The sequence below is a fragment of the Prinia subflava genome, chromosome 3, assembly GCF_021018805.1.
Source record: "Prinia subflava isolate CZ2003 ecotype Zambia chromosome 3, Cam_Psub_1.2, whole genome shotgun sequence".
Taxonomy (NCBI): Eukaryota; Metazoa; Chordata; class Aves; order Passeriformes; family Cisticolidae; genus Prinia; species Prinia subflava.
The window spans coordinates 56,869,464-56,941,552 of record NC_086249.1 but is presented as its reverse complement, the minus strand read 5'-3'; the positions used below and the strand labels follow the sequence as shown (position 1 = coordinate 56,941,552).

The 72,089-nt window shown below is 41.4% G+C and overlaps 1 protein-coding gene across 1 annotated transcript; it reads right to left on the bottom strand.

Annotated features, from left to right (window-relative positions):
- Positions 1–40,507: 40,507 nt before the first annotated feature.
- On the bottom strand, positions 40,508–59,153 carry KLF5 (KLF transcription factor 5). The gene is made up of 4 exons (XM_063392218.1): positions 58,760–59,153; positions 56,025–56,895; positions 54,853–54,912; positions 40,508–42,441 (listed from the first exon to the last, which is right to left on the bottom strand). Exons 1-4 carry the CDS (start codon positions 58,976–58,978, stop codon positions 42,263–42,265), a joined length of 1,329 nt encoding a protein of 442 aa, XP_063248288.1. The 5' UTR covers positions 58,979–59,153; the 3' UTR covers positions 40,508–42,262.
- Between the last annotated feature and the right edge of the window lie 12,936 nt (positions 59,154–72,089).

Sequence of the window (72,089 nt, the reverse complement as noted above, 5' to 3'; positions counted from 1 at the left end):
CGTTTGTCCCATTAACGTAGTCAAAACTTGCATTATAAAATTTACTTTCATGCTTAAAATTACACCACTGACACCTTGCTGAACTAAATACACAGACTGCCATTTCCCGGAGTGCATTTGGGATTTACAGAGTTGGTATTTCACTGTCTAAGGCCCCAGTGATCTCCCATTTCTGGGCATGATGGGACCATGTTTAATGCATATCAGCAGCACAAGGCTCAACACAGGGCAGAGCTGCCACTGTCACTTTAATTCAAAAAAGATAGTGTAGGAGAAACAGTGATGGTGGTAGTGGTAGAACTCACTTTTTGCATACTAGCCTACAGGATTGATTGCCTATCCAACCATGGGTGACCCAGGTTTATTGAGTTCTAAAGATTACAAGCACAAGAGCAGATAAATCCTTCCTGGTGAAGCTATGGCGTTATCTGGTAAGACTCTCATAACAAGGTAATTATTGAGTTTTTCCATAGTTTTCATAATGAAATATATTTTGAAGAAGTTACGGACATTTTTCCTGCCCCAGTTTGGCCAGCAGTAAGGTTAATTAACCTTTTCTGTTCAATAAGCTTCCCTGCTCTGTGAAAGAAAAACTCAATCCAGCATGTCATATTCCAAATGGATGGTGACTGCACCACAGGCACCTACCCCCATCTGTGACTAGGATGAATTTAGCCCACTGCCACTGAAAAGGGCAAACAGTGACAGCAGCTGTCTGTGGGACAGGATGATAACAAAGTGTGAATAACAAGCCTCCTTTTCACGTAGATATTATGCAGATTATTCTTATTTGGTAACACTTGCAGTATACTGAGAAACTTAAACACATGCTGTTTGGTTAAGTAAACTATGAAAGAATATGGGAATCCAAAAGAACTGTAAAAAAAAAAACAACCTCAACCTCATTGCCAGATTGGATTCAAAATTCTGCAAAGCTGGTGAAGGTAGGCTGGAGAAAACAAAAGGCAGCAATGCTATCTATGACACAAGAAGAAAAATAGGAAACTCAGCACAGGGTTTAAAGATGTCTGTGGAGGTGGGTGAGTCATTGTTGCTCACACTTTGAAGTGAAGGAGACAAGCCTGTGCGTCACATATTATTTCCTCTTAATCTGCAGAGAACAGGCCATTCCAAGCCATTGATGGAAGCCAAACACTTGGAGCACAAACGAAACGTGACTGGACATGGGTTTCTCTTAGTCAGGCATCCTGGGAGCCCAGAACCACAAGTCAGACTCTGTCAGCAGTTGAAATACCTTTGGTTTACAGGTTAACAACCTGGCGATAAAACAAACTGTGGCTGAAACTAAGTCTACGTGGGCCTGATGTAATTAGGAGCCAAGTTTCATACCGCTATAGGGCTGATACTACACCCACTGAAGTCCATGATAATCTTTCCATGAATAATAGAGGCAGATCTTTTCATCTCTTGATGCCTGGACCTATAAAACAGGAATAACGGTACTTTGTCCTTTATTTACAGCCTCAAAAACATTTTACAATGAGAATTGTCTCTTTCTAGGCACTCCATCTGGCATTTAACACCTCCAGATTTTTCTCTCATTTGGAATTTGAAGCTAGAAAAACTCATTACAACTGGCATGGCATATCCAACAGATAGGATGTTTGCTGTATGCATACTACCACAGACTTGTGGAGATCTGAATATCTAAGTCTATTGCTACCAATGGAAACACTGTAAGGAAGTGCTCCTGGCAGTTTTTGAAACCTCTGTTTAAAAACTCCAGGGTTTTTATTTCTTCTTATTTGAACTACTGCAGTAACATAAAGCTTGTGAAGGCAGCATAGAACTTTGTAGGACTCTACAAGTGCAAGGCTGACTCCACCACTAAAGATAACTACCAAGTTGAATGAGTGGGATATGTATCTTTAATTCATACAGTGCTGCTTAAATGAGCAGCTCAATGCATTACCCTAAGGTCAATCTCTAGCATAGACAGGACAGACAGCAAAAGAAAGCCTTGCATGATCTGTACCTTATTGTTTCATGTTGACAATTGAGCTGAACTCTTCGTTTCATCTTTAGGTCATTCACATGAATTTATGCTTGGTTTGGGGTTGTTACCCTTCATGGGAAGGAACTCTACCTTGCACAGACTATTACTCACTGCTTTGGAAGAGATGCTGGCAGACCCTTTTGTTCACATCCTCTGTAGGGTCTTCTTTTTTTTTTTTTTTTTCCTTTTTCTTTTTTTAATTTTTCTTTTCCTTTTTTCTTCTTTTCAAGTAAATATGTTTACTTCAATATGACATGCTGACAAAGTATTTTGTTACACTTTTCTAGCAAAGCTCCACACCATCAAATACCACACAAATATAAACACTACATGAAAGTATATTAAGTCTTCCTAAGTCTTGAATTGACAGTCATGCCCTTTCTAGGTTCTAAGCACCTTATTAATGAATATTATCAAATAAAATTACATTAACACTTGAGACAAGTATTTCCTCAGAGTCCTTAAATGTCCTCACTTAGACCTCTAGACCCTGACAAATTGTTGTTATGTCACAGCATACTTGAAAGGTCACAATATCAGTAGAAAAGCCAGAGCTATCAGCCTTCCAGCCTTTGTAATTTGTTGGGCAGTTCATCTTGAAAACTTGACGTCTGTCCTAGTGGAACTGCACATTTTAAGGCTAGAAAATTCTTTCAAAATTATAGACTCTTTCAAAACTTTTGTAAGCTAAATACTTTGTTGTTGCTCTTGGAAGAAAACAAATCTTTGGGCAACCGAGCATAGAAAACAGGGCTGAACAACCTGTTCAGAAATCCCAACCTGCCTAAACACAGCAAGTTCCAGCTTGAAGGGGACTGATTGTGCTGAGGATGGCCTGAAGCCCACACAACACAGCTAACTTCCGTGTCAGTTAGCTGGGAGTTTCAATGAGCTGGGTACACTCTTTCCTTTAAAGAGAAGGCTCCACTCATCTATTTGAGTCTGATTTAGTTTTTCTCACAAAATATAAACAAGAAAAAGAAAAATAAAAAGTACTGAAATAACCTGGGTGGCATTTTTTTCAGTGTTGTAGACATCATAATCTCTTGAGATGTTTTTGAGGGTTTTATGGATGCCAATATCTTCTCTTCCTTACTCAGAAAGGTCCCAGATGTGGAAAATTTCCTTGAATCTCTCATGGCGGCAGTGGAAAAATGTGGAAAGGAGCAAAGGGTACTGATTCACTGGAGTGTTTTATTCCAAAATGACACATTGATGTAATATTGCTGGGATCGATTAAGTCACATAAAAAAATTGGGTCAAAGAGGTAGGATGATTTGGCTCAAAAGATCTCTTAATGTTTTGAGGAAGGGGACACTGCCTCCTCCTACTTTAAAATAAAATGCAATGTTTTTTACATTAAATAACTGTGGCTGCCAATGAGACAGCAGGCTGGTTGAAAACACTTTCACATGACTGAAGGTAACCATGTGTTATAAACTAGCTGAGACCTGGGAAAACACTCTAGGCAGTGGTAGGCAGACAGGTAAATGTAGCCTCATGCTTTGCTTTTAGCAGTTCCAATGTGTACTGCCACAACCAGTTTTTGTTTTGTTTTTTTTCCCAGAGAGCCAGTCTGTAACCACAGACAAATGTTTTTCTCTGTTGAAACTCATCCTTATGGCACGACAGCCTGGTTAATTCTTGGTTATACTATGTACGTAATAAGAATGCTTAAACATAAAAGGGATAAAAGACCAAAGCACGAGAAATTTCTCTTGATTTTACATTCCAGAAAAGCAAAATCTGGCATTCTGACGTCTTTTTCTTGCTTCTAGATGCTGAAACAGGGGATATGAACAGCAGCCATTGCTGCCAGTTAGGTTCCTATATTTATTTAAGAAAGCTTTCTCTTAGGCTCCTCCTTTGTCAGTTCTTTTTATATATTCTCTCATACTCTGGATAGAACTCTGTTGAATAGTCCACGATACTTGTCTTCAGTTTTTGTCTTCAGACTTTGTCTTCTAGGTTCTGTTGTCTACAGTGTGTCATCTAGATTCTGTCTTGTTCACCTTTTGTGACTAACTTTGTAAATCCTCCTTTATCTCACTTGTGTAATTGTGCCAATAAAAATTTCAACAAAATAGCATTGTGTTCATGTCCTATGACTGTCTCAAAATACTCGACTTAGCAGTTTGAGGTGTAAAAAAAAAATTTTCTTTGTTGCTTGTCCTGAAAAGTCATCCTTGACACCTGAAATTCAAACTGCTCTTTCTCTATACATTTAAACAGTTATAAAAAATCAGCTTAGGAAATCTGGGGCCCAGTTGAGCAAAGTACAACTATTTGCTTAATAATGCATGAGACAAGGCTGATCCAGCTCACTTTTCCATGTATGGGCTGTGCACGGCTAGCCAGGGCTAGGGAAGAAAATTATTTTCATAAGCAGCACAGGTGAGCACAACTGGAGGAAAACTTAGTCATTTCATTCCTGAGAGTATTTGTGTTCCCACTTTCCATTTGGTCAAGGATCCTCTGGCTTACGCAGGTGCTTACCACATTCCAGAGGGGGTTTGGAGCTGCCATTATGGACTGAGCTGGGTATCGCGAGCAGGATCATGCTTACACAGAGATGTTGTTCAGCTACACAGCTGTGCCAAAGGACCCAATGCTCTGTTGTTTAGTTGTATTCCAACTATCTTTACTCATAGTGAGTAATTCTTTTGAAGTCAGTATGTCTATGCATGTGAGTAATGGCCTCAGGATCCGGCCCTTCAACACCGCATGACGTGTTGTTTCAAATGCTTCTGCACTGTTGTTTTTAAAACTTCATTGCGATTCACCTACTGGAATTATCTTCTGAATAACTTCTTTCCATGGATTCCATTATGTATATTCTTTTATTTATTACATTTTCACTTTGATCTGCGTGCCAATCTAGATAAACTCAATAAAGATAGAATTTTAATGAACACAAGAAACTATGTGTAGCTGCAACATCCAGTTTTACTAGTTTTATGGGTGTGTGCATTTATTTTTACTTGTGTAATATCAAGCTTGCAAGGTTACAGTGTGTGAAAAACTTCATATTCATTTGATTGTTGTAAAGGATGAGATATCTCTATAATTTTCATGACTATCATCGGTACTTCATTTTACCTGTTTGAATATTTTTCTTCAATTGTACGGAATTAAAGAAGACTGTTAAGAAAAACAAATACTAAAAGGAATCATGACAAAGATCAATATTTTTCAGAGACAATACCTAGGAGTCTTTCAGAACAGGGGCTGTTAACAGTGAAATGTCTACCATCTGGCTCCAGGTAGGTTAGAGGTGGATGTTCACAAGGTCAGGATCAAAGAAACTTAAAATTTGTTAAAAGGCAGCCAGAAGTAAAAAGGGTTGGAAATAAGCAGCAGTTTCTGGGCATCTGTGTCTTCTAGCAGAAGAGAAGGGCAGCAAGATTGAGAAGAACATGTGGAAAACACATAAGAACTAAGGCTTACATGTAGATGGACAAGACTTTTGGCACCATTTTTTACTGTTACTTATCTTTTGATAAGTAATGCATGAGTTACTCAAATTAGGCAATCAACGCAACCTCTTGAAGAGATGTTTTTGTACAGGTGTCATAGCCAGGCAAATAATGACCAGGAGACAGAGGTAGCCTTCCCCAGTCCAAGGTCCAGCCACAGAGCTGTTAGAGGGACAGTTTCTATCACAACAGTCAGTGGACAAGAAAAGGAGCAGGTTCCAAATGTCAGAGATGTTTAAAAAAAAAGGAAAAAGGGAAAAAAGTCTAGGGTAGAAAAGGTCTCGCAAGAGGATCTAAAACAAAGCATCTCTGGCAACAACGGAAGGTGCTTTAACAGATGACAACAACCAGAGCTGTGTAGGTACACAAAATTATTAATAAAGTAAGAATTAGTCTTTGTTGTCTGTAGTGTAATAACACTAATAAACAGGATCATTACTTCATAATCAAAATGTTTGTTACTAAAGGGATGATGTCTTAACTACAAACAGGCAGTTTGTGCTCCTTTTAATTTTCTGGAAATACTGGATTACCCAACCACTGAAGCCACTTATGGGTGTCTGGACAGTGGCACATGGACAGCAACTGCATAGGACCAAAAATAATTTCTCATTAAGCAGTAACTATGCTACTAGCATCCATAGTAACTATCACAGAGGTCCTCCCAAAAAAAAAGGAACAACCAGGGCTTGACTTGGTTTAGTTCATTATAGTGAAGTCATAATGTGGTGCAATTCACTATAGTAGAGCTATAATGTTGTGGATCTACTTCACAGCGCATTGATTCTGGAAATGAAGTCGATACTAGCTATCTGTCCAAGGTAGACATACCCACTCACCTGTCTGGGGGAAAGCTGGCATACACGGAACCCATTCCCCTTCAAAATTCCAGTGGCAAATACAGTTATTGGAAGATATTTATGCTTTTCTTTGCTAGACACTTGCTACAGTTTAGCAGTTGACAATAAAGAGGAATCAGCACCATGTGTCTTAACCAGCCCTCAGTGAAATACCAGTGGAGTACAGAGAATCGCCTCAGACTCACCATCATAATTCTCTGTTGTATACAAAAGTCTTACGATAAGTTGGTCCCGATGCATCCTTTGACATGATATAACCTGAACAGTTATGGTACAACACAGTATAAACATGGGCTGTATCCCAGCCTCTATACTTCCAAAAGTCAGTTCAAGGAAACCTGAAGCATGAAACTAGAATATGGTGCCCTACAGGCTGCATAAATACATAGCTTTGCAGGTTCAATCAAGGAAAGCCAAAAGCAAGAAAAAGGTGTTTGCCCATTACCACAAAGAAATATATACCAGGCAAGTAATTTCACCTCCCTCACCCTCACCTCAAAGGGAAAATAACCACAGAAGGTGCACCCTTGGTGTACACACACCTTCCCAGGTGAACAGGCTGGAATGGTGAGCAGGTCTCCTGAGATCCTGGCAGCTGTGTGGAACTGTCCGTGAACTCTTACAAAGAGTCAACTTTGGGTTGCTGGAGAGAGGATTTCTGTGGAATACCTGGTAGCCTTGCTGGGCATCCCATGCAGGCATGCTAATGGCATGAGGCAGCAGAAACATGGAATTTATCAGTGTCTGAGACAGCCGTGAGGGGCCTTCAGTCACTTCATGCCCCAGATATCTGACAGCTTTCCTGCCAGGCACCTGCCTCGCTCATGCCCCAGGGCTGCAACATTTTCCCTGCTGCCACATCCCTACGGGAAAACATTTCCCTTTTCACTTGGGCTGGGCATCCATAGCCTATGGGCTGGGCTGGAGCTCAGTTCCAGACAACCTGTAGCCACCCCTGTGGGAGGAAGGAGGACACAGACACTCACTGCTGCACAGAAGGTGAACACTAATTGTATTGTAATTATCATAGGAGAAGCCTTTTGTTTGCACTAATGTGCAGCCCACAAAGAATGCACCAAACCTCCAAGTAAATCCTAGGTTAAAAACTTTCCCATCCTGTGACTACAGAATCTGTGCTGTCCATAACAGACAATACATCCCTTGCATGGGCTGCAGCATGTCTGATTCTGGAGGTGCCTTAAAGCCGATGGAATGTCACCTCACCCTCCACACAGCAGAGCACAACCTCGTGTTCTGTCAGCCATTAATGTTCATGTGTCTCTTTGCTAACAAATGGACCTTGTAATGAACGCTATTGACAGGACACAAGTACTTTTGTTGAAAGAAATGTGAATTTAAGACAAAATATTTTTAAAATTGCTGTCACATTCACAACTTTTCTTCTAAAGGAAAACTGCCTCGCCATTTCTTCTGATGCAAAAATAAATGAAACATTTTGGCTTTATTTTAATTAGAATGCTAAATTCAACTTGAAATCTGTGCAGCACATTTTCTTCTCAATCAATTCAAGACATTCATGGTAACAAAATGTTACCAAGATAACAGAAAAGCCAATCATTCTCACAAACTTTTCTTGTTGAGTATACTGAGGGCAACATCCAGAGGTCGCTTCTTGTTGGTAGGTATATTTCTAAAGAACAAGTGCTCTGAAATGAAAAACAATGCAAAGTGATGCAAATGAAACAAACATGATGCAAATGAACATCCCTAGTGCCAGTGAAAAATACTGAGATAGCACTTGGAAACAAGAATCTAGACACATAAAAAGCAAGTGGAAATATGTATTTTTACAACTAAATGTCAGTATGTACATTAAAAACAAATGTTACTATTGTTCTGAGAGGGAGATTAAAACTTGACCCTTTGGGATTAACTATTTGGAAGGAAACAGATTAAATGGGTATTTGCCATCTAACAAATTTCCACAACACTACAGCAAAACCCTTGGAAACATAATTCTGATTTACAAAATTTAGAGCTTCAATATGAATGTTCATGAATGTTCATGAATATCATGAAAATCACCAAGTAATAAGCAAACACTGACATCAGAATTACAAGATTTTCTTTCTGCAGACAAAAAGTAATAGGGTGTCATGCTAAAAATTTACTAATCCAAGAAGTCTCCTGATAATCAATTTTTAAATAGATGTTTAATTTCAGAAACAGTCGATTCAGTTTTGTGTGGTGGGTCAATGAATCAAAGGAATAAGTCTGGAACTGACCTTAAGAGGTTGCTGTGTTCCCAAATCACCCCTCCAGACATCTTTCTAGCCCATCCAAAAAAGGAGATTTTCAATTCCCTCAAGCAAATCTATCTTTTTATTGTAATCTCCTTACTGTAGCAGAATTTTGCACTCCCTCTTCAGTGCTTTTAGACCAAATAAGTCTCTTTCTATGGCTCTTCTTTTGTATGCCCTGTTTCCTAAACCTCTTCCTCTGCTTGTTACCCACTCCTGGAATATCCTTGTTCAAGTGCAGCACCCAAAAGCAGGCAGAGTCTTCCAGATAAGGTTTCATCAATGCCAAACAGAGCTAGGCTGCCAATTCCTGTCTCTTACAGATGATGTTCTTGATCACATCATGATGAATTTTTCTTGTTCACAACAGCCTCAAATTGCTGACTTGGCTTGTGCTTTATAGTAATCCCTTCCTAGTCTGCTCCTGTAAATCTCACTATTCTCTATTTCATTTGTGTGTTTGATTTTTCCTTCTAAACTGCAGTTCTCTGAATTTCCCCCTGCTTACTTTCTCTCTGTGAATTTCATGCCATTCTTGCAGTTTGCCCTTTTGATCTGTGAAGATCTCCAAAATGCTTTGAGTATCATCCTATCTGTGCCATCTGCAAATTAACTGTGAGTGTGTGTGTGTGTGTGTGTGCACACTCTCTAGCCTGCTGTCTAGACCCCTCATGAAAAGCCAGATTAAGGTTGGGATGCAGATGAAAGTCTGCAAGGACCCTACTCAGAGTCTGCACAATTTTGCAGTGAAGGCTTACTCTTTAAGAAAGGCGTCTCAGGCTGTCCTTCTGCCCAATTATTTCCTGTAGCCTGTTTATCCTTACTTTGCTCACAACATCATAAAACATAATGTCAGAAAATTCTCCCCAAATATTTATCTGTTGTTCACCCACCCTTCAGTTGGTAAGTCATCCACTCCAAGAAATAAAAAGGGCAAATTACTGTAATATTTTCATGCTGAAACATGAACTTATCCTTCCATTCCAAACAAAATTCTAAGGTAAAACGATTTTAAAAATAAATGTCTGAACTTTTCTACCAGTGATATAACAAACTTTGCATGTTAAAAAAAGAAAAAGTACACTAAACACCCTCATACTACAGGCATTTATAAATAATTCTGATCAGACAGCAAATGAGTAAAACTTACCCTTCACTTATAAACTGTTTGCTTTGGCATCTGCCCTCTAATGTGTCTGTACAAAGAAAAGGTTAGTCATGCAACATAATTATTTTCCCACCTATTCTTGTCACAAACTTTTCTGAAAGTGCAGTTTCTTTCTTCACTCCTTGTATGTAACCTCAGAATAGTATCTCATGGCCACAAAACTCCTATGTTGTGTAAATATCTGTTAGGGCATTTGATCTTTTCTCTCTTCTTTCCTCCTCTTCCATTAGCAGTTTTTATTGCAGCTGCTTGAATACAAGGTAATGAAAGCTCATGTTTCTGTTTACACTAGGTCCATATTGGTACACAGAACAAGCGAGAAAACAAAAACCTTGGGCATCGTTATAGAGACTGTCATCAAACAACCACTATTTTGTAGTTTTTGCTTTAATCAGTGTCAGGAATGACATTTCAGGATCTGGCAATTCATGCATTAAAAGGATTTTTTTTGGTATTCTTTGAAAATACCCTTTTATTTCTGTGTGCAGTGAAAGGCAGTACATTTTAACCTGCTACACAATTTATATTTGATAATAACTTATGCTTGTGTATGGTGCATTAGCAGTTAGTGATTTGTGATTACATAATGATTTCTGTTCTTCTGACAGGGTATGCAGCTCCACTCAGCGTTACATCGGACAGGAGGTGAACCAGGCTGCTACTCTCACACCCTGGGATCCTGTGGGCTTTTGCAGGAGAGCAGTGGGAAGTTTCCAGCAGTGACAATGGTGCTGTTGTATCACATGAGGGACAAGGATGATACAAAAAAATCTAGTGGAGAGTGTATTCTTCTTGCAGCTCAAAAGAGCTGTGTCTTTCTCCATTACTGTGGTAGGACACATAACAAGGAAGAAAATACCCAGAAAAAAAGCCTTCCATTTCCTGCTGAATTTTTGCTGCACAGTGGCACAAGAGGTACTAAACTCCAGTGGCTCTTTCATCCTCTGGCCCTGTAAGGTCTGCAGAAAGCTTCACAACAGAGAAAAGGAGACATACCAAATTGCAGTTTCAGTCGTGACAAACCAGAAGGAGCAAATGGACTATCAGTGCATTATTGATATACTAGCGACCAATGACAGATTGTGCACAACAAAGGTTTTATTGAGACAATTCTCATAATGTGCATTAAGAATTGAATATGACAAATTTAACACAGATAGATGGATAGATAGATAAACAGACAAGACAGACAGAGGGACAGATCTGGAATGAGGAACTGTCTACCCTGTACAAAGATAAGTGGTTGGGGAAATACTCTATTTGCGTTTGATCAGTACATAAATATTACAGTTCCCATGGTGTTGGTATTTGTCAAACTACTTTCTAAGGAGAAGCTCAAATACTGAATAGTTAAATGACTAAGAATGTCTTTTGAATGCTAGTTACTTCAAAAACTTAGTATGTAACAATATCCACCCAAAGCATGTACAAATTCCAAACCACCACAATTATTTTTGAAATTATAACCCCTCCCATGAAATATGTATAAACAGAACTCTCCCTAGTGAGTGCTTGAAAATCTGGCCCTTTGGCCCCAATGTTTGGTTCCTTGGTTAGAAAATTAATAGGCTTTTCCAAGAAAATAAATTTCATACAAATCCAAACAATGGACAAATTCGTGGAAAACGTGAACAGCTTATAGGCAAATCATGAGGAGAAGAAACAGTTGGAGTTCTTCAAACAATATGATAGCTCATAAGAGTTCTTATTTTGCTTTGTACCAGAAAGTGTGGGATCCTAGTACATCTGAGAGGTGGTGTGGCAGTAAACCTGTAGATGGTTAACATAACTCCAGAGAGGAAATTGCATTCATGTATGGCAACCATTTGCTCTCTCTTTATTTCTTGAATTCCTGTTAAATTTAACCTGTTTTTCCTACTTCTCCATAATATAGAATCTGCAATTTATTGCAATACATTACTGTACAAATGGGCTCTGCAATTGTTATTCTCTAATTATTACATGGAGTACTAAAGAAATCATTACAGAGCAAGTGATGAACATGTTTAAGCACCCTTAAAAACCCCATTGCCCTATATCTACATTTTTAGTCACTATTTTCAAGCCTACTGATAGTTAACCCCCTTCAGAGGATACCATTCACACACTTGAAGTTATAAATGTTCCTGAGTGCTTTGCAAAATAAGGGTTTACTTTATCTACCACGTGGAACTACAAACAGCTGGAAACTCTTTATTAAGCAGCCGGAAGGGAGTGAAATAAAATGAGAATTTAATAAAACATAAAAATGTTCCAGTGACTGATTTTGCATGAAAAATTCCAGCAAACTCCAAGCACTTTAGAATGGAAGTCTCAAAGGCACATCAATGTTTTTTGAGCAACAAAAAGCCACCCTTGTGCTCACGTATTTCATTACACACTTGCTGTCTTCATCGGGCACTTTTGAGTAAGACAAACTCTCATTAAAACTAATGGTAGTTTTGCCTAAACATGCACCTGCAGGATCAGGCTTCACTTGCTGAAACTCACATTTACTCCCTGAAACTAGCAGCAGATCAGCATGTTGATAAGCACTGAATACATTACCGCAGGAGAACATACAAAGCTGCATTTGAACAGGTGACATTTCCTTTTCAAGGCAGACCTGTTCAAAAGTTTAGCATTAATCATTTCTACACAGGCATAACAGAATTATCTACTATATCTGTCAGCTTTCTGCTTCTTATAAAGGTAAACTTCAACCTGTAGAAAGTGATGTCAGAAACAATAAAGTAGGGTCACTGATTAATGACTCAGCGCAATTTAACTGCAGCATCAGAACTTGCTCTATCAACAATTGCTACAAGTCAGCAATATCTTTGTATATATGTATATACAGCATGAAGTAAGAGACAATATTTGGTTTGGTTACTTCAGGCTCCAATTTGCAGAACACTATGGTCACAACTGACTTTTCACAGATGAGTGAGCACACTGAACACACCAGACTGGACTAGCAGTCAATATCCATGTAAACTACAAGAGGATGCCACAGATGCACCTGTGTCCTTTTTTGAAAGACCTCCGTGGGTGTTGTTTCAAGTGCTTGAACCTCTATAATCCATTGTTTGCAAAAAAACAAAAAAGAAAGTTGCTTGCATGCAACTAGCAGTAGCTGTAGCACTCCAGAAGCACCTACCAGAACCCACAGGGATGTCCACGTGTCTGGAGAAGAGGGTTGCCCTTGATGCCCCTGGTTCCTGTTTGTACTGGTGTGCCTGGCAGAGCTGTCTTTGGGATGGGGGCCTGTGGGGTGAACCACAGGATTGTGAACTGACCATGAGGCTCTGGGACTCCACAAAGATTTATTTCAACCACGGCTGGGACCATGCTTGCAGATTTTGCTCTTTGTGCAGCCCAGCTGCACTTACATTAATGAATGACACTTGCATGAGACTATTCTCCAGCATCAAAAGGGGCCAATTCACAGTATTCCATGTCATTAGTATTAAATCCTCTTACTTCCCAAACCAGGGTGGCCAGACTTGTATGACCACCAGAGAACAGTCTCTGGCCTCTGCTGAGTCCCCAGTCATGCCAGGGAATTGTTTCGGGAAGTTCTTGGTGACCCAGGCCAAAATCATGTCAGCAACTGCTCTGATGACTTCAGTTCCAGAGCCCTGGCACCATTTAATTTGCTGGTGGAGAGTAAGACTCAGTGCATGTGGTCTTGGGAGCATCTCAGAGTGAATGTAGAAATACCCCCCGAGGCTACTGATGGGACAAGCAACTCCTTGAGCTGAGCAAGATTATCAGCATCTGGACTATAATTAACAGCACTGTCCAAGCTGACAATACACTGATAGAACAATACGCAGCACTGTCGGAGCTTGCTTTGTTTTGATTAATGAGTGTACAAATAACTAAACAGTAAACAGTAACTATTATTAACAGCACATTTGTTGTTAACAACATGTTACCTAAATGCTTTATTAGATTATTGCCTTTTGATTAATACATTAATCAATATGCCTGTAGATTGAATGATTTGAAAAATTTGCTCATCTTTATCTCAGGAAGAGATGTACTCATTTATTATTCTGTGAGGATACTGATTAAAGAATTGTGAGCATTAAAATTCCTTCCCTACTGGGATATTTTAACTAATCTGGCTGTGGAAACACCACTCTACTTGTATGATCACTAAAGAGCCTAGCACATTCCTATAACCTCAGGTCTTATCATCACCTGTACAACCTTTGCAGAACCAATTATCAAAGTTTAATCATCGAGAAGCTCCCATTCTACAAAAAAAAAAGTTGGCGCCACAGTAATACCTAAACAAGTCCTATTGATAGCCCTCAATCTGGGAGCTTTTATTTAGAGGTTTCCATCTGTATTTGTCTTCAACAGAAGGATAAACAAAACTAAGTATGTACCCACATGTGACTGCCAAGGGCACTAATTTGAAAGAGTGTCTCATACCTCATTTTGTAAAACCTAGACAATGGAAGAACTGACAACAACTGCTTTGTATACAACAACTTAGCAGTCAGGGCGTTCCTGAGGAACACGGGAGATATAAAGCCTATGGTAGCTTACCATCTGGAGAGGTTCAGCTTCCAAATCCCCAGGGGGTGCTCCAGCCACCACTGTGTTGAAGTTGCCAGACTGCAGCAAAAACAAACACTGAGACCCAGAGAGAAAGAAAGCAAGAAAGGATATGACTCTTCATCCATCACAAAAGAGAAGAGTCCTAGGTGCTAGTCCTTGTTCCAAGAATTGTTTGTGTATTTTAGCTAATGATTATTTCATGTAAACAGTTCTCATATGAGGCATGAGAATCTCTGGGACTGATCCAAAGCCCACTGAAGTCAATGGAAATCTAAGTTAACTGAAGTCAATAGAAAGTTTTCCACAGATTTCAGTAGGCTTTGGATCACTTCGGGAATACTTCTTGGGTGGTACAGGCTCCATGCCAATGCACTGGAGGCATGCACCGATTTCATACTAACACACACGTTGTTTGTGGCTTATTGCTATATTGGAACCAGCCTTTGAAAAGTATCATAATATCCTGAGGCAAACTAGAGAGTCAATTATTCAAAATGTTGGTCTTGAACGTTTAAAGGCCCAGTCATGGGCTCCTTGGGCTAAGTTCCCATTGCCTGCAACAAGAACTTGCTCTGAGGAAAATGGGCAGTGTCAAGCTCAGACACTCACATTTGCAGGGATTTTGATGTGCTTGCCACTGCCAAGCTGCAGTTGAAAGCAGAGATAGCCAGCCTGACCTGAAACCTTGTAATGTGGGTAATGAGCACAATTTAGCTGTATTAGCACAGCACTTCATATGGGTTAACTAGCCCTGCCAAGAGGCAGAGTTCACTAGCCTGAGGAGAAAACTGCATGAAGACAGACTATTTCCGACTCATTCCGAGGGAGCTTTGCAAAGCAGTGCTTTGTGCCACGTAGACACGCTAGCTATCCTCCTGTTCCAAACAATGCACACCCTCCAGTCCTGCAGCAGCTGTGGCAATTGTGCACTTACTGTGCATCTCTGCCCCTTCCATGGAAGGGTCTGTCATGCAGATTGATATTTCCATTATAGGGGGTATGCACTGCGGCTTCCCTCTGACCAGGAAAATCAATCCCAGGTTGAAGTTTGGCATATAAAATTTTGTCAAAGAGATTTTAACTGCCTTCTTTCTTTTTTTTTTTCTTTTTTTTTTTTTTTTCTTTTTCTTTTTTTCTTTTTTCATTAAAAACCCCCATTGAAACAAACCATTAACTGAGATCAGTTATCTTGGTGATTTCAGCAATACGAAGCTTAGGTTTCTGGACACAAGTGCCAGCACAAGCCAGCATAGTCTCACCACCAAGCCTTGACCATGGCCCTCATTCCTGCTTGCATCTTGATGAGCTGCTGTTTCACATCCAAGGATTCCAGTTCAGATTCCTTTTTCAAAAGACACACCTTCCATTAAAATTGTTTTCCTGGCAACTAAGCAAGTCTAATTTGCTCATTGCAATTTTAAGCTTTCTTTAATAATTTGAACAGGGTTGCAGTTAACTTACAAGCCACTACAGTGTCCTGATTGTAATAGCACCTAACACTCTATTCCAGGAATAAACTCAGGCACACTACATGATTCTGTAATTCATTTAATGCATGATTTATACTTTGGTGTTTTGGTGAATATGGTGCTGGATCTACCCATGTTTTTGACTTGGGATCTCCTCATGGCAAGTGTCACTGTCTCAGTCCAGTGAAATGTGTAATTTGTGAGATAACTAAATGAAAACTGAAGTTGCACAACTGAGATCCCCACAGTATTTTCTCCAAAGAGGGAGATAAGATCTTTGCCCCATAGAGCTAAGGAGATAAATTAAGCACTAGCAGACAGGTAGACCAGCCACATGTAGTATTTCTCAAGTGAGTTACCACATTGTGGGCATTCATTTCACCAGCTGGTGAGATGCAAGAAAAAGGAGGAGCCGTGTTTGATTTGATGTGAACCACCTCGGTTCTATGAGCATCTGTACCCAGTAGGCAATGCAATACAAAGTATCTTTCTGCACAGGCCCCCCCAGACTGTCTGGAGGCTGCTGGCATAATCCTGCTGCAGGACACAGAAAAGACATGCTTTCCCCCTTTTGCAGGTACCCTGCACCCACACTACCAGTAGCTACAGTAGACAGACCCACAAAGTACAACAAGCACCTCCTTTTGCAGGTCACGGGCTACCAAGGAGGCAACTGCAAGGACACAAAGCCCCTTGCAGGTTCTGTTTGTAAATTTGATTTCATGTCTGGTAAGGAAAAAAATCATCCATTGCTATGGCAAGACACCAATGCAAAGGCAGTTCCTGACTACTTCTGCTGACAGTTATGTTTCAAAATACACTCAGGCAGTTGAACTTAGAAAAAGAACTTCTCAAAACAACAAAGAACTAAAGTCTGAACTCAGAGAGGGGATGAAGAATGGAGCTGTTGCTATAGCACAGATGCAGCTCTGTACTCAGGAGGGAACTGTACGCTAGTTTTTGTGAAAAAATCTGGATATTTAGAACCATGAAAGCAAACAAGGGTTTCAACCATCATTTACAGCACTTGGAATTTTCATAATTTAAAATTTTCCAAGAATCCTCAATGGGCAAACATCCTGTGTGCTTGTTGTGCTTTCATATGCCCAATAGGCTGTAAAACTTCAAAGAAATTCATTTTTCTGTTGCTAAAAAACCTTTTTAACACTATACAACTTCAAAAATGTTATGGTACCTGGTGCCAAGAGTCTGTATTTTTAAAATTCCCTACTTCAGTCTGAATTCTAAACCCATTAAACTCAGTAAGAGTTCTGACGTTGACTTAAAAGAGTGGAAGATCAAACAATTATCTGTCAGACTATAACAAGACTCAAGAATAATTAGGGAGTTTTGAAACCTATCCATAAAGGGGATTTTTCTTTGCTTTAAATAAGAAATGTATTCATAAATGTATTTTGGAAATATTAATTTAAATTTAGAAGTAGGGAGATTTGGCACAAAGGCAGATTTTCGACTCTATCTTTTGGTCTTGTTTCATACATTTTGTGTATTTTTCACATCTCTTTTTATTGAAATAAGACTAGGGGAAGCCAGGACAGTTAGGTTGGTTCTAATGCAGTTCATTTCACTGAACTGTGTGGGCTGCTGTAAGATTTTTAGTATATCTGCAGTTAAAGCCTGAGAGCAATTTGTTTCCAAAACTGATCCCATCAAAAGAAAGATGTATGAATTAGTATGAAAGTCCCAGGTCATTGATTTCTGCTGAGACATTTTGTCAAAACACAATGCTTATTAATAGAGAACCTGCAGCTGAAAAACAACAAAGCAACAGAAAAATTGAGACTAGCAGCCATAACCTGTCCTAAGCCATTACTCCGGAAAAGCCAATCTGTCATTAGATGCTGCTGCTGATGTGCCACCCATCCCTTCATCAGTCTCCTAGAGCAGAGTAGTAGCTGACTCCAGCTGTGGATATGCCACAGCCTCCTGAGCAGTCAGCTGCCTAAACAAGGTCTTTTCCAGGTCACGCAGATGTGGGGGACTGGTTGTTTCTGTTCCTTGGGACCGATCTGACCAGAATGTCTGGAAACAATTGACAGAATTTAGTGTCTTTGCAGGTATATACACATGCACAATTTATTCTTAAAGCAGAAGATGTCAGCACTTAAAAAAAATCAGGAAACCCTTGGGTACTCCTTCAGCATATGCTGTATTTTTCATGTAGAATAAAATTATTACTACCCTCTTCTGACAAAAAAGAGGGCCTGAGTTTTTCTAAAATATGCTTATTCCTGTCAAATCTACATATGTAATTTTACACGCAATTTTTTACACTGGATTTGTTTAGTATTTAGATAACAGCACAAGCCCTTTTTCTACCTTTCTGTCCAATCACAAAACCTAGAAAAAGTAATAAGATTACAGTTTTTGTTTCATGGATTGTAAAGACAAACTGTCATCTCCTTATTGTAATCGGATAATCAATTTATTTCCTATTTTATAGATATTTTAAGGAGCCATAGTAACACAATGCTGTATAAGACTGTAAACTCCTAATCCTTAAAGTGAAATTAAACCAGGAAATTGGTCAAGGTGTTGTATTTCTTGTGTTTGTTTCTGAAAATCGTTCAGACACATCTTCATCAAGCACAAAGATGTAAAAACTAGACATCAGTTTTCCAGTATTTGAAATCATAGGAAAACTTGGCTCTCAACACACCCTGGATAGCTGTGCCCTGCAGATGCACTGTTTATCTGAATTTAATTAAACTGCATTTTGTCTTTTGATGAATTCACTGATCAGTTGTTTCTTTTGGTTTTGACTGGGAATCATAGTTTGACAGCTAATCTTGATGACACCTCTGTCATAAGGCATGGATAGATGCCAGAAGGCATTGGACAGAAGGCACCTGAGCAAAACTGACCCTATGGCAAAACTCGAACAGGAAGAAGTTTGGAAATCCAGATGCCACAACCCAAATATTCATAGATAAGACCACAAGACATGAATAATTGTCGTGGTTGGGGGGGGGAGGTGAATTTCTCCAGGGAGATGTGGGCAGTCCAATCAGTGATCAGCTTTTCTTCTGGCACCTGGGTTGGTCACTCGGAGGTTTGGACACGCCTCTGAGGACACAAAGAGTTAAAAGCAGGAGTCTGGGGGGTTCGGCCTCTTTTCAGATCCTGGCTTCAGCAGAGGGACGTGTGAGGCCTCCTTTCCCTGCCCAGCCACGAGGCTGGGTGGGGGAGGGGAAAACACGTGGTCGGCTCAGGTAAGCCGGAGCCCCCGGGGGGGGGAGAAGAGAGGGGACAGGACTGGAACTGAACTGCCCCGTCCAGGATGGAGGGGTGGAAAACTGTGGAAGTGCCTTCTGTGTGTGCTCACCCCCCTCCTCCCCCCCAAACTCCGGGAGAAAGTGCCGAGCCACGTGGGGGTTTGCGGAGCCTGGGAGTGCCTGAGCCTGCACCCTGCTGAGAAGAAACTGTTAACCCTTGCTTGGCAGAAAGAAACTTTTCTTAGACATTGATTCTCATGACTGGTGGTTTTCGGAGAGAGGGAAGCGGCCTGGGACCGAGATAATAAAGCATGATTGGAAGGAATTCGATGGAAGAATGAGAGGAGTAGCCTTCTGAGCTGGAATTCTCTTGCATAATGTCAGCCATGGACTGAACTTGAGTCTCTTTTGAACATAAACTGCATTTTTGGGTGGATGCAGCTGCCCTTGCTTTTGCTACAGTGACTGGCACTTGAAGAGTTGGAGCGAGCAGAGAAGAGAGGGGGAGGGTGAGGTAGTGCCCTCTGCCCTCAGGGCAGACCTGCTCCTGGAACCCTGGCCCCTGGGTAAAAAGGGGAGAGCTCGGCATGCAAGTATCCTTAAAAGAGCCCTGTATGCAGTTTTCAGCCTGTGGACAGCGGTGAGAGCGCTGGACATAAGAAAAAGAGAGTGTCACCTTAGCAGACTTCTCCGGGCGGTGCTATAGGTGACATGGAAACACATAAGGGGTGGACCCCTGTTTTCTGAAGAACAGTTTGTGGTGCGAGAGAGACTCCTCTCTCCCTTGCTGAATTGAAGATTAGTTTTTTTGAGTGGTGATTGTTTGATTTAAAACCCAAAGGTTGGTCTGTGAAAAGTGATGGGTGGGGAGGTAGAAACTGGGAGAAGAAATGTTCTAAGAAGTTTTTATTTCTGTCTCTGTGTGTGTTTAAGAGTATCTTTGTCCCTGTTCTTATGTAATTAATAAAGTTTTGGTGGGTTTTTTTTTTTGTTTTCAAGATTTAAGCCTGCTCTGCTCTGTTCCTGATCACATCCCACAGGAGTTGTTAGAGAAAAAAAACATATATTCATGGGTGCACTAACATCTGGCCAGTGCTAACCCATGACAATAATCTAGAAGACTGGTTCTTTTTTGTTTTGACTGAGTTGGCAAAGCAGAAAACCCAGAAGTCTACATTAAGTAATAATATGGTTTGAAAGCTTTCTTTTTTTCTTTCTTCTCTAAGGATAAATTTTGTTACCAAAATAAAAATTCTATTAACTGCATTGCCTCTTGCATAGGAAGACTGACTTTCAACACAGGGAAAAGCATCAATAATAAGGCCTAAGATTTTGAAGATGGAAGTTAAAGGCTTTTTGTTTTTCCATTTGATTTCAGCTGTCAGACCAACCTATTAACTGGCAAACCCAACTATTTCCTTTCATATAAGGAAAGCAAACAGCAAAAAGATGTGTCTTTCTGTTCCATAGAGAACTTGGGCAACCAGCAGAGAAGCAGAAGACCAGGACTTGGACATTTCTTTCTCTTCCCAATAAATCAGTGCTACTGTCCAGCAGTGAGAACTTGAGCTGGATGCACACCACAGTGAGTCCTGTGGAGGGAAACAAGGAGTTGGGACTCCCAATTGCTGTGCAGACCTTGTACACTGAATGGATCCTTACCATGAGTAACTAGATTTTAGTTGAAAAAAAAAAAAAGATATTTTCTTCAGATGCCATCTACGTTTCACAAAAAACATGAAATTATTAGTTCAGTTTCAGCTCATTATAAAACAGATTGCCTCAAATTTGCTTAGTTCCCTGCACAGATAATTGTAGATAATTCTTGGCTTTTTACATTTTTTTTCCTTATATTCCGTGTCATCCCAGGCAGTTCATTCAAAACTGTATAGTCACTCACCTACAAAAACTGGAGTGTACAGTCTGTAGGCTGGGGTTCAGAAAGCTATTCACCTCAGAGCAAGAATGACCCATCTATCATATTGGAAGACCTACCACAGAGCTCTGGACCCCACTAACTGTGTTGGCTAAAACTCCACTGACCCTGCCAGTTTCTCAGGCCCTTGGTTCCCATGTTGTGCCTGAAATGAGACCTAAGCTTCAGTGTCTACAACTTGGAGCTGAACCCAACCCCTTCAGGCTGCCATGTAGCCTCAGTTCAATTGCCTGGACTCTGGTCTTCGCACTTCACACAAGTTTCTTCCAGGGTATCTCACATGGCCTCCAAAACATCTGCCCTACCCCTGCCCCATCAGCCAGCCCCACGCAATTGCCCTGTTTGCCCCAAGTAATCTAATGTCACCAAACATGAAATGCTCATCAAACACCTAAGCTCACACACCTCAGTTTCCATAGACACAGCCTACATCAGTGAGGCATTCTGTTAGCTGGAGGAGATGTTTGAAAGGGGAAATAATCAGCCAGATTGCATAATCTTGTTCATTAACTGATATTCTTTCAATTTTGTGGCCTTTGCTCAGACAATGATTTCAAAACTACTCACTTTTTCCTCTTCAAAATAATTTTTTAAATGTTAGTTTAACTGCAGTTTGATTTCTTAAACTGTCCCCCCCATGTTTTCAATCAGGGGTGCAGAAGGTCTCCATGCCCAGCCATGTGCCTCCCCAGCAGCACAGGTCTGGGCTGCACAGCATGGCTCCCCATGCAGCCACACTCTATTCTCCAGTGGGTAACTGACTAACCAGGGTGGAAATGATGGGAAGGGGACCTCTCCCTCCTTCTTATTCCGTGTCTTCTTTGGTTGAATCACAGACCTGTAAAGGCAATGGGAGGAGAGAGCAAGAAATGAACAAATGCAGCAGAAATCCGGCACAGAGTACAGGCACTGAAGGATCCTGTCTTAAGTCACAGGGGTTTGTTTCTCTAGAGTTGTCAGTGGCCCTTTAAGTAACCCAATCTGTTCTAGCTGATGTTGCTATGGCCACTTTAAAAAAAAGGATTTCTTGGATATAATCATTCCATTTTAAAACAGATAAAAGTTCATTAAGTTCTATATTTTATTTGTTTAATCCATGTAGCTTTAAACTTTTAAATTTGCAATTGATATGATTGTAAACATCACAGACGTTACACTAAAAGATGTTACACTAAGAACTGTTTGCTGGCACTACAAATAAGCCCTTGCTGCAGTCTCAAAAACAAATAAAAATGTATCAAGTCAGAATAATGCAGATTTCTCATTATGTCATTTACTTGAGGGAAGACTTTTTTAGAATTCTGTTACTGGGGACCTGAGTGACTGCTATAAATTTGCTCAGCATGGTTTTCAAAGGTCTCATTATTTAAAGCCAACAGTTCATATATATGGATGGCCTCAATAGAATATTAATTATTTCCCACTCAATTTACTTATAGGTCTTATTAAGTTTATGAAACAAAACCAAAGTGTACAGGCATAGACTTGGGCTTAAATCAAACACACATCCACAGACTCCCACAATAACTTCAAAAATTTATCTATGTATCTGGTTTGGACCCTTTGAATGAACACATTTGCACTAACCCCTGCATTCAGAGAGTAGACACACCAGTGGAACAATCTACGAAGGGGTCAAGAGGATTCCCCATCAGAGACTCCTAAATAAAAACTGGATCTTTCTTTGAAAAGACACATTCCAGCTAAACTGTCTGAAATGCTGGAGATTGCTCAGCTCTTTGTTATATTCTGTTTTCTTTAATCAAGTCCTGAAGAGACTGCTATTGCTGTATTCTTATGTTGTGTTCAAGTTAAAAGAGATGACTCAAAAGAGATCAAAGTAGCTGATGGATAAAGAGTCACAGCATCTCATTTCCATCATCTTTTTTCCTTAAACAAAAGCGATTGAGATCTTGTATGCTAAATTAAGTGAATTCCACACCATCAGGTATTCCAGAAAGGTGTTTTTTTTCAGAATAACCCCATGGTATTTGAAGACCCGCCTCTTCCTCCTAGACATCAGTGAATCTCATCCTTTCCTTGGTCTTTAAGCAAATTTCCCTTTAGAATGTTCCTTTGTAGTTTCTTCCATCCTGACTGGTTTTTCCTTTTGAATACCAAAATAACCAAATTGCCAACACCCTTGCTGTATTTAACAGAGGGCTGGCTGCTGGGAGGTGCTAGACATACAGAAGTTTTGAGTGCTCATTGCCTTTCAAAATAAGGCCAAACTTTGTATTCTAGAAAAGGCTGACATGAATTTACTGCGTAAGATCCCAGAGAGTTGCCAAGCGCTGTCTGTCACTCCTTTCATGATTGAATGAATCAGGTTAGAAGTAACAAACTGATTGAGCAGATATGCTGTGGTTTCTTGACAACACAGATATATTCATCAGTGATTTAATTCCACTTGGAGCACTTGTATGGTGAGGAGAGGGTGAGGGAGTGGGGCTTGCTCAGCCTGGAGAAGAGGCAGCTGCTTGGGCACCCAACAGCAGCCCCCAGAACCTACAGGGAGGCCAGCAAGGAGATGGAGCCAGGTCTTTCATAGTGCAATGTGGCAGGAAGACAAGAAGCAGTGACCTTAAATTGAAAAGGGGGAAGGTTCAGGGTGACTATAAGAAAAAGAAAATAAAATCATTATGAAGATAACAGCTTCTTGGAAGTTTTCAAGACATAACTGGATTGAAGCCCTGACAACTTGGTTTGAGTTTGTGTCATACCCTGCCTTGGGCAGGAGGTAGGATGAGGCCTCCTGAGGTCTCTTCCTGTCTGAGTGATTCTGTGATTCCTATCTTTTCAGAGGACACATTTCCAGGTCGTCTGCACATACCAGTAAAGTCTATGAGCTACAGAGATATCTACCTTTGTTTGAACTCACTGAAATGATTACCCCAGGGTAGAGAGGAAGGTTGTATTTTTGTACAGGCAACGTGAGGACAGACGAAAGCTATATCCACATCATCTACGTTTATATTTTAGGTATGCACCACAGGTGCAATTTAAAATAAAGAGAGGGGTTTGTGATCTTTATATAATCTTGACAAAGATAGGTGTCTCCAGAAGGTGATCAGAACATCTATTTTGGAATCATATAACTACAATCAATGTCCCGTCAGTCTCCAGGTTGTGAATGTTGTTGATTCGGATGTACATACAAATACAGACACAGCTCTTTGACTCCTTTCACACAACTAGTAGCTATATATGGACACTGTTATTTTGATCAGCAACTGGTGCTGAGATGTAATATGTTCCTGTTGGCTGTTATATTTTCAGCTGTGTTGGAGAGATGTGAGTAATATGTTTATTTTGTACGATCAGTAATTTATAGTTTGCATTCCATGGTACTTTCTGTGTTACCAGATTTCCGTTTTTTATCCAAGATGCTTTGTAGAGTGGCCAGTTGAGAATTTAACTCTAGGACAAAGATACTTTTTAAAATTAAAAAGAAAAAAAAAAAAGCTTTACATGAACAGATAGCTTTAGAAAACAACTGGTATGTGCATACATTTGTTTAACCCCCTAATGTAAATACATACATTCTGAAATGTATTTTAGTCCTCTAAAGAGCTAAGAGCAGCTCTCAAGATCACATGACAAGCAAAACATTTGTTAATCAGAAAAATTACAGCCTATTCATACTTACTGTTTGATTATTTCCACTCTGACCTCAAAGATCCCATTGTTGATTGAACTAGTTATAGTAACTTCTGTTTATTTTTACAACTAGCTATTATGAGTGCAAACTATCCTTATCTCCAAATGATTGATAGGCACATTAAGAAGCTGTTCAACAGGTTGCTAGGTTTGAAGAAATGCTTAAATCATGATTAGTTATTCCTTATCAGCCAAGAATGGGAACTAAGCTCAGATAAATACATGGTGACGAAAATTAGATTTTCAACATCAAGTGCTCTCTCACTGTTTTTTGTTTGCTATTGTTAAGCAGGGGTGCCACAGTTTCCTTTCAGTTTTATTTAGGGAGCATTTGGGCTTTCTTAGCAAATGCAGTTGTCATGTTAGTGTGCTTAGGAGAGCTAAAAATCTTGTTCATTGATAACTTGCATCAGGGTCCCTATGAAGATTTAGAAAGTGGAGAATTGTGAGTTATACTAAAGCATATTCATACTTTCATCTATTAAAAAACTTGAAATTGGCCTAAATGGGGGAACATTTTTAAGTGTGTAGATGCCAGGCTCAAATTCTCACATGGGGATTTGGGGATTTATAGCTTTATTTGTGCTGTTGGATAGAGGGTTTCTGTCAGCCAAGGCCAGCTGTGCAACTAAGGACCAAAAAATAAAAAAGGAAAAGCAGTTACTGAAGGTATAATTTCCAGTGGTTTTACCAACATCATGAGGTCTCTTATATCAATAGTCTGAAGAAAACTCACAAGTTTTGAGTACATCAGAAATGTAACAATATTATTTTCTACACCTTATTACTCCAGGTGAAGGCAGTGTGATTTGGTACAATTTGTGAAGTCAGTATATGAGAAGAAATACAACTTATATACCCAGAAAATAGGAAGGAACTGAGCTCACAAGTTCTTGGCTTTGGAAAAGGGCTCTGGAAAATTCAAAATCAGATCTCTCCAAAGGGGATTGGGTTAACGTATTTGTCAAAACATGCACTTAGTTTCTACTTAGTTACTTAGTTTCTACTCCTTGAGCTGTATTTGCAAATAAAGTCACAAAACAGAATCCGACAACCAAGTTGCAGGAGACTTTCTGCTGCAAGGTTTGCCAAAGAAGAATATTTCCTTCTCCAGTATTAAACCACAGCTACTTCAAACAAACCTTCAACACAACTAAAGGGCAGATGAAAGCAAGGATAGAGAACTAAGGTGAAAATACCAATCTGAAAGCTAAAACTTTTCTGGTGTTTCTGTCAATATATTCCAAAGAGTGAAAGGGTTGAGCTTTCACTCCAGTTTACACTCAAAGTAAAGGGAGATGGAAAAGATGGTTTTCAGGTTGTTCTGAAGATATGAGATGCTGAAGAGACAGAATTTGTAAGTAATCTATTTGCACCCAAGGTGGTGAAGGCCTCAGGCAGGATTGAATAAGGCAGCTTGGCCGTAAAGCCATCAAAGGATGGACACACGCCATCCATGGTTCACCTGCAGTGCTCTGGGCACACACAGAAGGTAAGACCATGAACACCAAGCCTGGCTGGCTGAGAAAGGACACAGTAGCAAATCCTTTTATACTCAATACCTCACACTTAAAGCCCTTGCTCAGTATTAAAGAGCTGCTTCAATCCCTTTGTGAGACAGAGGAAGAGGAGGGAGGATACACCTATATACCTGCTCCCTGGCATCCCTGCCATCAGCCAAGGGTACCAGTGGTATGCAGATAGGCTCTCTGATCCTTCCCTCAGAAATGGCCCCACGTTGAATGGCCCCATGAATAAGTAAATATTCATCAACCCAGGGACAGAAAGAGAAACAGAAACAGAAGAAAACACGGGGCTATGGCAAGGAAGGGCTGCCAAGTGGGAGAGAGAGATGGATGCCCCAAAATTTCCTGCATCAGCAAATCTGTTATAAAAAGCAGTGATAAACCTATTAGAGGTTATGATCCTCTCCAGTTATCACAGAACTAGTTTCCAGGTTTCCCAGCTTTTCCCATGAAGACATAGGGTAACAGTATGCTGGAAGTCCTCCTGTGTGTCAAGCACTGTTCACTACATCACCAGAGAGATGTACCACAAAACTTAACACTTACAGTGATATTAGAGATGTCTCTGTGTGTGACTGGCTTGTGAGGTTTACACAGTGCAGCTATTTTGGTAGTCAGCCTCAGTCTCTGACTTTCCAGCCCAAATGGCTGGATGTCCATACACAGAAAGATGCCTCCACCACTCTGCCATTTAACTATAAAAAAACCCAAATTATGTTAACAAATTTCCAAATTATCATCTCCTTACTGTTTTGTGTTTATCTTTTGCTTCTCCTTGTTTACAAGTATCAGGCTTATGTGGGATTGCAGGATCAAGGCAATGCTGGATTCTCCACTGTGTCCTCAGTTTGCAATTGCTAACAGCATTAGCACAGGGTAAATTAATGCTGCCTGTCATACAGCCTCTGCACTTTTTATCCTTAGATGTAGCAGAAGAAAAACATTTGACCCCCCGGACTATAAAAGCCTTTTCTGCGCTGTCAGTCTGCCCACCTTAGAGACGTACTACCTTAAAGAAGGGAAACTTCATAGGGAAATCACAGATGCAAAATCTGCCTTGAGGAAATAAGTGGGTGGCAGCATATAATTAATAGAAGAAACCCTCCAGAAAATACTTGCTACAGACAGAATCAGTCTTTGCTGGAGACAGCCGTGACAAAATCCAAACCGTAATCTAATTTTTGTGGTATGCACATCTGAAAATAAATAAACAAAAGCAGTTTTTAGAATACCTCTCCCATTCAAGTCAGACTAGAACCTGACACAGCTGTGGAACAAAGAGGCTGCAAATTGCTTGCATTTGGTATGACAGGTCTACCTGAAAGTCCCAGCTCTTCTTGGCTGTTCTAGCCAAAGGAGTGTGAAGGATTGTGGATTGTTAGGTTTAGGCTGACTTGGATGTGGTACGTGACCTGGGCTGTTTCATGGTGTTTTGTGTCATCAGTCAGCTGGGAGACTTCAATACTCTGTCAACGTCCATGCATGCCTCAAAGGAGGCAAGGAACCACCAAGAGAATATAAAGTGCAAGAAGACCGAATGCAAGGAACTGGTGAAGAGGTGTGCTGGGCAGAAGGAAAACACTGAACTGGAAACAGTAACACTGCACCAAGGTAATGAGACAGCAACTGACCCCCAGCAAACATCAGCCATTTGGCAGGTGCCCGAGAGAGTGTGGATATGTGGAGGCCCTCTGAGCTCCTAGGTCTGGGTATAGGTCATGATTCCAGAAAGGGATAAAACAGGGATGCACAATGGTTTCTGGCTGCTTGTGCAGCCCCAGCAGCACCCCAGCAGAGTTTAGTGTGAGACACCACATCCAAAACCTCCCCCTCAGCAGGCAGGGTTAAGTGTTGAGACTCCAGTGACCTTACTAATGCTCCATCCCTGGAAGTGTTCAAAGCCAGGCTGGAAGCTGTTCTGAGCAACCTGGTCTTGGAAAAGATGCCCTTGGCCATGGCAGGGGGGTGGTTAGAATTAGATGAGTTTTAATAGCCTTTCCAACTCAAATCATTCCATGATTTTATGGTCTGAGGGCTCTGGCCTCCACCTGGAGTGCAGGACAGTACAAGTCCCACAGAGTGCAGCCCTTTTGAGAGCTCTGGACTTTACACACCCTGTTCTTTGCCTTCTGTCTTCTTCTCCCACCCATTCAGAGCCCTTTAAGAGTACAAATTTAGGTACTTCCCAGCTGAGGTAAGACTGCATGTAATCTATCAAAATGTGACAATATAGCCTGAAATTTTACAGGTATCTGTCCATCTCCTGCAGGATTTCTTTTTGTTTCCCTGCTATTTCTGAAATGATTTTCGGCATTTGGGCCTGCAGAGAATTCTTAGGCTTTTCTGTTAAAGAGCCCTAGCTTCCTGTGTTTTCTGGTCAGATCTTGGAAGTCCAACAGTAATGGCAAACCTAGTTCTGTGCCTTTCCTTGCCTCTATGAAAACCTACACAAATTCAGGAAGTTGAAAAATTTTAGAATTTGAGGTCTGCACCTGCTCAGGTTTTATCTGAACAGGTGTTTTAACCAGCTCAGGCTAAATTTCTTCAGCATCACTGAACCCTTGTTTCTCACAAGTTCCTACATGTGACTGCTCTGCACAAACATGGTTCTAGGCAGGGCACGCAAGTCTGGGCAGGCATCTCTCTCTAAATCTCCCATGCAGGACTCTGGTCTCACTGTGTGTGAAAAACCAAGGTCTTTGCTCACACTGTGTTCAACACTACCCTCAAGGCACTTGGCATCATACCTGTAATGCCTACAGGATCCTTCACAGTCCAGAGGTGGAGGCGTTGACCCCTGTGGAACTGAGTGCCCCCACAGAGCAGCTGGGCTGAGGCACCGCAGGCTTCCTTCATGGCTTAGTGGCTGTTAGCACTAATGGTTACCAGTGGGAAGGGATCATGTTCAAGAACCAAGAGCAAGAAACAAGGTGGCGGGAGAAGGAACAGAGATGTGGTTTGAAGGGTGAGACATCAAAGTCAGACCAGGGGATCACAATTGGATCGACTGGGAGGATAAGTTTGGAGAGTTCATCCCAAAGCAGGGAAGAAAAACCTATGCTGGCTGGGTGTGGAGACGGGAGTGATGACTGTGTGTGGAAAATTGGACTGAGACCTGGGACTGAAGAGCAAGATAGCTGAGAAACAGTGGCTGCATCTGTACTTACTTGCTCTGCAGCATATCTTGGGAGCCTAATTTCCTGGTCATCTGAATGGCCCGGCCTGTTGAGACACGCTGCAGCTCCCATCCAGCACACATGTCCAGGTTTCCATCTCAGCACAGAGCTGGGGCATGACTAACCACACATCCAGACAGAGGAATTAGGAAGCACTCTTGGGTCCAATGGCATAAACACAGACAGCAAGTCCAGATAAGAATCTTCAGAAATAGGAAGACAACGACTACCATGATTTACATGACCATGGTTTACTAATGGAAACGAGCAGTTTGGGCACGAGGAAAGACTGGTCAGGACTCAGAAAGACAAGACGGAGTGTTGGAACTGGAGGACTCTTCAAGCAAAACCTTGGGAATGGGAAGCAGGGCTGGGCAAGCACAGGAATGGAGTGGACGTGGTGTGGTGGCACGGAAAAACCAAGTGGACTTGGCCTGACAAAGCCATGAGGTTACAGCAGTAATGTGACCAGGCTGGCTTGTGGCAAGTCCTCACAGCAGGCTGGAACCAGCCCTGCAGGGAAGCAGGCATCAGGAGAGAAGCTGGATGCAACAGGTGCCTGCTTTAGACACTGCCCACTGCCCATTTTATCCTGTTACTTAGCTCTTGCCTGACTTGTTACATGCAATCAGACTATGACGCACCCTGTCCAGTAAAAAGATACTTGACATGCTCTGTCTGATTGTGGCACTTGCAAGTAGAACCTTTTTTGCTACATAAATGCATGCCTTTGCATCTATTATGATTATTTGGGTCTAGGAGCCTAGCCTGTTTCTAGTCCTAGCCCAAAATACTGAATTCTTTGTTACCTATCAAAAACACAGGTCAAGGCTTTACAGATTTCTCTGTTTGCCTAAAGCCAGAGTCTGGCACCTTTCTTAGATTGTTTTCCTGCTGCTCACATTATTCTTTAAAATGCTCATCTTTATTATAACACTTTCAAGCATTTTCTCCTGACCACTTAAACCAAAATCCTACGAGTCTTAAGAGCTTCTTTTAACACTGATGATAGAAACTGGAAATAGACCTCCCCAGAAACATTATGCTGAAAGTTTCAGCTCCTTTTTTGTGGATTGCATCCTTATAGATGACAGCCACACTGCATACTTTGTCTCAGACAGGCTTTTCAATAAAACTCCACTATACATAACCCACCTCTGGACTTTATTCTGTGGCATTTTTTTCTGAGCTGCTCAAAAGAGTCTATTTGCTTCACAAATCTTCCTCAGGATTGCAACTCATATTTGTAACTGGAAAAAAAATTCTTTCCCAGCAAGACACTTGCCAGGCCTCTTTTAGCAGTGGCAATATGTAGTTTATGATCAGTTTCAATTGGCAAAAATTCCAGCAAAGCTTTTTTATGCCTCATGGGCTGAGACCAAATCTTCCTTCCCTATTTGAGTGCTGTGAGATTTCATTTCTATAAGTACCCATGACACATGAGCCACTTAATTGCTATTTGGCTGGTCTCCCACCAGTTAGGCCAGTTTTGCTGTGGCTTATAGCTGTAGTGGAACAATTTAATCCCAGGTTTTCCTTATATGAGGAGATTGGGGTACTGGTATAGTAGGAGAAAGCCTATTGTGGTGAGGAATAAGTCTCTCTCGCAATCTTGGAAGAGGAAATGATCTTCTGGGTAGCAGCATGGTGAGATGACCTCAGCTGGGGTGGACATCCAGCCATGCCACCAGCCAGACTGACCACAGCTCCAACAGCGAGGAGAAAGGAAGAAAGAAAAGATAGGCCATGAATGGTCGGGATAGCCTGGTGCTAGGACTGGGAGATAACAAGGGAAGATGAGGGAAAGAGGATGATTCAGAGCCAGGGAGAGGAGATGATGGTTTTTAGGTCACTAAAGAGGAGGTGAAGAGACTAGATAAAGACATCTTGGCTGAAGACTCAGGAGAGCTACAGTTCTCTGTCACTTCAGTGCTGAAGAGTGGATGGCTTGGACACAGTCTAATTTTCAGCTAGGGAAACTGGCTTGCACCTCCAGATTGCTGATTTTTGTTTTGGATTGGGTTTGTTTTGTTGTCATTTTCCTTTGTTGTTGTAGTTTGTTTTTTTATTTCAAAGATTGCAGACTTATCTGCAAGTTTAATCACACTGTTGAAGACGTCTGAGCCAGTCTTGTCATAAGGCTGTCTGCAGACAATTTTGCATTTAAAATAATAACTTCTAGATTTTATATGTCCCTTTTACTTCTATGTACCATAACAATCATTGGCTTAGAAATCGGTTTGCTGACACAAATCCAGTTTTCCCTTCCTACAGTCTTCCTTTTCAAGGAGTTCCTGTACCCTTCCTTGTCTGCCAAAACTAGGCTACCAGAGATGCTATGCTGGTGGTACCTCAAGAGGAAGATAGTGTAAAATGTCTTGTGGACCTCTGAATCCTTGGGAAAGTAGTCCTGTAATAAGCCTTTGATGCAAAAGGTAGCTACCACCATAATTACTCCTAGTAAGTAAAAGGACCACGGTTCTTAAGCTGATCATAAAGGTACCTTTAGAAGTACTATCAAGATTTCCATCTTGACAGTTGTCGAGGATTAGGTACCTAGAGATCACTGGAACCTCAATTTGAAATCTATATCTAGGAAACTATTGGCAGATACCTAGTTCAAGGGCTAGTACTTGTCTCTATGCACACCCACAGGTTCTGCTCTCAGCTGGGCCTCAGCCAAGGTAGCTCATAATACTTCTATTTCCTCAGACAGGACATTGCAGCAGTTACTTCACTAACTTTGAAATGTACAGATTAACAGTTTTACAGAGGATCCCACGTGCGTACTGTTCAAATGCTGTTACTGTGTTCTCTTAAAACAATAGGCATCTCAGTCTAATGCAAATATTAGTAAAACTATTCTGATCATTTACAAGCACAGCTGCAGGCAAGAATATTCCCACAAGTGCATGCTAGGGTGCAATGCAAGCAGACTGGGATGCCAAAGGTCTGTGTGGCAATTGCTCATTTAAAAGGGACACTAAAAGCACTTGCTAGGGGTAGGCAGAAGAACAACAGAAAATACTGGAAGAGAAGGTGGGAAGCCACAGGCAGACCTGTCTCTAGGGGAGGAGTTTCAAAGTATGAAAAAGAGAAGGTTGAAAATGAGAAAGAACTAAGGCAGTAGAAGAGGTGATCAACTTGGCAGCACCATCAAGAATGAAAGGAAGCTGCCACCTGTGCCTGTGAGATGACAAGATGTTGAAACACTCTGGCTCAAGCAAAGCCAACCAGCAGCAGATTTAGGAGGAAGGACCAAGGTTTGAAAAACACATTGGTGTTCCTGGACAAAGGTGGCTTTATCACAGTGTCTTTCACTACCATTTTTACTGCTGAATCTGCCTCTCCTTTGAGGTTTTCTAATTTCAAGGTTTTTTAGTAAAAGGGCAGTGTCACTGCTTGGCAAGGCTCCTAAGGCAAGCACTACAATCCCTAACATCCTCTGAGGTATGTATCCTATCAAATCCAGACAAGCTGGGAGCTAGTCAGTGGATACCTACCACTGCGACCACACACAGGTATTAGAAATAGCTCTCATTCCTGTAGGAGACATGTTGAGTTTTCTTCACCTCTCACCTGTCCAATGGTTCATGGATTCCCAAGGTCAGGAGCAATAAAATATTAACATCTAATCTGTCATACCACTAATGAAAACTATAATCTGGCTCATGACCTCACGTGAGTATCAGGTTGTTAACTAAAGAAAGGAATCAAATCTTCCTCTAATAAATACTCCAGACTGTGACAGGTAAAATTCAGGTCATACCTCTCCTTTGAAGTTTTAATGGCCACTCCAATTTTATGATAAAGCCACTTACCTTATGTTTGTAGTAATTTTGCAAAGCCTGAAGCGGCTCTAGTCATCTTTGGTGCACAGTTCCCAAGGACATAGCTCTCATAAAACTGCAAGCTTCAAAGGGATTAGACCTCTTCTTTTCTGTCCTCTCTGCCTCCCTTTTTTAAAGGAACATTTCTGAATATTTCCTCCCCTGTTTTCTACATAGCTCCCTGCAGAGCCTCCCCATTGAACCCTGTAACTAGACTTCTTCCTCAAGCTCTATCACTCACCAAACCAAACCAAACCAAACCAAACCAAACCAAACCAAACCAAACCAAACTAAACTAAACTAAACTAAACTAAACTAAACTAAACTAAACTAAAATAAACTAAAATAAAATAAAATAAAATAAAGATAAAAATAAACAGTTTTTTCCCCTTTTCATTATAGTGAGGCAATTTTCTAAGTAATTTCTGCTTTTTGTCTTTATTCTATTGTCAATGCAGAGCAATTTGAAGCAAATCAATAGAGCCTGTGTATTTGCATATTTCTCAGGGTCGAAGAAGGACCACATGCAGCAGAGCTGCTCCCCTGAATGCCATGGGGTTTTGTTTGTTTGCTTCCCTCCTTTTAAAGTCAGGGGGAAGCCAAGCTGAATCTGCCAAAGCTTGAATCCAAAGCTAATGTCCATCCTGGTAAATGAAACAGCTCTGGGGAACGTTTCCAGGCGCTGGAAGGCAATTGTCTGCGCTGTTTAATTGTTAGCGCAGTGCCTGGCACAGCAGAGCCAGGGCCAACTTTCCCAAACAATTCCCCAGTGCAGGCCAACAGCTGGCATGGGCTGGGGCCAGCCCCAGGGCAGCCCACTCTCCACGGGCGGCTTGTGTGCAGAGCAAGAAGGACAGAGGAGGTCGGTAGTATGGATGCACTCTTTCCATCTGCCCTGGTCTCAGCACCAGGGAATGGTCCCAACCGTGCTTAATTTAAGAGTACAGACACAGCTTCAATTGCTCAAACAAGGCTTGTACAACTGTGCTGTTGCAAGAAGAAGGCTGCTAATCCATCTTCCCGGCATAAACATATATATTTGCCTGTAGACTGATTGTATGCATTACCTCGGCTGTAAGACAGATTTGTTTCCATTAATTGCTAACTGTGGGATTTTTTTCAGATGTTCAGGCTTCAATGCAAGGATGAGACACTCAGGGAAGAAAAAAACAAAACACAAAAAATATCTGTTCATTTTGCCAATTGTCCGATGGCATTAAGAATTAAAAGTCTGAGATGGAGCAGATAGAAGCCTTCTGCACTGGCAGTGAGTGCTGGAAAACCATTCAAATCAGGTGTCTGTCAGGCATGGGCTAACCATCCCCAACCACAGTTGTGCAAATACCATACAGTTCAAAGTGATTTGGTTCTATCTGCAAATGTGGCAGTCCCAGATGTTTCTCCAGGCATGGTAAGGTGCACCAACCCACACACCTTTTGGCAGCAGCAGCTGGTGGCATTTGCATGGAAAGAATACTTGCTTGAAAACAAGTTGAAGAGGGGTCAGCTGATATCCTCTTTTGAGTCACCAGATAAAACCCTGTTTCCCACTTTCGGGACAAAGTGAGCAGCAGAAACAGCAGAAGTTGTCTCTAAGAGACGATCGCAAAACAGCAATCGCAGACACAAGCAAATAAAGGATCATCTACCAGCCACTATATGCAAGCTACACAACGTAAATACACAGAATAATCTCCCGAAGATGATAAAACTGGAACATGTGGGTTCCCTGAGACTAATTTGTCTGCAGATGGTACATGTCAGAAATAGCTGGTATTCAGAACTGTCTTTTCAGGGCATGCTTCTTTAAGGTTACTGAAAAGTTCCTTTATTCAAGAAATTAGCCTAAATGTCCTAAGGCACAGAATGTACTCTGAAAATACTCACATTTCATTTGATTGCTGTTGTTAATGTTTCAGAAATGAAGTAAGTTTTCCCCCGGGGACATTGAGCCTGGCTTACCCATTTGTCTGAGCTTCTTCAAAGGAGGAATGACTTTAGTTCTGGCCTGATAACAGCACAGGAGAAAAACCAAACACAGTATTAGGAAAACAGCAATTTATTAATTTTTTGGGGTGGAGGGGAAACCACAGGTAAATTTAGTAATAGCATATAAATATTTGCATAAGAAAACTACTGTGATTTCATTACTTACATGAGAACACAGAACAAAAAACAAGCCAAAGCAATTTAAACTTCAAGTGTATCTAAACATATTTCTGTTGCTTTTTCTTACCCAGACTTTATGAATTTGAGTGTTCATTCAAGGGATTCATCACAGATAGGCTGTGGGGAAAGGTTTGGGCCATGTAAGGCTCTTACTGACTGATAATGGGCAGCAGAGGAAATGGTGTTAATCAGGCAAGAATTCTGACATCTTCCACAGCAGAAATCTCACTGTATTCAAATGAAACTGGAAAAAAAATCTTTTAAAGCAACAGATCTGGATCCAGCCCCAGGAGACACTGAAGATTAAAAGATTGGCATGCAGAAATTTGTTGTGAAAACTCCCCAAAAGCAAAACACTCAGACTTTAGGTCTTCTTTTCTGTCATACTTAAATACAGCTGATTTTTCAAATTAAGCCTCTTTCAGCATATTACTTCAATCAGTGGTGGTGGTTGCCCAGTTCATCCCAAAGTGGACAAGGTGCTCAGAGCCACCTAGGAGGTGGTGGCAGTGCTCACCTGGTGCCAGCTCTGCACCTACACCACCAAGGAAGAAGGCTGCTCCCACAGACCCAGACCTCAGAGCCGTCCCCGGTGCCAACGCAGCCCGCAGAAACAGATTTCTCAAGTCTGCTCCAGTCATGTGAGTTACTGAAGCTGCACATTTCTTCTCACAGAAGCAAAACATCTGATCCACCTAAAAAGGGATTTAGCACCTGTGGTGGGGTGTAACCTAAGCACACAATCCAGAAAACATTCATACTGCTAATGCTTGACCCTACATCTTAAATTCTGACAAATTTATAAGTTTAAATTCCTTTTGGGGTCCTAGAGCTGAGCTTTGTAAATTTGTAGCAGAGTCTCAGGCTTCATGCTGTTAAGAACTCAATGCTCATCCCCTTTCAAGATCCAGGAACAAGGTGTTGCCCTGCCAAAATTCTCTTGGGATCCCTAATGTGAAAGGCACGCTTCTGGCTCACTTTCTGCATGTCCATGGCATGAAACTTCTTACCAGCTGCTGCTGTTTTTCTGTGCTAAGCCACTGTCTTGAAGGAATTTAGTGATGGTTCCCTTCTCTGATGGAGTAAACTATGAAGCAGGATAGTGCTCCAGTGGCCTGGAGTTGCAGTACTGGCTCCTCCTGGCCCTGAGAAAACCAAAAGCACACGTCCACAACTTCCAAGGATATCTAGCAGGACATGGACTATTCAGAGGCACAGTGAGAGCTCACTGCATTTGCATTCATCCTTCTCAAGCAGCCAAGACCAGTGGATTCATGGGACTGGAAAAAGAGAATGATGAGTCTGCATCCTCTCAACACGGGTACTGACCTGGGAGACTGGGACTCTGGTCCCTCTAAGGGGTCTATGTCCTTTTTTTGGTCTAATGATCCACCCCAATGGGTTGGAAATAATGACAAACCACAATAACAATAGCCAGCTAAACAAAACAAGTATAAACAGAAACAACAACTGAGGCTGGGAAGAGAAATGGCCTTTGGGGATATTATTTTGAAGAGACTCAAGACTTTGATTTCCCAGGCAGAGGAGATGGCAAATCAGCCAGTGTGACTCCTTGTTTCTTGAGAAAGAGACAAACCACATTTTTCAAAATCTTCTTGTAGTCAAAGCCGTTGAACTAACTCTTCTACAGTAAAAAAGAGTGAGATGGGAAAATGGGGAGGTCAGCACAAAAACACAGAGTGGATACCCCACAACTCCACTCTGAAGCCTTTCTAAGTTGCTGTCTCAAAAGTAGAGAATCTCCCTTGGCACCACATGTCTTCGCTTGATCCCATGGGAAGGAGAAGGCTCTGATCAGCTTACTGAGCCCTGTGTGGGATAAAGATCACTCTAAGTGCAAAAGTAGTCACTGCATATCTTATGTATTGACACAACTACTGCACATACAGGAAGAACTTTGCCCCTGTTATACAGCACAGGGAGACTGGCAGAACACAAACAAGCCACGTTGTTATTGTTTATGCCATGAATTCAAACCTGAGGCAGGTGAGAAGGGTGCCCCAGCCAGCACCAGTGCAGCACCAGGCCACAGGCAGGCAGAGCAGGACCAGGGCAGCACTGGCCCAAGCCCATCACACAGCTGCCCACTTGGATGGGAAGGAGCAACAACAGGAGCTGGAGCTATGGGAGCAATTGAAAATACAAACTAAGCCTGAGAGTGATGGGCAGCAGAAACAGAACAGGGCAGAGACCAGGAAAGAAAAGTGGAGAAAGGAAGCCTGCTTTAACAAGCTACCCTTGAGATCTCATTTCAGGATGCTGTCTGCTGCCACTGAACAGGTTCTCCTGCAGAAACAACTCACATTTCTACCCTGCCTAGCTGAAGTTACTTTCTTTTTCAGTGTGAATTCACTTTGTCTCTGTAATATAGCCACCCTTCCCTCCCCCCACATCTCCCTCCCTTCCCCCTCCTCCTCCTTTTTGAGACTCCAAACTAAAGAAATTATCTACTCCTTGGAAATAGAAATTCATTGTTACATTTCTTTTCCAATACAGTACACATAGCAGGGAACACGGAGTTTTAAATTTCTCCAGCTGCTTGGAAATTTGGAGTGGACACTGGGGAGCACCCATTTTCTCCTCAGCTAACCTGTGGAGCTTGCTGCTGTGACAGGTCACCAAAAGCAACTATTTGCCAGGATTCAGAACTGAACTGAATGTGCAAATGAGCATGCACACACATACCCCAATATATATTTATATAAATATTTGTATATAACATCAACTACTTTTAGAGAGGACAATAACAACATCAAAGGAATCTGGTGAACAAAGCTAGTCCTCATTTGCCATGGACCGGCCTTTGCTGTAGACAGACTGGGCTCTGCCTGGTCTACCATGCGTTCTCCAGTGGCCTGAGCCTGCCCAAATCCCAAATCCCAAACAAGCAGCATTGGTGAGGGTGCTGGATACATTGTAGATGACAACAGCAACCTAATGGTTAGTAGTGCAGGAGAAGAGGAATAAGTAAACACAAGCAAAGTATGCAAGTCGCTTTATTAAAAGCATACCCATTGGGCTGCTTCTGCTACTTACAGTGGCCAATAAATTCCCCCTGTCCTAACTCACTTGAAGTGCCAGGATACATTATTCAGTGCATGAGTAATCAACCACATTCTTTTGGCTAATAGTAAGTTGTTGAGCTGGACTCTGTTCATGAAGGTCAATGGCAGCACCACTACGGTAGCTGCAGAGTGTGACAGAGCCTCATTACCCACCAGACTAAAGCAAGGATCCTGTGTGATGAAGGTTACAATGTTCCCAAGTGGGCAGAGGCACTGCTGTGGATGATCAGGCTGTAGTCACTTTGAAAACCATGGGAAGGGACTCAGCACCCAGTCCAGTGGAGGACAAGGTGTTCATGTGTCCACCAGAAAAACCAGTTGGCCCACTGGATCTTCTCTCTTTGCATGGAATGATAATTTGGGTTCTGAAGGATAATTGGGGAGTTGAACTTGAGGGTGTCCTCGGTACCTTGGGGGACTCTGTGCCAACTGCTGTAAAGGAACCGAGCAGGGGCTATGGTAACAGTGCTTTTTCTTGCAGATTTTCAGACCAGGCAAGTTGTTGAACTCCTTCATTAATACTGTGCTCTGCAGCCATAGCGCTTGCCAGAAAAGGAAGCCCCTCTACTTCAGGTTTTGTAACACATCCTCGTGCATGAGTCTGTTCTATCTCTCTGTTTGCGTTAGGTTAAATGCTGCTGAAGCAGACGGGCCTAATTATGGCCTTTCATTCAAGATTAATATGAAGCCATTAGGCTGGTTTATGCAACCAGGTAGCTGAGCAATAGAAACATCTAAAACAAGTATGAGGCAACACTGGAGGCTGAAACCATGCAGTCAGCGGGCTTTCATTGTGAAAAGGCATGGGAGACACAGGAGTGAGCACTGCCTTCATCCACTGACTTGAGACAAAACTCAGCAAAGAGGAGAGAGGGGCTACCAAACCCAGCACCAGTCCAGCCCAGACCAGGGCCTGAGGTAAACAGGGTAGCTTGCCAATCCCAATGCCCCCATCGTCCACGGTACTCAGCAAAATAAGCTCTGGTAACTCTTTCCCAGTGACATGGACAATTGTCCAATTCATTGCCAGCTTCTTCTCCGAGCAGAAACGCCTCAAAGAAACTTGGGTGTTTCTCTAATGACTGGACCAGGGAAGTGTAATGGCACAGCAATGCTTCTGGGAACTCTCTCTCCCAACGCTCCAAAACACTGTGCTTACTTTTGCAGTTGTGCACTTAAGTGAGATGCAGGGAGATTTGCTTAGCAGTTAACTGGGTCTTCACTAACTTGGTTAATGCCATCCTAGCTACTTTGTAACAGGAGGGATTACATGACATGTGAGAGACAATAATTGAGAAAAATCAACTGAAGAAAAATCAAAGTTTGATTCTAAGGAAAGAACATAGAATTTCAAGAAAGGATACAGGAATCAGAGCTTATAAGACAATAATGGAATTTTGAATAAATGACTGGTTTGAATATTAACATTTGCTAACAAACTATATTTAAACTGACTCTTTCTTTGGTTTTAAATTTATTTTCTTTTTAAAAGCCCAGCATGCCTTTTCTCTTGAAGTTTGGAGGAAAGAAAAGAGATGTATGTTCAGAACTGAACATACACAACCACTTGAATGTTTCATGTGAACTGTACTTCCACTTCCATGAGAGAAACACAGAAAAGACAGAGATATGGGAGGCACTGCATAGTGCTGCTGTGGGACCTTCCTGCCTTTCTAGGGCATGAAAGGAACTTTTTGGTGACAAATTTCTTTTGGACAACACTATTGATGAGTGAGAATAGGTATTAACAATTTTGAAAGTGGGAAGGAATTTGTATACTTCTATACACCCAACAGGTACCTTGATTTCCAATCATGCCACTGTGGATGGACAATGATAACTATTTTCAGGCAACCGGTCACTTCCTTTTAAGTTCAGATGGCAGAAAAGCACCAACCCTTATCCCTTCACATTTATTACTTTCATCAGGGCAGGATGCAGAAGTGCCAGGTACTTTCCAAAGAGGCAGTCCCTATGTAGAACAGACATTCTTTGCTTAATATTGTCATGATTTCCAGCTTCCACTGCAAAACACAGAACTTTCATTGTCAGGAGCCAGAGAGAGCACATGCACGCACACACACATTAGGCACTTTGTTTTATTTTGCAAAAAAAAAAAAAAAGTCTTTATATATAAACGATTTCATTCTCTCTCAAAACATTCTACAACTATACAGCTGTTTGCTCCATCATTTGCATAGGAAATACCACAATACAAAAATAAGGTAGGGGGGAGGCAAAAGAAGCAAAACAGCAACCAATTTCTGCATGTGTTTCCACGTATAAACATTTGAAGCCTTACAAAATTATTTACATCGTTTGTCAACTATTTACATTGAGAGCAACATTTCTAACTATAACAAACAAAACTATAATTTATCAAGTGTATGTAAAATTATCTTAAAAAAAAAGAGTCTATCATATACCACAAATAAATAAAGACAAACAACAGTTTTAACAAAGCTAGGTTTTCCTGCAAGACCCTTTTTTGGTATTTTGATTGTCTATTCTAGCCTTTGGTTGACAGCTTAATGTTACGGCTTGTGAAGTTCAGACACTTATTAGGTTTGTTTGGTTTTCTCCTGTTGTCTGGCCAAATCCTACCTGGTCTAACCTCATCTTTGGCCTTCCATCTACAATTTCATGGCTGAGCACGGTGGACCAAAGTCATTGTTAGCATAAAAGGGCACCATCTCATTGTCTTCAGTGGAGTTTCAGCTACTTCTGTCAGCAGTAAATTTTTCCCTGCATGTGTCAATCTGAACAGTGGATTAACTAAACTACACTGTAATTTTTAAAAAAATTACTGTATCCTTTACCTTCTAGTAAATTACATCCAATATCCACACAAAACTAGATCATACTGAACCAGCGCTGAACCAGCTTAACATGTATGAAAACTGCATCCTAAATCCTTCTTTTTAAAGTGATACTAAGTTTAGCTTATAGTAAGAGGTTTAACATTCTGTGTTCATTTTAACTATCCCCGCTGTTTCAGCTTCCAATATTGACTTTACAGTTCATTCTGCATGTTTTGCCCTTTTATGCAATTTGAAAACAAACTCCTGCTTTGAATATTCAGTGCACACCATTGACTTAACAGGTACAAAACATCTGACTAAACTGGTACTATTTTGAGAGGTATTTAAGTAACTCTTCTTACAAATGTGCCATGTTATCAAATGTAAAACAACTGCTTTTTTCAGATGTTTCTTAGAAAACTTTTGTATTAAACCTAAAAAGCTGATTTGCATATTTACAAAATCTTTGTCATAGCAAACATGCAACACACAGAACAAAATGCTTTGTTCTATGGCTGTTTATGAATTTTTCTATGTATTTTATATCCACAGAATGGCTTAACATTAAAAAAAAAAAACAACAACAACAAAAAAACCCACATGTACTTAAGTATGTCCAGTAAAAACCTGACAGATTACAGTTCATGGCTTTTCCACTGTGTGCATTCATCTGCATCCTCTCGTTAATTCGTTTACTAAACATTGTCACAATAAGGACAGTGCTTTGGTCAAAACACTGCAAGAGGAAGAAAAAAAGTATAAAGCTGCAACATGTCAAGATATAATACTTGTAAAGAGATGAAACCTGCTGCCTAAAGCCATATACATCATGAAAGCAAACAAATGACTGAACACTCTGGTAATTGTGATACAGTGTCTTCCCTTTCTGCATAAATATACAAAATATACATTTCCAGTTCCTTTCGAGATCTCTTTTAAATGGATATACTCAAAAAACTCAACTGATTTCAGTTGTATGTCGTGAGTCCATAGGAAATTGCATAGATACAGAACAGCCTCCAGGAGCAGTCCGGCTCTCAGTTCTGGTGCCTCTTCATGTGGAGCGCCAGGTGATCGGAGCGGGAGAAGCTGCGGTTGCAGACGGCGCACTGGAAGGGCTTTGCCCCCGTGTGCTTCCTGTAGTGGCGCGTCAGTTCATCCGAGCGGGCGAACCTCCAGTCGCAGCCCTCCCACGTGCACTTGTAGGGCTTCTCACCTGCAACAGAGCACAGAGACACGGAGCTGTCAGCTGCCACCCCTCAGCAGACAACCCACGCCAGTCCACACGGAACGGCATCACTCTTCCACTACAAACGAGGAGCTGACCCGTCCTAATTGTTCACAGCTCTATTCATCAGGCCCCAGACTAACACCCCCTTGGTTTTTTCAGCACATTTTGCTCCTGAAAATGGGATTTAATACCTCATTAAAATGTACAAAGCTTTCAAACCTGCCAACTGGAGACAGCTATGGTACCAAAATGCAGAGTTAAAAAGCCTGCATGAGACCAGAACATGATTCTATACACTCACCACAGTATGAGAGGGAGTGGGGGGAAAAAAGCAACCTCATGTGACAATCTAGCCTGGTCTGTAACTTACACTTGCACCTTTCAAAAATGGGTAAGTTAAGTTTTACAGTGCTTTTTTAAGAGGTCTGAAACGGGAAAGAAGACTTCTATAAGGATTCTTTGCAGTGTGCAGGTCTGTTCTAGAGCTTCTGATGTGTGAAGAAAGGGGCACAGTGTGCTACAAACACAGCGGGGATAGTATTTTCTAAAATGTCACAAGCAATAAAAACTCGCGGTATCCTGCCTAGGGCTAGCTATAAATAGGACAAAGCACCTCCAAGTTCAAAACACCTATTTTCAGAACAAAATGTGTTTAATCAGGCGCTTAAATAGCCATATTTCAAGGTGGCAAGTGCTTGCTGTCTTCAGCAGTCTGTACTGACGCAGGAAAAACATGGCATCTCTGAAAACTTGCCATGTTACAGCAGCAACTTCAGAATATCCACCTAGTCTTGAATACACCAGCCCAGGAACCTGAAATGTTCGCATTCATCCATTTTAGAACTAGAAGCACAGTATTTTAAGCATACCTACAATTTACAGGTGTTTGTCGAAATGGGAGAAATATGGAGTCACAAAGCCATGACGATTTCTGTGTGAAACCAGAATTTTACACAGGGATGCACACCTGGCAAGGAGCTTGTGTGAGCATAATGCCACCATACAAGCAAGCCTCATATAAATAAAGAGGTTAATGTTTGATGTTGTTTCACAAAAACACCTTACAGTTGGGAGAGTGAATTACTAACTATACATTTTGTATTAATTTGACCCATTTGGCAAGAAGAGAAAGAAAACAGAGTATCAAAGCACGTGGCAGCAGCTTCATCTGGAGCAGAAACTGACCAAAGCTGAGCTTTTCAAACAGTTCTTTCTAATCCACCTTACAGATCTACGTCTCCACTGGTCCCAATCCTTTACACTAACAGTCTCAATCCTACTGCAGAGTGAAGTGCCTCCCACTTTTCCCTGTTTTACTACCACACATGCACATGGAAGAATGAGAGGGGTCAGTATCCTGCAATCAGAGTGTTTATTCTGCATCAGTTATGCAGGTAACACCATCTAAGAAGCTCCAAAACGTTACTTCAGAGGGACTTATTTATCATGCAGATAAAATTATGAATCTGCTTTTGTCTGGGGGTTTCTACTGCTTCATCTGATCTACTGGAAACTTCTCATCTACTAATGAGTTTCGAACCAGCCCTTTGCTCACAATGGGGATGTGACTTTGTACTGGCAAGTGCTGTCACAACCAGAATCAGATCTTTTCAAGAAAAACTAACCACCCACCCATCCAACAATCTCTTTGCATCAACAGCAACTGGGATTTATTTAAATCACGGTGGAAACATAACATCCCTTAGGAAAAACAAGGGCCTGGCATCACCTCTCACAGAATTTTTAAGTATTCAGTGGATCACAGATCAGAACAGGAATCATCAGAGATTTCTGTCACAGCTGAATTAACACTCTGAATTTACTCAGAGTAAATTCTGATGCCGATTGAAGACAGGAATGATCTATTATACAGGGTTCTTTTTTGCTCCCTGCAACACATACTGTAGGCTTAAAATACAGATTTCATTCAAATCCAGTATGCAAAGCTTTTCTAGCACCAGTGAAGCCAGCTAAGAACACATTTGATCTTCACAGTAGAATTACAGGAAAGATCTCTATTCAGTGAGGGATCTTTTGCACTATATAGATGATCCTCAATGTATTTTAACTGAGTTAACAATGGAGGCTGGATAAACCTGTGTTGCTGATCCAAAGGCACAGCACCAGGGAGATATCTTTGAATACTCTGTGTTAAAGGACACATGCACACACAGAGGTTACACAAAAGTATTACTCCTGTATTTGAAATGTCTTAATTTAGAGACGGTGTATTTATTTTCCTCCTTTCTTTCTCTTTTTCTCCCTGTTTGCTTTAAATTCTTCTTTAAAAGTCTTCACTCCAAACAGCCACATTATACTTGACACTGAACTCACAGTGCTGTGGGCCTGACACCCTCACTGTCCAGGGAGAGCATATACAGTCAGGTCTCTATCTACTCCAAATGCTTCTTCTTGTGCTTTGCAGAGTTATACAAGGAATGACAGAGAAGGCAAAGAGGGCAGGAAAGTAGCACTAGTTAACAAAAGCCTAGGAATATCCAGACGGGACCGGAATGGGGGCCCAGAGATTAAGATCCATTCCCAAGCCTGGCACGGAGGTGGTATGAAGCACACGCAACTTTGACTGAGTCTCGGACTAGGCTGCACTGTACAAGCAGCCTCAAAGTTGTCCTGTGTAGGTGACACCTGACCCTGTCAGAGTCCCAACAACAACAACAAAAGCTGTCTCCCATTAAAACTTTTCCTAACACGCAAGCAAGTGTCAGCAGGTGTTGTGAAGGCTCCCGGCAGAGGAAGTGCCGGCATGCCGGCAGTCCGGGCGGCGGCGACCCCTGTGCCCTGCTGGGTGCCACAGCCAGAACCCCCATCAAACTCCAGGGCACTCAGCTTTGCAGAGACACTGTTCAGAAACTCACCACACTGTCATGGTGACATCACTGCCTGCCACAGCCACGAATTCTCCTGGGCAACAGCGTTGCTCCAGGGAAAAGATCATGCAGTGCCATGCAGAACAGCAACACTGCTTGCTGGCAGACTTCTGCAGACCTGAGCTAAGCCAAGCCTGCTCAGGGGATGAGCAGAGGCAACAAGCTGGTGCCTTACTCAGATTGTTTTAATAGTGTTACTTTTATGTACTGGAAATTAAAGCCAGAACGCTGCTTTTAACCCCTGCTTTGGCCAACAGTGAGAATTGGAAAATATATATTTTTTAGTGTCAGTGTAGAGGCCTGGATTATTTTGAATAAATCCTAAGGGTAAAATACTGAATATCTATGTTTGTAATGCTAGTTTCCGCTGGAAAGTTCTATTTAAGAACTGAATCAATTTTAAATGTTTTCCTTTTGAGCAAGGAGGAAGGGGGGGTAAAAAAAAAAAGTAGCTAGAGATTAATTTTCACTCCTTCAGAGCAAGCAGAAGAACAACTAGCTGCTAGTGTTTTCTCTCAACCTACATACATGCTTTTTGTCATTTAGCAGAAATAAGAATTTGGTTTAAGTTCCTGCAAGCGAGGCAAAAAGGGTTTCATATTTTCTGAAGTGATCCCACTCTGCTGCACTGACTTTAAAGCTCTGAGAAATCTGGGTTGAAGACTTACTTTTTTAAAAAGCAGGTATACACAACAAGGGACACTGAACTCTTTATCCACTGTTTTCATTGGCCACATAGTAATGTAAGATTTGTTTACTTTAATTATTGTGCGAAATACAGTAGTTGTAAAGTTTCAGAAGTATTTGGTTTTCCTCCAGCAATTTAGGGCTTCTATAGGGTGTTAAACCAAGAATGCCACTGATCATCAAACACGAGGGCAGTACGGCTCAGTTACTGGAACATGATCGCGGTATCAAACAGATATTTCACTGTAAAAGCAAGAAAACAGCTAACTCCTCCACTTCAGGGGAGCTTCCACGGGATTTGTTAGAATGTCAACACTGTTCAACTAAAACACCATGGAGGAAGCTGGTACCGATTTCCAGCCAAATAGCACACTCCAACCCTTTCTTCCCAAGCCAGAAATATTATACACAGCACTTCTGGGAAACAGAACTGCTTTCCTTTAAATTATACTTCAACAGGATAGGGATTTCATAAGTTTAATTGGATTTCTGCACAACCTCCTTCCAGTATCAATGGTTTAAAATATCTTGCTGGCTTATACATCACAAAACATATTTTTAAGTTCTTCAGCTCTTAATATGTATCCATTCTCCAGTTTTAAAAAAACACATTTGTGGAGCATGAGAATGAGACTTGTATTTGAGCATAGAAATTTTAAGCCCTAATGTTTAGATTGGAAGGTCTTTTAAAGCAAAGCACGCAGCAAGAGATAAGGGAGTTTAACCTGAAAGGAGACTATTCTGCTTCCAAAGTGTCCATTTGTTATAAAAAAATTATTTACAATGCTGTGAGATTACAAGGATGTCAAAAAGACATTTAGATGTTCACATATAACATGCTATGCTAACCAGCCACTTTAACAGATAAAATCTCCCTCAGCAGATCCCATGGTTCGAGTTTCTTATCAACACCACAGGAGAGTGGTCTGGACCAGTAAAGTACACACACTGTGTTGCCTCTTCTCCTTTTAATTTATCTTCTGGTTCAGTTGTGTCAAAATGCACCAACTGCTTTCCTAACATTTAGCTCCAGTCACTGGCAGCAATCCTCATGGCCATGCTCACTTGGGTAAGGCACAGTGCCACCAGTGGGGGGGAGACAGTCATTTTGAAGACACCCTCTATCTTCAACACGCAGCCTCTGCTCAAGAACATGTCTCTGTTTAAAATTGTTTGGAAAAAACAAGTCACTGACAGACTCCACTATTGACGAATCTCCTCATTCACAAGAAAATAAGCTTCCTTATTTCACCAAAGGGGTTCATGACTTTAATTCTGCAATTCACTGCTAGGATGGCTTTCTTTCAAAATAAAATTGTAAACAGCAAGGGCTGGATTTTCAAACCTAAAGTTAGGTAACCCTATTGGTATGCAGAAATCCAAATACAGGTATTACACCAGCCACTGCCTGCAACTTCACTTGTTTCCTCAGAGATTTCTGTCAGAGCAGCGAGTTTGGAGCTTCCTTACAGAATAACAACCAGTACACTTTTCAAAGAAACCAAAATCACAACACCTGATTACAGCTCATAAGGGTATAAAAGTATAAAGACAGTCCCCCCACCCTGCAGTGTAGACATCATTTTAATATTACTTGTGCTTATTATTGAATTATTTCTAGTAGTAAGTGGTTGGCCTTAAAAAATATTCAGGTAGGTGTGATAAAATTGTGCCAGGCAAAGTAAAGTTTCTGTACCAAAACTGCACCAGTTATGTACATAACCTTTATCATGTTCAGCTTTAAAACAGATAATTTAAAAGATTTGTGTTGTCTCAAAGCTTTCTGGTGTATTTGTTTTCATATTTTTCATATGTTAAGATCAGTTGTCTTAATTTCTTGATAAGCTATAGCCTCAAATTTTAGAAAAAAAAATAACAACAAATGAAATGGTTTTTTCTGTTTTAGTTTGCTCGAAACAGTGTTTCTCTAGCCCACAGCACCACAGTTTTAAACTCTGACTCTGTGACTGGACCTGAAAGTAGTTACTGGGGCTGTATGTCTGCAAGCATTCAGAAGGTTTTTGCTCCCAACATTTACCCAAAATCAAATCTTCTTTCTCTTACTGACTAAGTGCTAAGTGCTGTAGTCATCATTAAAAGGACCATCTTGGTTTGGTTTTGGGGTTTTTTATGAGAAAGAACAGAAAGCTGGATTTTCAAAATAAATAACCCCTCAGGTGTTTAAAATATCTTTAGTGCACTAAAATTCTCAGTTGTTCAAGATGGAGATGGATGAGAGGGCTGACAGCAAGCCAGGCACAGCCAGCTTATTCTTTCAGTGACAAAACAAATTTAGTCCTTGAAACATCCATCCACAAATGAATGAGCAACATATACTGCACACTTTTAAATGCAATTAAGTCTCGGCCTACTATAGCAGTGGCTAAAGGGGTACCATCAAATACTACTTCACAATGAAACAGCATTTTAAGAGTTTTGTAACAGAGAGCTTTGAGCTCAGCACAAAGTCCGATCACTGATAAATGAAGCATGAACAGGAATAAAAGACAACTCACTGGTGATCAAAGAGGACCGTGCAAAGAATTCACAGTCTGACTACAGAGGTGCAGGAGGCATTACCTTCTCAGCACTCCCACCAGTGCTAGAAGCACTCTTATTTTGCTAAGTGTTGTCTTACGCAGTTCAAGGATTAGTGGGGAATCTTGACTGCCCTGTGCAATGGTTTATTTTCTTTCTGGTATAACATTCTGTCTTAACAGAGGTGGTCTCTCTTCAAGGAGATATGCAAACACAGGGCAAAGGAATTTTTTTTAAGTAGGTTTATAAGAAACCCATGCCATTTGGGGCGCATGGCTGTGTCTACACATCCTGTGCTGAAGAACACATTTCCTCACCTATGCCTGTGGTATAAGAACTGCTCTTTAGCTCTCTCACCAATAACACTGGCTTTTGTACAGTCAGATAAGAGGTGCTCTTAAACTGGAATTTATTAAACACATACTGTAGACTTCCAGATTTCCATCTACTGTAGGCACACACACCAAAAGAAAAAAAAATTAAAGTAATACATTAAAGGTATTTTAACTCAAAGCAAAGCACTGTACACTTGCCAAAATCAAAGGTTTTAATATGTCCTTAATCAGAGTTGTTAGAGATCCCTGAATATAAATAATGCAGCCTGACAGGACAGGAATGCGGCTACCAAGATACTCAGACTAAACTAGGACATTACTTAAATGTTTCTAATCTTTCACCAATGGGAGGTGCAGGTCATCTAACAAACAACAAGCAACACACTACCCTGGCTGGAACCAGGAGTCAATCGTCCCAGTCAAGCCTCAGAAATTAATTACAATAAGGAATGTCTGATCAAATAATGGAAAGTTTTAATCACTGGCAATTGCTGTGAATCTTGGGGCTATATTAGCCTATGTAGGGCGGTCTCAAAATGAACTATATTTAAAGCCAGTCTCTTAGGTCAACAGTTTCTTTATCAAGAATCAAATATCCTGGAACCGAAGTTTAATCCTCTCAGGGAGCAATTGACAGAAACAACAGTTCTTTTAAGCTTTCATGCTTAGAGGGACTTTCTAGGCTTTTAATCAAAAAGAAAATATTAGGCTTTTCTTTTCAGTATCTAAAATCTAACAGGAATACCCTCACCTGACACCTTGGAATTTGATTCCTGGTTCATAAAAGTTCTGTGCAGGATGCCAGTGAGAATGATCAGTAATATTTAAATAAAATTTAGGTTTATGCTTCTAAGATTTCAACCTCTTTTGAGCCAACACATTCAAACACTCCCCATTCAGCTTATGACAGCAGATAAAGAACCAGATCAATTATTCCCAAGGCCTGAGATAATTCATGAAGTGTTTGAAAAAATGCATTATTTTCCCTTAAACTGTGGTTTGCACAGGAAAATAATGTTCTTCCATTTCTCACACAGGCAACTAATGGATTTAGCAGAATTCATAAATAAAAGATACTAACATACCCTTCAACAGTGTCTAGCAACACTGCACTTTAATGCACTTTGTCAACAGTTTTATTTAACTCTCTTGCACTTTTCCTTACGGTCTCTATCAATGATGGCATTTACTGACAGCTCCTTGAAGTGTAATCTATGCAACTGACCCATTTAACAGGTCAAAGAAGCTGATCTGCACAGAAGTATTACTTAATTGCTGTTTTCACGATTTGAGGATGAGGTTTGCTATGGCTGCAACCACAAGCAAGGCAGAGTCTTTTGGGGCCGCCATTCCTCATCTGTGCACTATGAGCAAAATCTCTCACCAAGGTCTCGGTATCATTTGAGTTCCTACATTTTTTTCCCCCAAGTGCTTTTCTTCCAGCAGGAGCCCAACTGCTGCTGTTTTCCCTTCTGAACCAGAGGTATCCTGAATTCCCAGGCAAATGGCACCACCCTTAATGAGTGTCCCTACACAGGTATGGTGAACTGAGAGCGCCAAGTCCCAGGGACTGCTGAGATCTACTGCTTACAACTGGTTCTAATTCTGATGTACCATCAGTCTAATTCTGGATCTATTGAGGCAGAGATCTAAAATAAAATAAAATGTTTAACACCTTGAGGAACCACACAAGTCAGCAGCTGTTTCATGCCTATATAAACATTTGAAATAACCAGGGACAGTGGAAGTATTTTGAGTGCATCTCATTTGAGAAACGCCATTTCTCTTGAGTTATCTCGGCTTCCACTTCCCATCACCAAATACAAGCTAGATCTATAGATAGAGATGAAATAGTTCTGCAGTTAATGCTAGAAACTATTAATGGCAAGCCCACCATGTGACCAGAGAACATGCCTGTACAAAGACTCTGTATACGGAAAACCAGTATGCAGCTGGAAAATGTCCACAATGTGCGTGCCTTGATGTGTTCAAAACAATCACAGATTTTCTAAAAACATACACAATTCTGAAGTGTGCAGCTGCTCACAAAAATAATTAACAATTAACCCCCCTGACCCTGTAGCCAGCTGTTCTGCAGCATTACAGGTAACATACAGGTATGGTATTTCAGATGCCTGCACAGCCAACAGTCAACATCCACAATTAAAATGTTTGGCATACAAAGAAATCTAAAGGGATACATTATAGAACCTCTGTTTCTAAATGATTCCTTGATAAATATGCATATACTCGGATGCCAGAAGAAGAGCTGAATGACGTTCATCTGCAATATGCAAGTAACTGCTTTTCCCTGAGATCTGGCACACGTTTCAATTTGGGCATCCAGCTGTTATGCCAGAGCTTTCAGGTGGCTTTGCTGCTGAACAGCCCGTGATAAAGGCACAACCCCCTCACACATCAGATACCGCAGTTGCACAATGCCGGGTACGAAACAGAACTTGTTCCGTGACGAACAGGTAATATTATTTTAAAAGAAACTCCCTGCTTCAAAAGGTCAAAAATCCAACCTGTTCTGAAAGATGTTCCAATAGGTACTTCATAATACTGAATACCATTTTACCTGTTTCAGAAGTAACCAACATCAAATTCAGAAGTGACACTTCATACTGAAGTAATTTGAGATATATTAAAATGTACCACCACACCTGCTCCAGAACTGCACAGAAACAGATGAAAAGCATTCTGTATCTTTTCAACACTCAAACCTTTGTTCATATTCTGTTTTGGGGTTGCCAGTTTACCAACTAAAATTTATTCCATCGTGAAAAAATGCTAAAAGCATAACGTAAGGAAAGAAAAACATGTGCCTGCTTCAGCAACCAGTACAAATACATAACCCTATCTAAGCTCTTAACGGGAATACTGAATTCCTGATCAACAGCAAGAGTCCAGTGTAACTACATTAAATCAGCATAACTCTATCACTTTATACCACCTGACCTGGTGTAAGGTCAACAGCTTGGGAACACCTAAGAAGAAAAATACACGAGATTTTCCTCTTGTCCATTTCCTATAGTTTTGTTTAGATGTAGTTTATAAAATCTGACACTGTATTCACTTCTAAACTGAAAAAAAAAAAATAGACTACAGCCTACATTCCATCTATCAAAAGTAACATTTCCCTTAGGTTTGTTCTCAAAAAACATCTACTAAACCCAGGGAAAGCCTTTCAGAAGAGAAAGGCTGCTGAATAAATACTGTGAAAAGGCTGAGATTTTCCAATACAAAGGGAAAATCATGAGGTCTGTCTTGACTTTTAATGGCAGACAAACTTTGCTGCAGGCTCTTTTATTTTAAGATGACAGATTGCTGAGAAGGGCAGGGACTGCTTGGGATGAGAGAGACTGCAGCCAATTTTAAAAGGTATTGTTAAGAAACTAAGAATACAGAGAGAACAACTTCAGTGGTCCATGATTACTAAAGAACGGGTTTAGCCAGATAAACAGGTCTGCTATCCCTGAAGGGATTTGAAAGAATATCACACACAACTTTATTAAAACGGCTTACGTGACATTTGCTTTAGACTTTGAAGGTAAAAGCTTCACAGAGTCCTTTAAAAATGTTTTAAAACTAAAAAAAATCAAAACTTATTAGTGTTGTATGAATTCACAGTCCTGGGGGGGTGGGATGAACAGAGGCACATCCTCTAATTTAGCCCTCGGCATCAACCTCTACGGAGATAAATAGCAAGATTCCCTTGCACTCTTAGAGAAAGCTGAACAATTTCACAGGTTTCCGAGTTTGCACTCCTTTACTTTAGCATTCCTTAACTGATCAAACATTAAATCAGAGATTTGACTCTTAAAACACACTTGAATCGTATGTTAAGGCAGAGATCAGAATCGCTGCTGGAAATCTTCAAGTATGAAGTGAATATTCAGGAGAGTTAAACTAATCCAAACTCTGAAATACTGCAGGTAACAGGATACAGACTCACATTCTTGCATGTAATGCACGCTTTAGACAGTTTATCCCTTCATTCACCTCCCCAGAAGACCCTTTGTATTACAGACCTGCTTAAGTTCACTAGATTTTTATCTAAAACAACATTCTTGTTTCCATGAATACATCAGCTCCTCTAACCTCTGCACATTTATCCACATTTCTAGGTAAAAAAGTGAAGGCAACAATAAACATTAGTGACCCTAAGTAATATTCGCTAGCACTGAGGTATGTATTTCTACGCATACAAGAACTAACTTTGTAAACTCTGAAGTCATTACTACCCAAGGTACAGAAAAACACATAGATTGATTTAAAAAAGGAAAAGTGTTCATTTCAAATGCTGACTATGTAGTGTTAATGTTTAGTCTAAAACTTTGCATTTATCTCTCTTCTTAGTTATTTTGTAATAGCAATCAAGATATTTAAAACTGGTATTTAGTTCCTGGCTGAAGTGCGCAAGGGGAAATCATACACTTAAATTTACAGATTATTTATTAAACAGGGATTCTACTCTCTGACACTACTCAGACTTACAGCCTCATGAAAATATTCCTTTCCTACTAAACTTACTCCAAGCGAGTAAGTAGTGATTACATATTAAGAATATTTTTAACGATGTTGGTGTTTGGTCTGTCACTTATGCAAAACAATCTTCTACTTGCTTTTAATTTTTCACTGTACAACACAAGTAACTTTCATTTCTGAAAACAAGATTTCTTTAGTAACACTTAGCCTGGACATACTCAACCTCTTTACAACAATCTAACAATCCATTTATAATAGCTGCCCAACAAAAAGGCCTTTTTTTCCCACAGAGAGAGTGAAACATTTTGTTAGACCATAGTTCAGGCCAAGTTTTGATTTCAGTTGAGGTGAAAACTCACTCCTTGAACGGCACAGCTGTAGCGCTGACAGTCCACTTCAATAATAAAGTTGCTTGAACTGTAACTCGTGTTTTGCTCTGATTCAAAGCCCACACATAAAAGAACTGTGTTTCACACTCACTTCTGAAAACAGGAGTCACAGTCCTTTCATTTAATTTATTTAAAAAATCATTCATGTGCTTTTCACTGATTTAGCATGAGTAGTTCTGTACCAAGATCCCAGCCAAGAACTGTCCTAAACAGTTTCAGGTGTGCTGGTGGTGAGCTATATTTTTTTCCTTCCCTCCCTCTCTCCTTCTTCCCCCTGCCTCAGCAGGTGAACACCTGGGGAGAGCATCTGGGGCAGTTCCACCTCCCAGCCACTGTCCTCAGCACACTCAGCTCCTGAGCCCACACACAACCAACATCGGCTCCGCTCCTTGCGGGCCCGGGAACAGGGACTGCCTCTGTGGCTGCAAGCAGAGTTTGATCAGGGTACAGAAAACAACTGTGACACACTGACACTTCAAATTTTCTTCACTTTAGTGTCTTTCCCTGATAGAATAAAAAAATCTAAAAAAAAAAAAAATCAAAATTATGTCCTTTAAAGAAAAAAAAATGGAGAACCACTTGTCTTTCAAAAAATAATAAAGCCCACTTAATGTCAAGGAAAGAAATGGACATACCTTGGGAGTTTTCATGATGTTTGTGAAAAACTCTAAGATTAAATAATCCTAAAAGGTCAGAAAGAAAGCCCAAGCTAGAAAACTGTATCTACTCAGATAAATCTTCAAAAGTAGAACATCTTTAGTATGTTTAATTCACCCTTCAGGGAGGAAAAAAGATTTTTTTTTTTAACACTTTAATGGCATTTTAGACTGAAAGTTTCCATCTACTTTATTGTCAGCTATTTTGAGTTCCACTGAGGTTTAACAAAACTGCGTTAATAAAGCAAATTTTACTTCTCACTGACCAATCCTCAAGTATTTTGTAGGTGAATTGCCAGTCTGTCCACACCACCCTAGAGAACACAGGGGGAAGCTGGCAGACCCAGCGTGCTTGCTTTGTCAGGAAACGCATCAGGCACGGACGAACGAGAGACAGCGAGTACACACATACCTGTGTGAGTTCTCAGGTGCGCTTTTAAGTGAGAAGACTTCGTATAAACTTTCGTGCAGCCTAAACAAAACAGAAAAACGAAAAAACAAAAAAAGCAAAGAGGCTTCAGTATGGGGAACAGAAACTTTCCACACTCTGTTTAAACTTCCCCATTCAGGGCTGGGGTACTATCTGGACACATTTAGCTTTACTACTTTCTGGCATCATTTTTGCCATTTAAAATTTTATATAGAACGCTCCTAGAGATATGTTGCTTTACACAGAAAAGACAAAAACATGTATGTTTCTAGTTGACTTACTGCTTTGTAATGTAGTATATAGGGGACTAGCTGCTACAATCTACGTACAGTAATACCTGCTATGCGTAAGTCAACAATTTAGCAGGAGAGGACTCTTTTTTTCAATTCCCAAGAAGACCTGATCAAGCCAGACTCCATGTCATCATCACCCAGGGCTCAGCACAACTCTTCCACTGGGCATTTATTGTATGGCACACCGAATGGCAGATACAGCACCCAGAGCTGGTAAAGGGGGAGCAGCAATTTCTCTCTGCGCTACAACGGGTGTGCACGCCTTGCATCTGGTGCCATGTACTACACGGAGGCACACCTGACAGTCAGGTCCCTCTTCACCTTCAGTGCAAGAGGCAATCCATCTGCGGACAATTTTCAGAGATGGGTTTAATGGATTTATGAGGGCAGCTGAATCTCCTGTTCGTATCGGGGAAAAATGGCCGTGGCCTTGGCTACCGGGAGCTGAAATTATTCTTGCAGCGCCAGAAAACTCAAACAGAGCTGTACTGCACTGGACAAACTGAGCCTCTGCTCCATCATGAGTACTGGACAGTCACACACTACCGAAGGCCAAAATTTTTATTGTGTATTTTCTACAGAGCCCGTATATTGTAAGATGGTAAAATGAGCCCAACGGAATGACAAATAGCATGATTATTTAAAGAATGTGAGAGTCTTCCACTCAAAATAAAACAACGACGAAGACAAATTCTACTTGGACAACAACCTATTTGGTTCTCCCTAGGTGTAGACCACAGCTAAAGAAAATCACTTATACCTCATCCATGATTATTCACACCTTTTTTTTTTTTTTTTTTTTTTTTTTTTTTTTTTTTTTTTTATTGCAAGAGCTGGGATTTTCTGGCACAGATTGCTTACCTGGGTAGTCACAGTAGTGGATCCGTCTTTTCTCCAAATCTGGGTTACTTCTCCTGTTGTATCTGACAGGTTGGATGTTCTGGGGGGTTATGGGCAGAGTTGCTGGTAAATTCGGGTTGTGAATCGCCAGCTTGGAAGCTATAGTTGCGGCATATGATGGAGGAGGGGTTAAATTCTGCAGCATCTCTGCTTGTCTGTCTGGACTTCCAGGCTCTGAGCTTGGGGGCGAAGGAGGGAAGTAAGTGGCCTGCTGCTGCAGAAACTGGTTTGGCATGGTGTAGGTACAGGGGGGGATGCCCTGGAACTGTTTCATTGCAGTCTGTGGAACAGCCGAGGAGAGTGTGTTAAGGCCCGCCATGGCTGAGGGCATGGAGACATTGTTAAGGGAGTCCATCACGGCTGCCTGAGGAGTGGTGCTGGGCATGTCTAAATCCGGCGAGCTCAAGAGCTGATACAACTGGCCTTGCTGGGGCGTGATGGAAAGGTGGACATCTGGAGTAGGAAGCTCCTGCTTGATGAAAATGTTGTTCACATCAGGAGTTTGGTGGGAGCTGAAGATGCTGGTAAACTCTGGGAGGGCCTGAGTGGGAGCAGGGGCAGGGGCAGTAGTTTCGTTCTGGTGACTGAAGATGGTGACTGGCTCTGTCTTGATGTGAGTTACACAGGGTCGCTGAGATTTGTACAGGCCAGTTCTCAGGTGGCTGATGTCGGGCAGGAAGACGTTCATGTTGATGCTGTAAGGCAACCCTTCACTGTCAGTGAAAAACTGGTCTACAACCGAGGCACTGTCTCTTCTGTATTTCTTATGTTCAGGGATCACGGGAACGGGCGGGAGCTGAGGTGCCAGGTATTTCTCCATTTCACATCTCGTCTACAAAGACAAAACAGACCATAATCCACATGATTTGTTACCAGCTAAGAAAAATGATGGCATCCAAGTCATGTGAAGCTTTACAAATAAAAGGCAATACTGTTCATCCAGCTGCAAGACACCTACAGAGGAAGTTATGAATGCTCACACTAATGAAAACCTGCTTGATTTTACAATCAGCACACTGATCAACATCTTCAAGGACAAGGAGATACGGTACAAAGCCTTCACACATTAAGACATATCTGATGTTTCAGCATAGACAAACTTTTCATCTTTTATGCCTAAAAGACAGTGCGAGGCGCAGAAGTGACAAGCGCTGTGCCTAATCTGCAGATCTCCTGCTCTGGAATTCACTGCTCCAGCAAGGGTGACTGCCTATCTGTTCCACCCGCTTCTCTTTGAAATGCTAACTGTAAAAGCCACATCCTCAGCTGACTATTTGACTACTAATACTTCGAATAATGTTTATATTTACATATATATATTCCATACTTCCGTGATTTTTCATCCGCAGAAAAACAGGATTAAGTTAGAAATACAACACTGAAGTGTAAAGTTATTAATAATATTGAATTAAAAGGAGATGAGTTGACTACATCAGAGTACCCTTTGTGTAAAGTGTTTCCAGGACTACACTTAAACCAATAATAATCTATGCAGTGTATAATTGTCTAATGGCGTGATAAACATGTCCCTATCCATGCCTGGGTTCTCGGAGAGCTCTTTAATTACTGGAAAATCATCCTCTTAGCACAGTAGTGTGAGGGAATCCGTGGGTGGCTGGAGACCTATACATTACTGGTGTACAGTCATCGGCAAAACATTTATCATGCACTGTCCAGTGGGCAAATGCTACATTCCCCCCTGCCCTGTCAAGAGAGTGCTCATACCAGACCCGTTTAGCACCCCGCAAGCGAAAGCAGCTGACAAACAGCAACTCTGCCCGAAAGTGGATTTTAGGACCTTTCTTCAAAGACCCCCGGTAAACACCACAAACAAACACAGCCGCCTTCCCGTCCCTTTGATCTGGATCTGCCCCGACATGCCAGGCTACTTTTTCCAGCTCTTGTTTACGAGTCGAGGGCAGCTCGCTTTGAAGACGTGGAGTTATTTACTCGTGAGGGAAGACACCACGGAACGGCAGCGCCCGACAGAGCGCTGCCCGGCACCGGGGCTCCCTCCCCGCCGAGCCGGGCCGCGCCGGTGCCCGGCAGGGCGCGGGGAGCCGCCCCTGGAGCGGGCACCGCCAGCGGGCTGGAGCCCGGCTGCGGGTGGCACCTTCCCGCTTTTAGCTCCTCCAGCTGTTTGCCCGCGGATCCGCTCCCAAACAGCCTCCTGGGACAGGCACAAAGTCCTGGGAAGTCCCCCCTTACCAATGAGTCGTGTGCTCTGCCCCCCCGCCCCCCGAACATGACTCCTTGCGTGGGCGAGGAGGACAGGCGGCCGCTCTAATTCTGCCGCCGGGCAAGTGCGAAGGCAGCAGCTGTAGCTTTCAACACACCCGCGGGGGCAGCCCCGCTCCCCCCGCCGCCCCGGCCGCTGCCTCCGGAGCCCGCGCCCCGCCTCGGCCGCCTCGCCGCGCTCCGCCGGCGGGAACACGGGAGCGCTCCCCGCTCCGCGGCGCCCCGCACGGGCGGGATGGGCGGCGTGGCCGCTGCCCCGAACACCCGCACACACAAACACACACGCAAACACTCTGCCGCTGCCGCCACAGCCCCGGACTTCGGTGTCCGCCGCCCAGCCCCACCCAGTCCCGCCCGCTCCGCAGCGGCCGCTGCCGCCGGGGCGAGGCGCGGTGGCCGGGGAGCTGTGCGGGCACCGAGTGCCCACCGGCGGGCCGCGAGCGGTGCCCGCTGCTCACCTGCACCATCTCCTCCGCCGGCAGGTTCGCGCCGCCGCCCCCGCCGCCGCCCCCCGGGTGCTGCTGCGGCGGCGGCGGCTGCTGCTGCTTCAGGTCCTCTCCGGGGAAGATCGCTGCCTCCCGGGCCCCCAGCACGGGCTTCAGCTGAGCGAACACCGGCTCCTCGGGCTGCTGCACGGGCCCCAGGCGGGCGGTCATGGTCAACACCCGGGTGGCCATGGGGCTGGCGGCGGGCGCGGCGCGGAAGGGCTGCGCGCCCCGGCGCAGGGCGAGTGAGTGACCCGCGGGCGGGCGGCGGCTGCTCGTGCGCTCACTCCCAGGAGCACCAGCCCAGAGCGCATCCACTCCGCTATCGTCAGTGCCTCCGCCCGTACCTGGCCGCGGGTATCTACCCGGTGACACACGCCCGCCCCTATTTCACCCTACTCCGCCCCCGGCCCCCTATACCCCACCCAGCCCGGGGAGGGGGCCGGCCCTGCCGCCCGTCCTGCCTACGGGGAGCGCGGGCAGCTCCTCCCCGCCGCCCGGTCCGGCGCGGCCCGGCCCTGCCCCGTAGGGGCGGCACCGGCGGTGCGGTGATGGCGGAGCGGTCCCGGGGCAGGTCCCGGTGCCGGTCCCGGTGCCGGTCCCAGTACCGGCTCCGGCAGGGCGGTACCGCCCGGCCAAGCAGCCGGGGAGCGCTGCCCGGCGCAGAGTGCTCGGCAGGGAGCGGCCGGCGCGGCGCTCGCCCCGGAGTGGAAGCGGGCTTTCAGCAAGTGCGGCGCTCCGCCGGGGCTTCTCTCGTGCTTTTACTATTATTTATAGGCTTGTAAAGAAACGCTGCTAATGTGGGCACTTTAAAACAACTGTCTTGTCCTACCTTTCATCTTCAAAAGGGTTTTAAAGGCAGTCGTTCAGATTTATTATTTTTTGTCCTGAAGGCAACTCGTACTCGAAACCTGCTGCTAATAATTATCAGCCCGGCAGTACAGATCCATCCGCCCCCCACCCCGTACACTGTGAAAATGAAGTTTTTCAGCATTTTACAGAAATAACGCAGAGGACAAGGAAGACGGGTAGAGGAAAAGAGGTAGCGACAACTGAATCTTCTCTTACCCCCCTTCCCTGCCCCCTCCCTTCCCACCGAAATGAGGCAAGTTTCTATTTACTTGTTTTGAGGTGTGGTTTCGACGCAAAGCATATTTCCCCGTAGACACAGGACGGTGAGCTAAGTTACCGCATGTTTCGCTGAAGCAGAAAAAGAAGGGACGCCGTCCTTTCGTGCAACACCGACCGGCTCACATCGTATAGGAAAAGTACAGCATGTAGTGGAGCTTTGGAAAAAAAGCACAAACTTTCCATCTTTCTCCCAGCCCTGTCAGCCTTCGGTTTGCAAGGAGAAAATCTGGGAATCCACAGAAATCTTGGCAACCTCCCCCTTCCCGTATTTATCCCTATCATTTACAGACAAGGTTCTTTTTAAAAACGTAAAAAAAAAGCTTTTTTTTTTCTGGTCAGCCTGGCACTCCTCCCCTTTGCCGCCCGGTCCACAGCGAGTAGGATGTCTCAGAGCCTGCATGCAGAATGCTAATTACAGAACCAGGGAAGAGCTCAGCATAACATTTCTTTACACGAACTGTCTGTTTAGCAGTATGTAGCCTCTTGGTGCTTGTTACTACTAACGCAGATCGGCTATTGCCGTCAGCGCAGCATTTAAAGCCGTGCAGGCTCATTTCCATCCGACACCAACACGTATTCCCGTTCAGGCAATATGCAACTTCAGTGTCCTTTAATGAAGACTCATGGCTGGCATTTCTTTCCCTATCAAACCTAGGAACAGGTGTTTTAACCATCAGATTTTAAATTCATGTCTTGTTTTTGTGTGAATGCCCTTAACATAACCCCAGTTTAGGGTTAAACTTCAAATTACGCTTTTTGAATACCTGACATGTCCCCTATATCAACCCTGTTAGGCTTCAAATTATGTTTTTGCCATCTGAAAGGACAAATTTAATATCAACTCTCTAACAGCTTTAAAAGTGCAATACTACAATACTACACTTTTGCTGTCTGGAAACTAATGTTTACAGGTCAGGCACAACATAGGACTAGGCAGCATCCAATGCTGTGCATGTACTTGTAACTTTCAGACATTTATATGAATCCCGGCGCTGTAGTCACTGAAGTGTTTCTGAGACTTGCATACCTTCTTTGCATGTTTTCCCTCCATCTGATTAAATGAATGAAAAACAGATAATTTCAAAAGTTTTATTTGTTTGTTTGGGTTATTTTTGTTTCACTTGTTTTGTTTTATATATATGCATTTATAAAGGGCCTGCCCTGGCAAAAGCTTTGGCTGGTTAATTAGAATAGTATCACAGAGTAAAGCTCTGTGTATACTTTAAACATTTTCAGAAGCATCTCTGAATGTATTTTAATTTTTTTAGAAAGGATGTAATTAGGTCTGAACTGCAGATAAATAAATCCAATCTCATCACCACGTTTTTGTGATACTGATGGTCTAGGTCCTACAGTCTTTTGTCATGCAACAACCAGTGGAAGATGACTAAAGACTACATAATTTTTAAAGAGCAATTTTTTATTTTGACTTTTCTACTATCATTAACAATTAAACAGGAAAGTCAGATAGACTTGTTCCTGCTGAGGTTCACTGCTTATCTGACCTACATATTGCTGCACTATTTAGTTTACAGATAGTCAAAATGCACTTTTAGATCCAGACAGAAAAATTATTTGATAGGCCATTTTAAGAATTACCATTGTTATTAGATTTTACACTTCTTGAAACAAATAATTTTTATTTACAAATTTAAAGTCAATAATAAGTGGCCAGCTAATGTTATCTCCTAAATTAAACTGAAATGAGAGTTTGTTCAGAATTAATCATCATGAAAGAAAATGAGTTTATGGCTATAATAATTTTGGAATGTTTCTATTTCTTCACTGATTTTGCAGACTGAGGTAGAAGTGAGTTTACACCTTAAGAGATGAATTTGCAGCAGAAAACCAAGTAAGCTGTTTTCAACCCAGCACAGCCCTGTTTGTGTAAGTAAGACTTCAGGCAGACATGTTTAGTAGTTTTGGTGAGTGATCATTCCTCTGCAACCCAGGACCTCGGGCATCTTCTAAAAATGACAGTTCAAGGTCCTTAGTTATTGTCCTTCAGACCAAAAAAAAAAAAAAAAAAAAAGAGGAATAAAGCATTGATTGGTAAACACCTAGAGCTAGGTATGTCAAAGACACTTCTCAGTGTCCATGGCCAGTGCAAGACAAGTGCGACTCTCTGCGCTCAAAAGAGCATTACCAGGTTCAGGGGAAAAGGGTTAAAGTTTCTGAAACTATGTTAATGCTGCAGGTTCTGAGCGGGCAAGGATCCAGGCTTTCTGAATGAATGTAGACTCAATTACTTTGAACTCTCTTGTTCTGTACATTCCTATTCGCTTAGTAGTGCTATGCCCATTAGGGGAGACAGGAGAAAACAAGAACAAATGTCAAGTCCCAGGCGGTTGGGAGCTTGGCAGTGGAGGAGCAGAGCACTGCCTTGTGGGAGTGGGGTTGGGAGCAAAGGAGTTCAGCAGGGGGGCCAGGATGGAGACAGGCTCTCTGGTTTCCTAACTCATTGCTCCACAGTACATACCTCTTAGGAAGAGTTCTTGTGTCCCACTGTCCTGCTGGGAGGAGTAGGGCCAGAGTTACCGGGACCTGCATGTGTTGTTTGGAGGCATAGGAAGGACTGGAAAGATGTGGACAAGTTGTTTCATAATGATGAGGTGAGGGAAAACCAAGGACCTCAGCTGAACAAAGCCAGGCTTGAATGCCACAGGAAGATGTCTGATTATAATTTCAGGAGCTTTTAGCACATAGAGAGGCCTGTTCTGATTCAGCAAATACCCACCTCATTTTTCCACATAAAGTTACGAGAGAATTGGGCATGAACCTTCTTCTTGCAAAATAGTAGCTGTCTGTACTTCTGGCCACTCTTAGACTATTTGTCTCCCCAAGGAAGGAAATGGTTTCTCTTTTTACCTCTAACTTTCAAAAGAGAGCTAGCACAATCCTTTTACTTTAAGAAAGTCATTATTTTTGTCGTGCTAACTTTCCTCTGAAGACAGGATTGCACCAGCCACGAGGTACCATCTTAACTCATGACAGGCTTTGCGAATGCCACTCGTGCTATATAATCCAGCACCACCACACCGAGGAATGTAGCAGGGTGACTTTCTGTTAAAGCAAATGTGGGAAATCATGAAATGAGTCTATTCCTGTGTACCTTTATCTCTCACTGTTTCAGGATTAGTTTACAGAGGTGTTCCCTTTGCTTATGAAAGGCAAGCTTGGTTCCCGTTTTTCATTTCACTTTACCAGAAATACTGTGATAGACCATATGAAGAGAAGGATATTCCTGCTGAAATAACAAAGGGCACTCCTTAATTATTTCAGCCTGGCATTTGAGTAAAAACACATTTCATCTTGACTTCTTTCCCCTCTTGACATTTCAGTAGTCATCCAGTTCCTCCTCTGCTCTAGTGTGCAAAGCCTGAACAATCAGGAAAATATCTCTAGCTCTGCTTAGACAAGGCTTTGTTCTGAAGGATGTACAGAAAGTGAGATTTCATTTTGCCAACCTCCCTGTGTACTCCAGAGGACAGTTGTGTCAACCTTCTATTTCCAGTGGAGTTCCCCAGGCTTTCTTTGCTGCTCTGCTGGGAGTGAAGTGTGTACCTTCCTGAACTAGCTTGGCATTTTTGTTAATGAAATTGAATTGGCATATCATATCAGGTAGAAACCTTCTCAACAGAGTGACCCTAGAACTGGATTTGACAGGTGTTGTAGGATATAAAGACTATAACAAACCTGCAAAAAGAAATTATTCCTTTATTCTACAGGCTCAGGAAAAGGCACCATTGCAAAAATGGTAATAGACTTTATAAAATGCAAAGTTTTATTTTGCACAGTTAAAAATTAAGCAAACTTTTAAAGTTATGTTTGAAGTTTGCTGACATTACTAAGAGCATGCAGATGCAGTTGTACTTGTGGTTTGTTTTTATCCTTTAGCTAAACATACTTTTCTTCTATTGTAAGATGAGTAAGTTAAAATAGCAGTGAAGGTTTGTGACAACTAAATAAAGGTATGTAAACTTACCCACAAACAACCTTTGAAAAAACCTTTTGCAGCAGCAGGTAAAGATCCTACCATGTCTGCATTTTCTGTGTTTTGACCTGAGTCAGTCTGCACTGTACAAAGCCTAATTACAGATTAATTATATAAATCTGTCTATGCAGAGGTCTCTTCAAGTATTTTCCCTCAAGTTTAACTTGAGCATGTGTGTATACACTTGCATGCATCAGTCTGATTTGCTATTTATCAAGGCCAGTGCTGACTTGGCGGAACAGATGTTTCAAGATGGAAACTTCAACTGCTCATTACTTGAATTCTTGGATTAAGAATCATCAACCTGTCTGGAGGGAACAAGACGTCTTACTCAGTAACTAAACCCAATCTTTAGCCAGATTTTAAGAAGTCTTAACTTCAGGTAAACAGCCTCATATTACTTAGGTTTCAAGTACAGTTCAAATATTTTCGGCCCATCTGACGAGAAAGAATACAGAAAAATAATTTATTGGTACCACTTTATTTTTTTTTGACCTCTGTATGTTCAGTGTATGTCTGAACTGGAGGCTGTTTATTACAACAGGTCTTTTTGAGAACAACAGGTCACTGACTCAGCTTTAGGAGATGAGTCTTTCCTGTATTTTCATCCGTTGTCATACAGCTGCTCGGCTCTGACCTTCCGTGCCAGAAATGACACTGACATGCTCCTTCAGCATGTCATTTCATCATTTATGTACTATTAGAGCAGATGGAAATTTGTACATGCACAGTAATTAGACAAGAGTAATTAAAATGCTAATGTACTTTAAAAATAACATTCACAGTTTTTGGAAAGGTGGTTTTCCCACTACTTGGAAGTTTAGTGGGAGCCATCACCAGTCTTTACTTCCATCTCCCCTGTCCAACGCAGAGGCTGCCTACTTTAAAAGAGCAAATGGTATAGGCAATGCAATAGGTGGTCTTATGTGGTGTTTTAATTGCTTGAATATACCAGACAAATCCACATTTTTTACTACTAAAGAAAGCACTTTTTGGCTCCAGAATGTTTATGCTGAGGATCTGTTAACAAATGCTAACTGTAAAGCTGCCGTAATTGTGTATTTTGGCTGAAAACTCCTGATTGGAGAAATAACGTAGCAGAGAGTGGTTTGGGTCTTGTGAAATACTGGTCTGCCAGGTGGGAGATGGAGCCTATACAGGCTTGGACATGGCAGAGGGGATGGTCTGGCTGGATGAACTAGGAGGGCATTAAAGCCATGAGCTGCTAGGTTAACAACCCCTAGGAGCATAATGAGGTCGGGCAATGAATGTTGATTTGGAACTAAATCATGATGTTGAGAGAAAAAATAATTAAGGGATGTGGTCAGAAAAGATTCCTTCACTTTTTATGCTATGTTCTTTCAAGTAGGGGAAGAAAGGATTAACTCCTTAATCAACTGCCTATGAGGTGCTCTGAGAAGATTCTGGGGCCCTTAGAGGCCAATATCTGCAGGGTACAGTGTGCTGCTCACTGTGATCCTGGAGAAGTGCAGAGGCCCTGAGAGTCAGCTTTGGCTATCTAGAGGAGCTCACAAGCCTGTTTTGTTATGTTCCCTGTGGGACCTGAACTGCCCCATTCAGAGAAGCATAGAAACCTAAATTTCAGTGTGCCATGGAGCTCTGCCCTTAGGGGTGAGGCAGGAGAGTTCATGCTATTAGTGCAAATGTCTGCATAAGTCCTAAAACTAAGCCATATCTGTACTCAAACAGTCTTGTATCTAGGGTAGGCAAATTAGACAAAGCTCAAATAAACTGTAAGCTGAGTGAGGTGAGTGCAGTCCTGAAAGTCTACAATCCCATGGAAGTCAAAACACCTCTTCCTCAAACTAACAATCCCTTGCCTTCTGCCTCTTTAGAAGCCATTTTGAAAAGCAGTTATAATTATAGACACTCAACAGCTGGGAAAAGAACTAGTAACAGCAAATATAACTTTGGTGGCAGTTATTATGGAAAAATAACATGGAGAAAGAAAGATGCCTAAGAAGTCAACAACCCACATTGAAAAAAAACATTTAGAAAAGGTCCATCAAATGTATTAAGAACTCTAACAATTGCCTGTTTTTAGATAAATTATGTAGAATTGTTGATAAGCAAAGAGAAAAAACCCTATACTAGATATTTCTGTGCTGCACTGGGGAAAGAGAAGGAAATATATTTGTATCATATAATGACAAAATACTTTACATTTCAACAGTAATTCAAGAGCATATTAAACCAGCTACTATTTATGGTCTTAGATGAGCATGTATGGAAAACTTCACAACAGGAATTTTAAAAGATATGGTCAGTGAGCTTTCAGGATTGATATTCAGCAATTGTTTGATGAGGCTTGTTCCAGGATTCTGTTAAGAAATCTGGAGTTAGAACCAGTACTTAGAAAATGTAAATTAAATGATGTAGCTAATTATGAACTTGCACTGTGACATTAATTTGAGCAGCTTAATGTGAACAGTCAGTATGTGAATGTATTAAAATAGACAGCATTATTTATGTCACTCAGTATACGCTAATGAAAACCAAGATTTTGTTGAATTACCTTTGAATAAAGTTGGTCACAAAATATAACAGAGTTTATGAAAAACACATTTTAGTAAAGTATATCACTGGATTCAGCTCAGCATTTTTGACTGAAATTCCTAACTGACAGGTTCAACTTTTTTTCAAATGGCATATTGCCAGGCTGGTGTATAAGGTCTCATGCAGGCGCAGATTGGTTTTTAACAACAAGCTGTTTGCCTTTCTAAAAGAAAACATAATAGTTGATCAATTTTACTGAGATAAGTGTGGGGGAAAAGTTGAGATAAGTTGAGATAAGTATGGGGGAAAAATAAATAATGAAGATGGGAAATCTGTCAACTGAAACAACAAATTCCTTGGTATGTGGGTTGCTTCTAAACTATACATCTTTCAGTAAAGATATAAATGAAGACATGAAAAGGTTCATGGCTTAATTATGGCTAGTTAGCTAGATTCCTCAGATGGCCAAGAAAGATGCAAATCTTAGGTGTCTAAACATCTAAAGTGAACCTTGTAGAGCTATTATACTGTAACTCGGAGGGTTATTTCACTGAAGTGCTCCATCTTTTTCAGCATCCACAGCTCAAGCTGGGCTGCAATCAGTCCCTCACACTTTAGCTGTTGAGCCTGCATGCACTTGCAGTGTCTATTGGAATATTGGTTCTGTAGCCAGAGAGAGATGAACCTCAAGATGGAGGCAGACACTGCTTCTTTTGGAACTCCTGAATTTTGGATGGACCATGCAGCAAACTTGAGGTGCTCATTTTAGGGAAGCAGTTTTCAGTCTTTCCTACTTATGACCCCCTCCTTAAATAATAATAATAACACCAATACCAATACCAGTACCAGTACCAGTACCAATACCAATACCAATACCAATACCAATACCAATACCAATACCAATACCAACAACAAAAATAATAAACACCATGACAAAAGCTTGTATAATTAATTTAAAATGGGCACCAGTAAACTTGTTTTTCTCGCTTGCATTTTGAGGAGTCCTAGTACTTCAAGAGCACAAGCTCACAGACTGACAGCTGTTCAGAAGGGCTTTTACAGCACACACTTAAAACTTTCATGCAGTATGGATGCCTACATAGAGCAAAAACTGAAAATGGATTCCTTGAGCTATTGTATAAATAAAGATCTACCGAGGCTGGAGGTTTGAGTGATTGGAGTTAAATCTAGACAATTTCAGTCTTGATCAGACTCCCATGGTGAGGTTGCTTCACTATCATTGTTTGTAGTCTGATGGATTTTCTTGTTAGTATTTGTGAATCATTCAGATGCAGCTTACAGAGCACTGATGGCATGTGCAGCTTGACTCAGGAATTCCCAATTAAAGTAACTGGGTAATGCAGTTTTGTTGCTCCATTTCCATGATCTGTGCAGATAAGCCACCCTAGCTCAAAGGAACAGAAAGAATTAGGTAGCATCTCCTGTCTATCTAAACAGTATGCCCTTGAGGAGGAAAACCCCCAACAACTGGAAGGAACCAGCCTTTCTGCAATCAGAAACAGCTGCTGCAGCAGCAAAAGCAGGATTTTCAGCCAGTCAGAGGATATTAATATTACCACAGGATTCTCACTTGCTTAATAATAGGGGTAATAACTCAGGTGACCATTACCATTTTTCAGAATACCCTGGTAACTCAATTGACATGTTTTGAATAGAAGTTTAGGAACAAACAAGTATTTTCAAAAGATTGTCAATAGCAAGTACTGATTTTCTGTGCATCTGCCTCAAGACTAAGTGAGGTTTGACCTCACTTAATGTGTGAAGACACATTAAACATCTTTCCATAAGTGAGCTGGCTAACTGGATATCACTTGTCAGGAAAGATAACAGCAAAGTTGAGATTACAGAAACGTACCTCAGGTTGCAGTAGAAGGGTGAGTCAGGAGTTGTAAAGGTGCTTCCCTAAAAAACTTATGAAGGTAGGCTTAATTTTGCATCTCAATCATTCCATAGAAGAGGATTTACAGTACACACTTAACATTTTGTGATGAAAATGTTTAAAATTACGATCATCAAAACTCCAGAAATCAGAGAATGTATCTGAACTCAGTACTGAAGCAAAAAACTCATCAGAATATCGTTGTGTTTAGTGGCCATCACAAGCTGACCAATAAGAAAGATGAATGAACCAAAGGCTGCCAACCTCAGAAACTCCAGTTCTCCCCTACGAGGAAGCTGATAAAATGTGGCTGCACATGAGCCCTATCTTCTGTTCACTTGGGGGCTTACAGAATTGGTGACAACATTCATCTTGCTGGATGAGGAAATGCCTGTATTTCTAACTGTGTAGTGTAAGACACAGCTGTGTCCCCCTTCGAGGTTTCTGTTTGCCTCATAAAGAACTCATTTGATCATGGAAGCAACTGCCTCTACACAGTTTGTTTTTACTCTAGTTTGTTTTTACACATTTACTCTAAGGCATAGCCAGAAAGTGACAGATTTGCTAACACTGCAGCAATCTAGAAATAAGATGATAGGTGAAGAATGACAGTGACTATTGGTGATGGCTTAAATGTCTGTTCACAGTAGGGACTTAGAAGGGACATATGTCTATCAGATTGCTGGCACAGAGAGATATTTCTCTTCTCAAATAAGTCACATCAGATGTCCATTTAAAAAGTCAAATGAAATGTTACAGAAGAGGAAATATTTAGTGACATAGGCCAGTATGACATATCTAGTTTTGCTAATTATACTATTCCCAGGAGCTGCAGATGCATTCAAAGTACTTTAGAATGTTTTTAATTTCTCAGACATATGTTAAGTAACAGATTATAGTTAAACAGTTAGTTAATACAATGTTACTTTCCCCTCCTCATTGTTTTTTGCCTATTTGAAAATATTTAGAAACTGATTAACAGAAATAAATAATTTTTTGGGGTGAAAAACATGAAACACTTCGTTAACATATTGGTACTCATAGCTTGAGCTTCAAGCATCAGATTATTTTCCACAAAACATGCTGGAAAAGCATGCAACAAAATATTCAATATAACATTCAATACAGCTTTATTCTGCACCTAGTTTAAGGATATGAAGTTATTTAGGTAATAAGGATACCATTTTTCAAAATGAGACATTTAATTTATAATCATATAATAAATGATTACAACCAGCTTAGCTAGTTTCCCCTAATATTTTTTAAAGTTTTTTTCATAATTTGTTTTTGAAAATGCTTTTTGAACTATTAAAAAAGAAATGCTTTCAGAAAAAGAGACCAATATAAAAACCTTTCTCCATTTTAATGATCTTTGTTAGATTTTTTTTTTCTTTCATCTAGAACAGCTCTAGATTAAAAAAAAAAAGTTTTAGGATGTTCACATTTGACCTGTAAGTAGTATTCTTGCTGGGTGACTAAATGGAAGTTTGGTGTATGCCTGTTGCGTTGTGGTATGGAAGACTGCTGTTCACGGAGGTACAGCTCATTTCAAACGCGTTTACCTGACCGGTTCACAACATGCTTAGTGAAGCTACAGAGGCCGCTTACGCACGAACTCAGAGGTAATGTGGCAAGTGGGATGAGGCAAGACTTTAACAACGTCTTAATCCCTGTGCTGCCTGAAAGATATAAATAAGATAAAGGAGAGGAAAAGTTGATTCAATCTTTTAACAAAGCAAGGCTTCTTTCTCTCTAGATTGCATACTGGTAACTTTGCAGAGTAACAAAATACAAACCTTCTTCTAATGATTAGGAAACCTTGATTCTATGCACTTCAAGAGTAGGGCCTAATTATTCATAAATCTGGTACATGGTACTGGGTACAAATCACAATACAATATGACATAACTACATGTAATGTGGAAAAAAAATATTTTAGTGTACAGGAGGAACAAACTAGTATTAAAACAAGCATTTAATTGCAACCAAGATAAACATCTTGTTCTACATATTTTAAAGTGTTTTACCATGCAGTATTACAGTTTTTCAATTTTTAAGTTATGCATTCAGATACAACTTCACTGACAAATGAAAGAAGTAAAAGTGGAAGGGACAAAGAAATTACCTCTTTTCCTTTTGCTTCATGTTCACGATTTCCTTTTGTTTCATGTGCCAGATTATGTGTACAGAGCAGGTTGCAAATGCACAAACTGTCTTTCATCGATACCATCTGCATCCATCACAGCTGTTTTAAATCTTACATTAAAACAACTATTTGAAGATAGTGAAATTCACCTATGAGATAATTAATCATAGATCAGCTTGGTCCACTGTGTTCTATCAACAGAAGCATTTTGCAATGATCCATTGCAGCACTTCCAATCCAGGTGACGTTATTTATAGTATGAAGCAGTGGCAATAAATTTTCCTGGTATCTAATTTAAGAATATCAAAACCAGCTCCATCTTTTTTTCCCAAGGACATTGTGGTACTATTAAACTAGTCTCGTGTTTTCTCAAAAATATCACACTGAGATACAAGGTGATGCAATGTCCACTTCCCTTTGCTCTGAAGGTAGGAGCAAAAACAGGGCTCACAGAAAGCTAAGTAATAACCAAATAGCCAAAGAACTATGTTCTCACTTAATTATGCAACTTAAGCAATTCCCCTCTACAATTAGTTGAACATTAAAACATTGTATTTTTAAAATACCCACCCTCCATCAGATGCTATGGCCCTAATTTGTTTTATTGGATTAAATGCACCTAACTGGCAACATACAGCTGAAAAGTTGGCAAAGTCAAGTGTTCAAGTAGTTACAGTATTCATACTCTCTAATATTTACCTAAAGTTTCTTACTATTTCATAGAGTCAGGTGCTTAAGAATGGGACAAAAAACTCCTAGAAAAGTGGTATTTTTAAAGCAGACATCAGAAAATGAAGAAGGAGCAGGTGTATATTAAGTTCAGTCTTGTAACTGTACTGAGAAGCTTTACAAAGTCTGTAGAGGGTGCCTCTAGCCAATAGACTGGAAACCCTGAATGTTGTCTTGGCAGTCTCTTTCCAAAGCTGAAGGTCACTCCTTTCTTCAGAAATGCCCCTATTATCATCTTACCCAAAGGGAATTTCTGTGAATACTCAGCAGGGATGAACATATTAAATCCTATCCATCACCTGAGGAAAATGGTGCATACTCAGTTTCCTATGGAAGCAATGTGACAGCTATAAAGCTGTTAAGCCGATAGTCTTGCCAGGTTTGTTCAGATGGAGTTCCAGCTTTTGTTCCAACAAATCCGTGTTCAGGATCACACTTGTTCCTATTCCAAACCCAACGACTGGTATTTCATAAGAGTGATGCAATGTTAGAGCTGTCATCTCTCTGTGTAGAGTAGGACTTTGCGGTGCCATGACTGCGACAAGACAAGGTGATTCCTGAGAATGGCAGCACAACTCTTCTTTTGGTACCTCCATGGCTGAGGGGCACCCAAGCAGGACAACCTTGCAGTTACATCTTTACGTTTTCAGAAATTACATAGACCTGGTAAGAACACAGAAAAACCTCTTCCATGAAAGAGTAACAGCAAACAAAGCTGAGAAGGTGGATCAGATGACCCTGTCTCCAGAAACATTCAGTGAATCTGAAAGTTTGCTCATCAAAGATACTGCATATTTTTATGAAAATAGGACTGTCATTTAAATCAGTTAATGTGGTGCTGTCCACTGTTGGCCCATGGGGAGTTTGCACCTTTCTGTCACAAATC

Bases quoted from the DNA above. Each gene is read 5' to 3' on its own strand.
- KLF5 (XM_063392218.1), bottom strand. From the start codon at position 58,978: ATGGCCACCCGGGTGTTGACCATGACCGCCCGCCTGGGGCCCGTGCAG. The intron at 54,913-56,024 runs GTAAGCAATCTG...TGTTTTGTTTAG, and splicing joins CCACTACTGTGACTACCCAG to GCTGCACGAAAGTTTATACG. The intron at 42,442-54,852 runs GTATGTGTGTAC...GCTCTGTTGCAG, and splicing joins GCACCTGAGAACTCACACAG to GTGAGAAGCCCTACAAGTGC.